At 44.9% G+C, this 70,170-nt stretch overlaps 1 protein-coding gene across 1 annotated transcript; it reads left to right on the forward strand.

Annotated features, from left to right (window-relative positions):
* Positions 1 to 56,138: 56,138 nt before the first annotated feature.
* On the forward strand, positions 56,139 to 59,767 carry irx6a (iroquois homeobox 6a; the record flags this gene model as incomplete). Its single annotated transcript, XM_079998275.1, has 6 exons — positions 56,139 to 56,204; positions 57,131 to 57,400; positions 57,918 to 58,027; positions 58,226 to 58,521; positions 58,718 to 59,389; positions 59,661 to 59,767. The coding sequence occupies 6 exons, from the start codon at positions 56,139 to 56,141 to the stop codon at positions 59,765 to 59,767; spliced, it is 1,521 nt and encodes a 506-aa protein (XP_079854401.1).
* Positions 59,768 to 70,170: the final 10,403 nt, after the last annotated feature.

Genomic DNA, 70,170 nt, shown 5'->3' on the forward strand with positions numbered 1-70,170 from the left:
CTGGCAGATGACAGCAAGAAAGGACAAATAAAAGAATATCAGGCCCTGTGGACGACGCTGCCAACACGCAGCAACAACTGTATGCTCATGCAAATTATTGAACAAAAAGAAAACAAAAAACATCTGACTTGTGGTTTGCTTTCCGGTGGGACATGGTTACCATCTGCAGGCTTTGGCAAAAAATTAAGAATTATGTGAACTGCTGTGTATATTAAAAATAAATAGCTTTATATTGGCGAGTGTTATTGTAAGTTTTCCTGCAATAACATTTCCGAAACCTGTCCCATTAATCAGGTGAAACACAGTTGCTGCAGTTCAGACATTTAATTGAATGATTTCCACCACAGATCAGACAAAGTAAGTTGAGTGAAGCAGATTGACAATTAAAATAAAACACATGAAATATGCAGCAATAGAAGCAGAGATGAAAGTAACACATATACTGTCGGCCGCAAAGCATCAAAAGGTTGCCCGTCCGAACCCGAGAGTCTCATGGGTAGATTATATTGACACTAGAGGAGTTCAAAAATTGGTGGTTTGGTATAACATGAGGTTTCACATTATTATATCAATACTTAAATTGTCATTGCTTACACTTAAATGCCAACATGAAGTTTGCCTAAAAGAGCGTGACAAGTATTATTTTTGTAAATGAAAATTGTAAATGAAATTTCTTGCTGTGTGATCACACCAGGAAGGGTTCGCTCAATGAAGATCAACCGATCAATCGAGTGCCACTTTTTTCTGCCGAATATTTATTTATATAAAGTAAAAAAGGTTGTATTAAGTGGCTTAATAAGACGACGCTTGACATGAATTTAGATTATAGCTCACAACAAACAACAAAAGGCGTCGGATGTAGGATTCAGGACGGTTGACGGCCGAGCAGATTTTGGCGTATGCTCTTTGCAAACAACCGCCGCTCATATTGTTTGAGCATTCATTAAGTCGTACCCGGGTCCGGCCCCTCGTCCGTGGGCTAAAGTCAATCAAGTGCCGTGTTGAATTTAATTTACCTTAAGACGGGACAGCGTGTTCACACGAAAAAGTGTCATATAATTAGGTTTCGGGGGAAAAGACTTCAAACACAAAGCGGGAGACATCTGACACCGCGACACAACGGCTACAACGAGACTCCGCGCCGTTAAAAAAAAACAACCAAAAAAACCCGCTTGATGGATCCGATTTGCATGTTTAATTAAGCTATCAGCGTCGCACAACAGAGAGCTAAAGCCCAAAGCCGCAGAGTCAACAGGCCCTGTAATAACACCTCTCTCCGGTCGGGGGAAAGGGAAGCGATGAGTGGAGGGGGGAGGTGGGGTGGGGAGGGGTGGGGGGGTGGGTGGAGGATGAGGAGGGGGGTAGTCAGTCACTAATACACTGAAAGGGATAGTGCAAAGCTTTTCATTAACACCCTGTGAAAGGCACATTCACACCCCAGCCCACTAATTAAGACAGGCTTCGCTCACCAGGGTGGAAGGTAGAAAAGAGAAGAGAAAGAAACGGTGGGAGGGATGGGTTGAGTTGCGACGGAGTAAAGGGGGAGTGGATGGAATGAGAGAAAGAGAGGGAAGACTACCTCCCTCCCTCTCTCCCTCCCTCTCTCCCTCTCTCTCTCTCTCTCTCTCTCTCTCTCTCTCTCTAATCAGGCTGATTTTGAAGTAACTCCGCTCGCCCGTCCACTGCAGGCCTCATTAACTCTCCCCTGGCTGGCATCATTGTTCGGGCGGCGTTTGAAAAAAATCCACCAAAGGAATGGAGATTCGCTTTAATCCGGCGCCCATCAAAGGTAACACTGATGCCGCGGTGACGCCGCACCGCTGGATTAGGACGTGGCTTGTGGGGGGGGTTGAGAGATAGAGATAGGAGAGAAAGAGAGAGAGAGAGAGAGAGAGAGAGAGAGAGAGGGGATGAGGTCTCATGTTGAAATTTTAACCATTTACATTTGGGGAGGTGACAGGTGCCGAGATGCCGCTCGGAGATGACACTTCCAGTGTCATCTGGAAGGGCTGGGTTACATAATTATGCCACGAGAATTTGGGCATGTGTGTCAGGGTGTGCAGGGGGGGGAGGCGGGGCGAGGCGGGGGGCTTACAGGAGCAGGGATAAGCACCACACTGTCCCAACATTTACCCCGCTCCGCTCCGCGCTGCCAGGTGCTGATTTGGACAAATTTGCAATTCAAAAACCTCTTTTTTGAAAAGAATATTTATTTTTTGGGCTTCTCATGAATACACAATTTGGGAGGCAGGGTTTGAATTGCATATGGCAACAACGGGGATGAGGACTGGGGTGGTGGTTGAGGGTATAAGGGGGAAAACAACTACATCCTGGTGAAATGTTCTTTTTCCACTCAATACTCTCCCCTACCCGACCCAATACCCTAATCAAAATTACCCTTGTATAACTCTAGTAAAACTGAAAGTACTACCTTGACATTCCTCCGTAAGTAGAACGTACTGTACTGAAAGGATTACAAGTAAAAATACTTGTCATATCCAGTGACCTGATATAACAGAGCCTATAAAGTAATACTGTAAATTTTTATTTCTGCAGATGCACACACATATCCTTAAGCACATCAATTTTAAACTTACATAAAACAGGGTGGTGTCATGAATGAAAAAAAACTAATAATAAAGTAATGCAAATATGCTAGAAATTTAGTAAAGTCAAATGGAAAGATATTTGCGTTGTCAAAAGCCTCTAAACGGACTACACTCAATTAACTACAGATACTTGTCGATGCTTACTTGATGTTTCCACCGCCGCTTCTCCACCAGGAAGTGCATTCGCGGCCAAACAGGAAGTCCTTCTCATTCCAGCAGGAAGGGCATCCCAGATTGATCCAAGCTGAGGCAATACAGAAGTCAGGAAGGGGAAAGCCGTGTCATTGCTGGAAGGGCAAACGCCACCGCCTCCATGAAAAGTGGATGCAGCGTCTTGACAGCTGCGATAAAAGGCATGCTAAAACACACTCCTCTCACTTCCCTATCTTTTATAGAAAAAACATGTTTTTTTCTGGAAGAGGGCACTTTCTCGTCGGAGTCCGACCACTCCGGTCCATAGCAGTAATACATAAATAACTAAATAAAGGCAAGACGGAGACAAAAAAACTCTTCAGACTTTTTTTTATTCATGGGGACAATCATCGTCACACTGGACATTACCGCTTTCAAGAGCACTCATAAATAGACCACAGTGCGACGGGGTTTCTCAGGAACGGCCACGACCCGGGAGTCTATTTCCAAAATAAGTGCTAAAAGGACTGACCGACACCAGATCTCTTTCCTGCTGTGTCCTTTTGTTCACGCTCCGAAACCTTCCTTCCTGAAACATTGTTTGGACATTTGATCTGTTTTATGCTGATTCCTAGCATGCTTATGACATGTTGAACATAAGTTGCAGGTGTTGAAGCGGTGTCGGAGCATGCTTTGCCATAGTCAAGTGAAAGAGGGGATTGTGGAGGGACTTCAGGGTGAGTTGAAGAGCGGGGGAGGCATGGCTGGGAGATGAGTGTGGGTATACGGGGTCCCTAGGCTCACAGGGGGAACCAGGTTAAGCCCGTTAAGGGCATTAGACCTCCGGGCTGATGAAAAGGGGCCCTCCCAGATCAAATTGAGGTAAATCTAGCCTAAATCCACCCAACAAAGGGAGTTTAGACTCGGCCATTGTGGGGGCCAGAGTAAACAGGGGGTCCTCGGGTAAGCCTACCCTTCACAGGAGACAAAGGCAGAGAGCTGGAGAACTGATTTTGCCCCAGTGGGCCAATGTTAGCACGTAGATCACAGGGTTAGACACACTCGAACCTATCAGCTGCTACACAGGCCTCTACGCTCGCAAGACGCCGCTAAGCCTTAAACAAGCTATAAGTCCTCCTCTGCCGCCGACACTCCGGCATGCCTCCCGTGACTGCTCACATTTTGCCCCATAGACTGGAGCTAAGATAACATTGTGCTCAACCGCTGGCTCTCGGAGGGTCTCCTCAAAGGGCGTTTTTCTCGTCCGCTCGGCTGTTTCACACGTCCTGGACCTTTGCTTTCACAGGCTAAAGGGATTGTTATTGCATTGTGTTTCCAAGATGACTGACGAGTCGTGTCGTTTTTTCGTCAAAGCGCGGGGCAATTTTCCCAGATGGCTGCCGGGCAGCTTTGGCTTTGAAAGCAAGCATGACAGTGGAGGTAGAAAGGAGGGGGTTGAGGAGAACAAACTCAGCTGCTTACGAACGTCGCAGAAACGCAAGCACAATCACCCGTTAATGGTCCTAATTGAAGCATCATCATACCCGTCACACTCCAGCTGAACCTAGCACAATAAATATGTGTTCAATTAGAATCCATCAAGTGCCTCGGAGCCACCGATGCTGGAAAAACAGAAAGGGGATCGCCAAACTTGCGGGGCCTCCTCCGATTCACCTGGCAATCACATGAGGGTACTCCCAATTTCAACCTGCTCCGAATTATCTCCGGGAAAACAACAACAACAACAGCAACAAAAAAAAAAAGACGCTCAGTCTATTTGTGCAAGCGCTATTGTTCTTCCTCTCCAGAGGCAAAAACTTTGGCGGATTACAGCCTGTGTCTGCCCGAAAAGTACTAAGGCATTGTCAGGTGCTATTACAGTCATGGATCTGCACAAACGCAGGACAAAACAACAAACAACCCAAACAATACACACAAACACACACACACAGACGGACGCACACACACACACACGCACACACACACACACACACACACACACACACACAATGGCCGCAGGGCCAACAGCCGTTTGAGACAGCCAAAAGCCAAAGTTGCTTCAGTAATTATCAGCCAAGGAAACCATAACAGTGTTCATATATCAGAGGAATGCAGAAACAAAAGGCCCATTCATCAGCGACAGCAGCACAAGGTGTTTTCATAATGACGCCCATTTTGTCATCTGACACAATTTGCTGAATGAACGGGAAGACAAGCACCGCAGGCCCCCAGGTGCTTCTTCCCCTTACCACAAGTCCATTCAAGGCACACATACGTGTGTGTGTGTGTGTGTGTGTGTGTGTGTGTGCGTGTGTGTGTGTGTGTGTATTCCCTTTGAACAGTTGTAGCTACTGTAGAAGTCACCCTGTGTGTTTCGTACCATTCCATCCAGGTGGGAAACATGAAAACTCTGACCTCCTACTTGGGAAAGTACAAAGGAACGGCAACTTTACTTTTCCACGTACGTACTGTAGGTTTTTATTTGAAAACATGTCCAGCTTTGATTCAAATGACTCCCTCTCTTTTTTTTACGTTATGTTAACATACGTTTAGTAATTCACATGCTGCCAAAGAAAACACATTTCCTGCGGGCGTCCGTGTTTTCCCGAACAGAGGCAATGGAACACATTTAGCTCGGAGGCGGGGAACGACCGGCATGGAAAATACAAATTTCCGACGTTGGACGGAGTGCGACGTTCACATCCTATCCCGTCCCGCAACATTACTGAAACGCAGATATTCATTAATTGTTGAAATAGAAAACCGGGCCGTCCTTCCCACAGGAGAACCCACGTTCAGCAGACGCTCAGTAAATATGCAGAAAACTGTGGCTACACCTGAACATGGTGCCAGCTTGTGTGTGTGTGTGTGTGTGTTTCTTTATGTGTGTGCGTTTGTGTGTGTGTGTATGTGTGTGTGTGTGTGTGTGTGTGGACTCCAAATGAGCAGTAGGCGGGCAGAGGGCCTGTCACTGGCCAGACTGGCTGATAATGAATAAGCGGCTGAAGTCGGCCATAAGGAGCGCTTGCCTGTCAGGCCGGCGCCCCCGAGCAGCGCGGGGTTATCATGACACACCGGCACATTTGGTGCGAGCATTTGACTGCTTCACCTCCTAATCGCGCCTCCACTGGACAGCGCTCTCCTGGGAGACCTCCCCTCCCCTCCTCACCTCCCCTCCTCTCTTACTCTCTTCACCTCCTCTCCTCTGCCTCTCTACACACACACATATGTGGACGTTATCTGTTTGGATATTAAAAGATATACACTATATGAGAAATGGGAGCCATCGGTGCATCGTAACATAGACTGTGTGTGTTGAGGGGTTTGATGGTGTGTGTGTGTGTGTGTGTGTGTGTGTGTGTGTGTGTGTGTGTGTTTATGCCGGTTTGCATGCCTTCCATGATTATTTTACTTAAAAATAAGTGCAGCACACACAACAATACACACACACACACACACACACACACACACACACACACACACACACACACACACACACACACACACACACACACACACAACAAAATTCCTTTCTCTTCAGAAGACATTTATTGTACAGCACTGGGAATTAACAGTAATTCATTACAGTACAGTAAAAGCATTTTTTTTTGTGCTTTTCAACACTTTTGAAGCTTAACATTTTCTACAAAATATTCTTCCTATTTTATTTTATGCATTTTTGATTTTTGATTACTTTATGTAATGTTACTCTTTTTTATACAAATGATTATTATTTATTATAATTATTATTATTCTCCTTGGCATTTTTCGGGCTAATAGTGTCTGCAACATGAGAACAGTCTCGTCAGAACCAGGACGCCTCAGACATCTCATGGTTCAAGTTTCATCGATATCGATGTACATTCAGAGCAGGAATTAGTGAAAAATAATTTAATTTGACCAGAACTAGTCGAAAGTTCATTCATCGGCGATACGCCAAGGTTCTAAAAGTTCCAGTCAGTGGTGGGGAGCGATGAGTTTGCTGAGTAAGACGCTTTTTGACATCATCATTCAGTTTGTTATATATGTGCATGTTGTGGCTCCCAGCTTCCATTCACATCATGCGAGCTGCGTGGTGTAGATTCCATAGCTCTGCGCGTGTGTAGGTGTCTGTTTATCGTCTTACCTGCTTGACCTCAGCGGGGCTTTTCCATTGATATTTTATCTCTTTTTTTAAATAAAGGCATTCTGTTTGTTGTGTCCCTCCTTACTTTGCAGGAGTAGTGGAAATCGTGTGATACAAACCGTAGGTGTCCATGGTGCGTGTCATGGACTCAAAACGCATCGACAAATTAGGACCCGGAAAACTACAAATATTCACCGAAAGTCATCGCGTCACTCTGTCGGTGTTGCCCGACCCGGCACCAGACAGGCACCTGCCCGTCACTGAGAGTGCAGCTCTATTTCCACAGACAACACGGTGAGTTATAACAATGAGAAGTTCTGCTTTACAGGCAAGCATGTACGGTCGCTTTCGAGGAGGGTGTAGACCGCATAGCGGTTGCTTCGCGAGATTAACAACCAGGGGACGACAGACCGAGGGGAGTTCAAAGTAAACTCGGAAAATTGTGCTGCTTTTCAGAGAACCGGGGAAACTGTAAAACTTACCAAACACTGTGTATTGCCGCCTGCAGCTATTATTTTTATTTTTATTGTTATTATTATTATTATTGTTGTTGTTGTTGTTGTTGTTGTTGTTGTTGTTGTTATTATTATTATTATTATTATTATTATAATTATAAAGTTGCGCCTGCACAGCACTATGATACTGAAGTTCCATTCGGAGGATTTTAGGATTTCTTTCAATTTTTAGAGACACACTGTTGGACAAACATTACATAGCAGTGAAACCTGAGAGCTTTGCTCCTTAATTGTCCTGTCGATCACTGATACACTGCATCTCACTGCTCTGACTATTTAGAGTGAGTCACGGTGCGGCTCCTCCCCATGCAGACTAAACTTCTCAAGGTAACTACAGCCTTACCCTCCGCTCTCCAAACAGGGAGGGAGACAGGTTTACAAGAAGGGGAGTCTGATCTCTTCCTATCCTCAGGGCTCATGCTGCTGCTGCTGGTGTTGCAACCCCCCCGGTGAAAGCAGCTATTTCGGAGGCGGTGGCAGGCTGTTTGTCTGTGGCCGGCGCAGGCCGCATCTTCCTCTGCGGCTTGTTACTCTGCACATTTCTGAACCCACCCATTGATTTTGGTTTGTCCTAAACTATATTTATCTCTCTCTCTCTCTCTGACTGGAATGGCTTGAAAAAGAACATGGTGCTCTCTCTCTCTCTCTCGCTCGCTCTCTCGCTCGCTCTCCCCCCGAGTGTCAAGGGAAGCATGCCTGCACTATACAGCGCTCGCCACAGTTTGATCAGATGTGTCATTTTTTCCAGATAATTGTACCTTATGAGGGTGAGTCGGTCAGCTTGTTGCAACAGAACCATACATTAAAGTACAATAAATAAACTTTAACAAAGTGCATATGTGTGGGCGCACACAGATGCACGGGCACACAATGATTTTGTCCGATGTGAAATGTTACTGCCCAGAACAAGGGTTTCCCAAACTGGGGTCCCTGGCATCCTAGGGATCCTCAAATTAATTGCAAGGGGTCCATGACAAAATATATTTTTTTTTATTCAACCTCAATGAATTGGAGTGGCTCCACGACAAAATGTCTTTATATTTTCAATAACCTTTTTTCTATTCTACCTCACAAATGATGGTGAATTTTGCAAAAAGTGCAAGATTTGCACTTTCACTCAGCAAGCATTCATCATAAGAGTTTATCGTAAGCAGACGAAGTGTGCACACCTTGAATTTATCTTATTTGGGGGTTGGGGAGTTTGCTCAGCCAGAGAGTAGTCTGGCAAGTTTTGGAACCCGATGACAGTGAGTAGTAAGTTGACTGGGTTGTGCTCTGACTTTTGTTCCTCTTAAAGCACCACCCCCGCCCCCATAATAAAAATGTTGACGGCCGGACTCCAAAGAGCAGGGAGTGGATTGAGGGAGCCATGGCTAAAACTCACACGCCTAAATGATGCAGGAGGACGGGCAGCTAGTCGACAGGATGAATCAGAATTTCTCAGTGCACAACCATACACTCTAAATATGAATTATTAAGCAGCTATCATACCCCCATAGTATGAAAATAAATCAGAGTGGAGGGGATGAGATAGGGGGCGAGGTACCAGTTGTGAATACTGATATGGAGGTAGGGGTAGGGGGGTCCCAGTTGTGGCACAGGTACTAAAAGGCCGTCAAGGGGCTCTTCCCCATCTCCTTATCCTGCCGGTAATACCTGACACGGTGCCGGACATCTGGTCGCGCAATCCTACCCTCCTCAAATCATCTGCTGGAGCCACAAGTGACAGAGAAAAAAAGAGAGGTTTATTGAGAGTGAAAGAACGGGGGAGGAGAAATGGAAAGAGAGAGAGCGAGAGAGAGAGCGAGAGAGACAGAGAGAGAGAGAGAGTGTGTCCAGGATAGAGACAAGGATCTTGGCTTTGACTAAGCAGCTGTTTCCAAACCATCAAGGCTACTACTTCTCATGGGAATTTGACGCAGACATCAAGGCCTAACACCAAAACCCAACCCCTTTAGCGGCCAGTATTTGTTTTAGTAGCTTAGATTACGCCATGCATGTGTGCCCAACTCTGGACAAAATATTGACATTACAGAAAACCTTCCTCCACAACAGACCGTTAATCTCCAGCGCGTGAGTGAGTGATGACAGGTCCTTCCATGAATGAACCTGCCGGGCAGAGCCGGGCCCCGGCACGTGGACACGCCGAACATTTGGAGCTAATTTGGAGCTAAAGGAGGCAGACAGTATAAGTACCCATCAGTCCAGCTCAGAGGTCTGCAAGAACTACAAAGAATATCCATCTTAGCAAGTGATTTAAAACTTGTGAACAGCCAAAAATATGAGCAGCTCTGGCAAAGGGCGCCCAGCTCCGTCTGTTGCCGTGATGCTACTTTTTCCAAAGCAAGTATTCCCGGTTCATTTCATTTACATTACATCGTATTGAGGCCTCATCATTGAATTGAAGGCCAATCGTGACACATGTAAAAATATAACAATTCGAATTATCTTCAGACATAGAGGTCCAGCGTCATTAAGGATGAACTCCACTTTCGGTGTGCTTCATGGGACCTTGTCGGGGCCCGACCATGGTGCAGCAGATCTCCAGCTTTAGGATTCATATAATATTTTGGGATTGCTGGAAATAATTCTGACAACTCGCTGTGGGCAGCTTGTGATGAATGGAAAGAGAAAGAGAGAGAGAGAGAGAGAGAGAGAAAGATGAGAGGAGTGTGACAGCAATTGCAATAGTGTCCTCCACCACAAGGTGGGGTCTGGCAGAGTCTTAATCCACTCTGCAGAGGTTTGAGCAGCTCAGTCCCGAGGGACTCGGCCCAAAACAAAACTAACATGAACGTTTACCAGAAAAACCCCCAAAAAACAAAATCGATTTCAGATGTGCTGTGGTCAGAGTGACACTCGTGATCACATTTCTGGCCGGTTATTCATATTTTCGTTTTTGCATTTTTGAACAATAGAAATGTAAGAAAAATAAGTCAAAAGACCAAACCCATGCAACACGCAATGCGCCCCTCATGACTTGTGTGTTTGTTCTTTGTTGTGAGATATAATTTGGGCGATTACAGGTGAATGCCGAATAGCTCCAAATCATAGCAAATTCCCAACGAGAGAAAAACAAAATGAGTTTGCATAATCATCCGCATTTAGCTTTTTCCCACCGCGCCGAGGGACTGGCAGCCTTCTGGCTCGGCCAGAAACGACGTCGTGATGATAGTTCAGACTAACCATAAACACTGATGCTGCGAGAACGCAGGAGTTTAAATCACTCAGCGGATCGTTCCAACTGTGAAATCCGTTGCCACAATTTAATCTGGAGTTCTTCTGCTGGCCCTTCCCGCTGCAGCCTCCCAGAGAAGGAGATATTTCATGGGTCTGGGCCGCACCAGAAATAAGTTGGAACATCTTGACCCCCAAACTCCCCGCTGCGTCCTCCCCCGAGGAAGGGAAAGAGAGATGGACAGAACAAGGGATGTGGAGAGAAAGAGAGAAATACTAAATCTTACTGTACCTGCAGGAATGTAATTGGCTTGAGGAGCGTCTGGCCAAACCGCATTCAGCACGCTCTGCAGAACCAAAATCCAAATGTCCAGTCCCACGCTTACAGCTGTAAAGTGTAGAAATAATAACGCGGTGACATGTTTAGTCGTTGATCATTTAATTAATCTGTTTAGTTTATTATACACAATGGTCAAATCTGCCCTGTGAGCTATTCTCCCATGGTGAATGGTCTTTCTACTCAAACAGGGAACCAGTTGGGTTTTGGGTGGGAAAGGGCAGAAAGGACAACTTCCTCCCCCAATAAATTCAACTTGTGTGGAAAAGAAAAAAAGTTTTCGTTTTCACTCAAACAGATTCCAGCGTCATCACTGGAGACGACCAACTGTTCCTCTTTCCTCTTTGTTTTTTTTTTGTTTTTTTCTAATTTTCCTCATTCAGCATGTGAAAGGCCTCACCTTCAGTCAGAGGCCATGTCTGGAAACTATATATATATTTGTGTGTGTAAAAGGGAAATAAACATAAAAACAAATAAGTAGTTCTATGTTTCCAGACCGTTCACTGGCCCTATAATTCACTTGTTATGTTTATGTCTTAAAATGGGATTTTACAGTCGCTGTTTGAGTTTCCACATAAAGAAAAAGAGTCTTGTGTAAGCCTGTTAAGATACTAACCAGTGGTGTTTTACGAGGCTGGTCCCAGAGCGGCCCGGCTACACAATAAAGCATCAAATCTGTGTTTCATTTTGCCCACCCCCACCCCCACCCCCACTCTCTCCCTCTCTCCCTCTCTCACCCAGGGAGAGGAGAAGGAGAGAGCTGTCCGTGAGAGGAGGAGGAGGAGGAGGAGGAGGAGGAGGAGGAGGAAGAAGAGAAGCAGGTTGTTCCAGATATCACCTTGTTATGTCACACATGCGGCGCAGATTGCAGGAGCGGTGGAGGAGGGATAGGAGAAGGGAAGAAGAAGAAGAAGAAGAAGAAGAAGAAGAAGAAGAAGAGAAGAGAGGGGAGGAATGGCCGGAGGTCAGGGGGTGAGGAATTACCTTTTCTGCCTTATTGACTCGGCGGCCCTCCAGAGTACCGCGCGCTCTCCGGGGCTCTCTCAAAAAACAGGCGGTCGCAAATCCCCCAAACACACACAGCGTCATCGTAAAAAGAGCAGACGTATATACATACATACATACATACATACATACATACAAACATACATACATACATACACATACCTGCCCCTCTCAAAGGTGAACCAAGCCCCGTTTTAACCCCTCGCTACGCGGCCCCCGACGCGCCAGGCCTGGACCGAGGGCCACTTCCAAGCTCCAGCGAAGACCTCCGGGTAAACCCCCCCCGCCTCCCCTTTTCACCGCAGCGAGAGGCTGCGTGCACCCGAGGGCGAGGGAAGCGCTGTTTGTTTGCTGTGAAATGTTTTTAGCTGCTGTCAATCCCAAACAAGCGCTCGCTCCCTTCCCGCGAGCAAAAGCACAGCTGTTGGACTAAAGGAGAATCTGGCGTCGGGGAAATCTGGCAGGCGCTGCCGCAATAAACCACCCGGGAGAGACCCTTCAATTACATCAGAGCGGGAGATAATGCACTTTGGAGCGCAATAGTTTTTGAGGGCTGTCAATATGATCGCTGCTGGCTGGATCGGCGAGCGCCTAAGGAGGGGGGGAGAGAGAGGGGGAGGGAGAGGGGGGGAGAGAGAGAGAGAGAGAGAGCGAGGCCGGTTCCGTGCTGCCTTCCTGGCGGTTAACAGGTGTGGACACGGAGGAGGGGGCGGTTGGAAAAACGTCCCATAGTGCATCACTCTGAGCGGCCTATCAGAGGTGACGGGGGCTTATTGACTTGTCAGGCTTGATGGGCACTCAGTGCCTTCCTCCACCGCCACTGTGACATCGCTCTCTCTCTCTCTCTCTCTCTCTCTCTCTCTCTGTCTCTCTCTGCTAAACTGACCGATCTCGCAACGTTCATACCCTTGAATATACCTGTCTAACCCTGCGAGACCCTTCCCCACGATCCCTCTCACCGCCCGGGCGAGCGCCTCCTCTCTTTGTCCCTTCCTCCTCCGCCAGCCGCCAGCGAAACTGAGGGAGGGCAAGGTATTATGGAGATCGATGTCGAATATGACATTGGAAGTGAGTCACGGACGGGATTTTGAAGACATTTATTCAGCTGACGCGCCTGTCCTAGCACGACCTTGACCGGAATGTAAGCGGAATATTTCCTCTTTCTCCCGCCTGGCGCATGAGCCCTTTCAGACCGTATCACCAGAGAAATTAAAACATAAATGCTTTGTTTTGGAAGGATTTCTTTCCTTCTCTGTATGTTTTTTTCTTTTTTTTGTGAGATTAAGTGTAGAATTGAGAAACGACCTCCAATACCGCTCTGTTATGAAGCCAACAGACTCTGATGTATGTTTAATGAAATGACGCTTTAGAGGGATGTGGAAAATACAAACCAGTAATTCATTTACTCCCTCATATGGATTCAGATTATAACAGAAGTTCTCCATGGTGAAAACGGTGCAGCTCAACAGCTCCTTACTTGAGGCAGACTGTGAACTCGGATGAAGTTACTTCCCAAACACCTGCCAGACGGGGGGCAATCTCCAAAGACCGGCGAAGGGTATTCATTTGAGAGCGGTTTAACATCATCATGTCTGATTGGCTGGGCGCTCCACCACCGCGGGTTAAGGGGGCTCCTGGGGTTCGCCTGGTTGGAGGGAGATAGAGAGACGGAGGGAGGCACGGACAGAGAAAGGGCCCCGGAGTAAATAGGTAGCCCGCCGAGAATGGCGCGGCGGCCCTAATGGAGCCTCATCACGGGCAGTCCGTCAGTCAGTCAGGTGAAACAAGGTCCAACCGGGAGCCTAATGAAGACAGCTCGCCACTAACTTATCTGGAAACTGCCAAGCTAAAATGGTGTAGCGGGCACAATTATTATCCATCTTCATGTACAAGGGTATATTGCAGACTCAAAGTCACTAACAAGAGGAAAGGTGCATCCGACTTTAAGCTTGAGTCATCTGACATTAGAATTCAGACACTTTTAAGAGAAAAGGTAATAACTCCATTCTGCAGCGCCCCCGTCTATATTTCTCATCGGTACGGAGCTTTAAAGGTCTTGATGTATCGTTGCTCAGCCCATCCATCCACCCAGTTAATATGATTTGTTCTCTATTCCTCTGTAAGTCATTCGAGCCATCATTCTAACTCTGCGGTGGGACAATCGAGGCGTGGGCCCTCGCTCGCTCCAGCTCTGGCCAGTGCTTCGAACAGAAATCCAGACCTGCCGGCCTCATCCCAACACCCGTCCACGGGTCCGGGTCAAACCGCCTTTGGGGAACAAAACGTCACACCGGATTCAATGAGTTCTGATGTGAACGTCGCGATCGGCGGATTTGTCTCGGGTGGCAAAGTTTTTCTTCCGGTTCAACCTCGGCGAACGTGCAGGAACCTGCGGAGTTGACCAATAGCAGAGCAGCTTGACGTGTTGACCTTCGAAGGGGGCGTGCATTGGAGACACAGAAACAGAGAAAGCTCATCAGATTCTCTGTCTCAAAGCATCATATTTTACACAATTCTGCACTGGCAGAAAATAAACTATAACACAAAATGAACACGCCGTGGTTTGCGTTGAGACGTGACGCAGAAATGATTCGTATGATTACGTTTGTTTTGCTGTTAAAAAGGTTTGCCATTCAGCTGGTGTATACAATGGCAAATGAGACACTAATTGCTGTAATCAATTAATGTTGCTATCAATCAGCTAGGACCTTTGTTGTTTTCGCACGATAGTTAAGATTGCAAAAAAAAAAAAAACGTTGTTCTGATTGGCTCTTTGGCACCGATTGGCGATATCAGTGGTCCCCCACTTTTCAGCTTCCGAGTCAAAACGGAAAGTCGCGAAGAGTAATCGGTATTAACCTCCATGCTGGAATGGGGGATTAATCAATGTGTGTGTTTTACTTGAAACATCTGGTGTGAGAGAAAAATGCACACAAAATATTTGAATGAGGACAGGGTCCTCCACCTGTAGAAGGGGGTTTTTTAAAACATTGTCTATGTGTTTCCAGGAGCCCCCCAGAGTTCATGTAAAGAGAAATGTTCTTTCTACCCACAATGTCCATTCTAACATGGAAGAACCAGATCACATTGCGTCCTGTTTACCTGGTATGGAGATGAAGAATAACCGCAGGGGAGCCTGGAGGTGCGTTGTAAGGGATGGAAATCCGCGTCTGCCAGGTCAAGTTTACAAGTTCCTGTGAATGAACGTCCAGGGAGACAGTTGAGGGGCACAGACTTGTAAATGACTTCTGACCCAAGCTGCACCCTCTGTTGTTGTATAAAGCCCTCTTCATCAGAAATAAGATCAGACTGGTCAGAGCACCGCTTTGGAGCAGTACTGAACCTTTCTCTTTATTCTGCAGAATAAATATCTTGAATAGCCTCAGTTATTGTTTTCTGGTAGCGAGCAGATTAACCTCACCGATCGTTGCAGAAGAACTTCTTCCACACTGGCCAATTTATTTTATTTTAATGATTTTTTTTTACTGGGTTTGTATTGGATGGGATTTCACCTTGCACATATTCTGAGCCCTACCTGGCCATGTGGAACCAATTCCGTCACTTTCTGTGTTTGGAAATGAATATTGTGAGGACAAACTGTAAGTATATACCTGAACGTCTGTGTTTGGTCTATCCTGAGCGCAGCAAAACAATTCAAAGAAACCGTTGTTGATATAGTAATTAACTAGAATGTAATTTACCTGAACGTGATGTTCCAAGTGAACACCGAAACAATACTTTTGAGTTTTGTTTTGCAGCGTGCCGTGTTTTCTCCTTCAGCGCACATTTGATAGAGACTGGAAAGTATGGGTATTTGCAAAAATCTCCCTGATGTTATTAATAATGCACAAGCATGACATTGCTTAACTGACTCATTAAATATGCATTTGCACATTGGGAGACAGAGTTTGAACAGTTTTGGAGAACACCCCCACTAAATGCTTGTAAGATTTTGGAAAAAAAAAAAAAAAAAAAAAAAGCTTTTTGTTTGTGTGAAGAGGATAAATAATTGTGGAAAAACTATGAAGGGAGCGAGAAACGGGAGAGCCGAGCAGCCGAGCTCCATCCATGGCAGCCCGGTAGCGTTTCCCCAGGATGGCCCCTCTGGGTGGCCCCTCACCGGGGTTTGGCCCACCGGCTCTCCACTAAGTGCTCTGTCACGAGGATGCCCACGGCTATGGCATATGCTACCAAATCCCTAGCGGGTTAGGGTAAACAGAGGGCCAGCTAATGGAGGCAATGTCTGTATATCCTTCTGTCTGTCTGTCTTGTCTGTCTGTCTGACTGCCTGTCTGTCCTTATGCTGTCCTCTGCTCCTACACCCTGGAGGATGTAGGAACTTGAGGGCTGGATGCCCGTTGTGATTCCAGGGTCGAAAAGTAAAATCTACTCCGGGAGTCGACGACACAAGCAACCTCCACAACAGCCTGTTCTTCTGTGACGTAGGATCGGATTTGTTTTTTCCAACACACAGCAGTTACACACACACACACACACACACACACACACACACACACACACACACACACACACACACACAGACACACACATAGATACAGGCACATGCACGCACGCACGCACACACACACACACACACACACACACACACACACACACACACACACACACACACACACACACACACACACACACACACACACACACACACACTCGTGCATGACAAACTTTATGAGATAAATATAGCCAACAAAGCAAACATTTTGTTTCTACAGCAATAAAATAGATATATCTTGATGTCGATCACAGGCTGAAGAGAGACCTCAACTTGTGATAGGTCCATGTCCAGTGTAATTCTTCTCGAAATGCATTTCTGAAACCAATTTTCTGGTTTCCCAAGTGTTTTGGGGTTTGGTGATACTATCTGTAATCAGGACGCATTACAGTACGGGTTAATCAAGGTAAAGACAACCCCTCGATTGTAACAGATGCATGGAAAGTTGACTCTGCAACCGGATTTGTCTTATTTCTTTTGTCTTTAATCATAGTCTCGTAGGTGCAGCGCAGCACCTCCTCCATCACAACGGTGCGTTCTGATTTTTCCATGACATGCAGCTCAATCAGTGCACATAATGACAGCCCTCCCAGCGCTCCGCGGAGACTGGAAATAGCAGCAGAGGGCGAACAAATCATCCTACATGTTTATTTGTATTGTACTTGTGTTTTTACAGAGTGCATGCGTCACTTTACATGCACAGATGCCCGAATACCAACACACGGGTGCCACCAAAGCCACACACACACACACACACACACACACACACAGGCTCATAAAGGCAAGACAATTATAGGAAAGGCGGTCGGTGCTGCTTTCCCCGACATGGCCGCTGCCACAGAATGTGCGCATTTCACATAATTACGGTTCTTTGTAGGTTGGTACAGGAACATCGGGGCGAGATAAAGCCGTCATTACACAGACATTGTCAGCGCACGGCCCCGGCGCCGGGCACAATGCAATCACTACAACTTTATTATCTTTCCTTTACAAGTCTATAATTAGTTTCCCCCTTGTTAAGGAGCGGGCATACGTTTCATGGAAGAATGAAAATAGAAGGATTACTCCGAGCCCTTGCCCCCCGTCCTACTTCTCAGAGATAGTTTTAAAGCGAGGGGCGAGATAAGAGAGGGGGCACAACGGGGAGAGACTTTATACTGTGTCTTGGTATCAAATAGCGAGGAGAGTTCAGAGGAGCAGCGGAGTGAGAGGCCCAGAGGCTTAGGGCTTCAAGCGCCGTGGCTTTCCCAAGCACGGCCTCGACTTTGTAACGCTGAGGACGTGGTGGGGAGGGTGTGCGTGCGTGTGTGTGTGTGTGTGCGTGCGTGTGCGTGCGTGTGTGCGTGTGTGTGCGTGCGTGTGTGTGCATGTGGAAAGTAGGTAGTTTCAACTACTGACATCACCGCACTTGAATACGTATTCACCTGTAAAGGCAGTAGAGTAGCTGGTAGAGGGCACAATGCAGTACTTTAATCATATAGGAGTTATTCTCTAACAAAGTATTTGCTGTACAAGCTACTTTCGATATTGACAACAGTTACAATATTAATAGTTTGACAATCATCAAATCTCTGCAGTCGCAGTACTCTTATTTAAAGTTATTCCAATCTTCTTTCCACCGGGAAGTGACTGGGACATTAGGGCATCGCTCATCACATTAACCGACTTAATAGTTGGTTAGCGCCGACATTGTGACACTGTGTGATTATTTCCCAATCTCTCACACCCGCTTGTGGATGTTATGGGCATTATTCTGGTACACATAAAAACATAAAGGTGCAGTAACATTAATCTGCGAAGGGGGAGATGAGACCAGAATCATTTCCTTCATGGACTGATGGTGATATTTCATTCAGCCCCGGCGCTGGGGAGCTTGGAGTCTTTATTTTTCCGTGGACCATATGACATCTTGGAATCCCAGACAGGAGTCTGATGAAGGCAGAACGCACATATGGAATTTATTCATCCCCTTGTTACGGGGGAAGTCAAGAAAGGAGCATCCACTGTAATTCCACACTGGATGTACACGTCTGTTATCTCTCCATCTCACGTTGTGGCAGAGAGAATGACCTGCGTTAGTGTAAACATGAGATTGGGTAAAATGCTATAAGTCATGCGCTGGGATCCTGAAGCAACAGATGGAATAGAGAGTGCGTGTAAAAAGCAACTAAGAAAGAAAACAGATGGGGAAAGAAAGAAAGAAAGAAAGGAAGAAAGAAAGAAAGAACGAAAGAAAGAAAGGAAGAAAGAAAGAAAGAAAGAAAGAAAGAAAGAACGAAAGAAAGAAAGAAAGAAAGAAAGAAAGAAAGAAAGACAAACAAACAGAAGGTTTTCTTTCATGGATGCTGTTATGCCGCTGTGCTATCGAACCCCATAAAGAGCACATTTTGGGATTTCTCCCCCCTCTGCTTTCTGTCTTTTCCTCTTCAAAGAGCCTTGAAAGCTCTTCTGAGGAATGGAGCAGGTTGGGAAGTGAACTGGGAGCGGTGTGGGCAGGACCGGGGCGAAATGTCTCTCTCCTCCTCCTCCATCCAAGGAGTCAAAGGGGGGGAGGCTCTGAGGTCCAGAGGCCTCCACCCTCCTGCTCCTTGGAGGGTTTTCCGACGGGTGGAGGCACAGGTAGAGGGGCTGGACGCCTCGGAAGCAGGAGAACCTCAAAAGCCGCATGAGAAGCTTCTCACTGCATACTGAAAGGGATGCCTTGAAATCTATATAATAACAACAATAAAGTTATAAGTTTGTACTTTTGAGACTTTTGGAAGAAAGTAGGAAAGGTGTGTACTGTCCAAGAAAATGTTTCATCTCCATATGAGAAGTGGATATAGATTCAATGTGACCAACTAAAATTATATGTTCTGAAGTGCCTCTATTGGCAGTGCATATACAGTAAATATATATACCATTACATAACCAATGCCCTGATAATTGACCGTCCTCAATTGTCTTCAAGTCATTGTTAGCCTTCTGTAGTGAGTCGGACCCACATAATACGACTGAATAAATCCAGGCAAAAAGGCAGCATTGATGTAATCTGGTTTATTTTATTTCTTTAGGATAGCACTTTATTATAATTGATCAAAACAGCAGCCAGCCTTTGAACGCCCGGGCCCTCTGGAAGTTACTTCAAACAGTATCAATTATAGAAATAGACTCGGAGGAGCGCAGTCAATCCCCTATCAATAAAGTATTCAGCGCCAATTGCCTAGAGGTTACGGGAGAGATGAACCGAGTGCAAACCCACTGGATTGCCTAAATCTACTGCACGGTGGATGCTTGGGTAAACTTAGCAGCTCCAGATGATCAAACAGGAGATATTCCAATCAAACACTGCGCGCTGCAGCAGAAACCCACACTCTTACACAATGATGGCGTTTGGGGAGTTTCTCTCCAGCACCGGGCGCTTCATGCGAATCAAGATATGGAGCGAGCTTCACAATTAGTCTCCTCAAGCTGCGGATCCACTGTTGATCTACAGCTTAAGTTAACTGGTGTAAGTTTATCATAATGGGCTGTCAGGACCCAGGGCACAATGTGCTTAATGGGTTCTTCTTCTCCCAATTATCATCAATTTGTTGCTTTTTGTTTGAGAAGTTTGAAGCATGAAGATTGTTTTAAATTGGTCTCGAGGTCTAACTCCTGCATATGATTGTTTTTTATTCAAATACGTTAACTATTATTACATATTCAGCATTCTCAGGGAGTTCAGGTTGCTCTTTTTATTCCCTTAGACCCGCGGTTGGCCAGTTCACAAGGAAAAGGGTATTTTCGCCACGAGTTGAAAGATCATGCATCTCTCTCAGTTCTCCAGTTTGGATATTCAGTTTCTTTCTGTACGAATTAAAGTTCCTTCGGCTTGAACTATAGTGGGGGGAAAAAATTCATGATTTGAAGGGCTGCAGAGCAAACGTAAAGTTAGTTCTATGATCAAATCCACCAGGATGTTGGTGCACGGAAAACAATGCTTGTTGCTCTGTGTTGCTTTCTAGGTGGAAACTGCAAAAATATATACAAATGCAGATTACAGCCAATGCTGATGGTTAAAGTTATGTTAAGTAATTAAATAAAAAGTTAGAAGTTATTAAGTAATTGAACTAATAAATAACTTAGTAAAACAAATATGATTGCAGTGAAGAGAAAGAGTGAATCATTGTTTAATTTGCTGATAAAATATGGGGGGTTGGGGGTGCACAATTTTCAATTTTAATGTGTTGCCAGAGGAGATAAAAGTGTTTTTATCTACCGCTTGGATTTCATTGACTTCCAGGACAAATCCGAGATCAATTACATCAGTTTCAGCCACACCATTAAAACCACTGACATGTGAAGTGAGTAACATTGCTCATCTCATTGGCACCTGTCAAGGGGTGGGATATATTAAGCAGCAAGTGACCAGTCAGTTCTTGAAGTTGATGTGTTGGAAGCAGGAAAAATGGAAAAGCGTAAGGATCTGAGAGACTTTGACAAGGACCAAATTGTGATGCTAGACGACTGGGTCAGAGCATCTCCAAAACGACAGGTCTTGTGGGGTGTTCCCGGTATGCACTGGTTAGTACCAACCAGAAGTGATGCAATGAAGGTCTACCAGTGAACTGGCGAGAGGGTCATGGGAGCCCATTGGCTCATTGATGCTTGTGGGGAGCAAAGTCTAGCCCGTCTGGTCTGATCCCACAGAAGAGCTGCCGTTGCACAAATTGGTGAAAAAGTTAATGCTGCTATGATAGAAAGGTGTCAGAAGACACAGTGCATCACAGCTTGCTGCGTATGGGGCTGTGCAGCTGCAGACCGGTCAGAGTGTCCATGCTGACCCCTGTTCACCACTGAAAGCCCCTACAATGGGCCTGTGAGCGTCAGAACTGGACCATGGAGCAATGGAAGAAGGTGGCCTGGTCTGATGAACCACATTTTCTTTCAACATGTGGAGGGTGCGTGTGCATCATTTACCTGGGGAAGAGATGGCACCAGGATGCAGTATGGAAACGAGGCAAGCCAGCAGAGGCAGTGTGATGCTCTGGGTAATGTTCTGCTGGGAAACCTTGGGTCCTGGCATTCATGTGGATGTTACTTTGACACGTACCACTTCCCTAAATATTGTTGCAGACCAAGTACACCCCTTCATGGCAACAGTATTCCCTGATGGCAGTGATCACTTTCAGCAGGATAATGTGCCCTGTCACTGTTCAGGAATGGTTTGAAGAACATGACGAAGAGTTCAAAGTGTTGACTCGGCCTCCAAATTCCCCAGATCTCAATCCGATCAAGCCTCTGTGGGATGTGCTGGAACAACAAGCCCGATCCATGGGGGCCCTACTTCGCAACTTCCAGGACTTAAAGGATCTGCTGCTAACGTCTTGGTGCCAGATACTACAGGACACCTTCAGAGGTCTCGTGGAGTCCATGCATCCATGGGTCAGAGCTGTTTTGGCGGCTCGAGGGGGAGCTTCACAATATTAGGCAGCTGGTTTTAATGTTGTGGCAGATCTGTGTATGTGTCTATGTGGGTCGACAGTCCACAGTATCAGTGTTGCACGGCATAGATCTATCGACAGAGCCGCAGCGTATCAATGACACCTTCAATCTTTCCAGTGCCGTCTCCCAGAAGGCCTCTGTTGTGACACAATCATTACAAATTGATTGCAAAATAGCTAACAATCATGATTAAATCATTAAATTCTTGTCTTCGCTTCAGAGAATGGGGAGAAAATTAACTTCCCACCAACCTCATTTTTTCCCGAACACGAAATAATGATTTTCTGCCAGTCTAATTACAAAGCCAACATCTGATCAAGCCCGCATCCAGAGGGGATTATCACATGCGCCAGTATTAGACCTCATTACCAGCCTGAGTGCAGAATTATTACATCTTGTAATTGGATGGTGAGATTTATATACAGATCGGGCCGGTTTCTGTAAGACTGTAATTACAGGCTTCATTGGTTAGCTACTTATCACTCAGTAGTGGAGTGCAGGAAATTGGCGCGTGGAAGAGCATTTCATTAACCCCTCACCCGGTTGGAAGAGAGGGCGGGGGGCCGCCCTGTACCTTCCATGTCTCTCTTAAGGACAACAGGAGTCTTTACACATAAAACAATTTATCACACCCCCATTACCCGAGCCCGGCCAGGGGAGGGAGGGAGGGAAGGAGGCCTCGGTTTACTTGAACCACTTAATGAACCCTCTTGGTAAATTTAGCTGAATAAACCATCGCTTTTTTTTTTCTTTTTACCGTTGACTGAGCTTAAATTTCTAATTGTCCAAGGTAAGTGTGTGGAATAAGGAGTTTTCTGTTTGGATGTGCAGCACCGAGAAACCGAGCTCCGCTGGGACAGGTTAGCCGGCGTAATGCAGGAGCACTTAAGCTTGGACGAGTATGTGTGTGTGTGTGTGTGTGTGTGTGTGTGTGTATGTGTGTGTGTGTGTGTGTGCGTATTCATACATGCTTTCATATCAATCCCTCTACCCTTCACAGCCGCATGCAGTCGGGAGACCACACCAAAGCCATTTTCCTTCCCTCTCTCCACGGGTGAAAGCTCTTCTGGCTGCCTTTAGCCCGTCTAAATTATTAAACAACACTCCCCCCCCCCCCCCCCCCTCCTTAATTAATGGAGCGGGATGCTTGTTAAACACCTCGATTTCTCTGGCACAAATCTGCCAAGTGAAATTAGATGGGGCTAGCCTGCTCCAGTTCACCGGCGGAGCAAAAAAGGAGAGGGCGAGAGAGATAGAGAAAGAGACAGGCCTCCATGGACATTAGCATCAGCATCATTCATCATCACACCTCAAGCACAACAGCTGCCCTACTTACACACAGGTTACTCACACCACGGAGCGCGGCAAATCCGCCTTGACAACACCGAGCCCTTTCACATATGGAAATAAATTGAAAACGGGACCGAGGTACAAGTGGATGGAAATACAAAAAAAAAAAAAAAAAAACAGCGCGGGCGGGGGGCGGGTCCGGGTCCACCCAGGCGGTGCTGTCTGGTTGATGCAAGAGTGGCGAGCGATTCGTTCATCGCGAACAAAGCTTTCAAACGACTCGGGAGCCCGGGGTCATTTGAAAATGTGAAAGGACTTAATTGATAAAAAAATGAACGATTGCCGCCAGTGTTCTGTTCACAACATAGAGCTGAACAGACTGTGTCGACTGTAATCGTTCACCGGAAGTCAGCGAGTTGAATGAATCTTTTTGCCTCTCCGTTTTTACTGATTCCTTCCTAGCAAACAAAACAAAAGTTTCAATTTGGGAACAAAAAGTCCAGAAATCTGCGGGACGAGCTCCTTGAGTTTCGATTCGGTGATTGGGCGAGCGAGACAGACCGAGAGAGCGAGCCCGTGAATCTCAATCTTAAATTTGCGAGTGGCCAGTCGAAATATAATGACTGAGGATTCAATTACCGGAAAAAAGGGCCGAGGCATTTGACATAATTCATGGTAAATGTGATTGATTTACACTTTGCATTCCACCAAAATAAGTAATCGCTTCAGAATTAAACGAGAATTCCACTCGCACAGAAGACTCTCTTCCGACGATCGTCCGTCGTTCGCCGGAAGTCAGGAAATTGAACGACCCTTTTCACCAAGTCTGAGAAAAACAGCCGAACCTTCCATCACCGTGTGCTGTCGGTGGAGAAACACCGGGCGGAGTTCGGGGGGGCCGACGGAGCGCGACTCATTTGCTGTTCGCCTCATTTGCTGCGACTCAGCAGTACCTCGCCTCCACCCGCCGTGTCCGCCACGCCGGCCGGGCGGAGGGAGAGGAAAGAAAAGAAAAGAAGGCATCAGCACCTCTTCACAGCCAGCAGCCGTACAACTTACTTTCTCTCTGCATATCACCGAGGAACCCCCACCGCCCCCCTGCAACAATCAATACGGGCCTACATTTTATGAGACAAGGAGTTAACTTGTTCAATTATGGCGCAGACAGCTCTATTCTTCTGTAACAAGTAATCTGGGTAGTGAAATCAATACTGACAGACTCAAGGCATGCCGGCTAATTTCATATTACCTCCAGCCAATGGCAGCGCGGCTCGTAATGGAGCTGGTGTTCCACTTCATTTTGAGGAAGGAGGGGAGTGGGTGGTGGAGGGGGGATCAATACCAGCAGTGACATACACGCGCGCATACACACACACACACACGCGCGCCAGACACACGCACCCACACACACCCAAACACACACACACACACGCGCACACACACACACACACACACACAGACGTGTGCTATTTCACAAACAGCCGAAAAGCTTATGTATGCTACTTTGCACAGCCATGCATGGCCAAGCACATAGACATTAAGGCCCGTGCATGTTTGCAGCCATGCACGTGTGCACGCGCACATGCGCACACGCGCACACACACACACACACACACACACACACACGCACACACGCACGCACGCACGCACGCACGCGCGCACACACATACACACACACACGCGCACGCACGCACACACAAACACCCACACACACACACACACACACACTATGCCAGAGGGGAAAGGTCGTTTAAGCACCTTAAGGATGTGGATTGCAGCGGACTGGGATGGTGGGATGCTGTGGGAAAATGGAGAAAGGAGGGAGGAAATCCGGGAGTATAACCTCCAAAAGTAAAGTCCTTTCAACAAACTCACAATATCTTTCTATTCTGTACCATGTGTCTCTGTGTTTGTTATTATTGTGTTATAACAAGAAGCAGAAGAACTAGAAGAAGAAGAAGAAGAAGAAGAAGAAGAAGAAGAAGAAGATGAAGAAGAACAAGAACAAGAACAAGAACAATAACAAGGGATGGAAAAGGCCAATAAGTAGAAGAAAAACAAGAACAAAAACAAGAAGAACAAGAACAAGAAGCAGAAGGACATGAACAAGAAGAATCAGAAGAAGGAGAAGAACACAAAGAAGAGGAGGGGAAAAAAGGTGACGCGAGGATAACCTTCAGTTGGCGGATCAGGCTTTCGACCTCTGCAGCTAATTACAAATTAAACTCCATATCTTCTTTTGTATAAAATATCTCCAGCTCTTTTCTTTCCCATTATTGTTATCTCTGCAGGATTAGCAGGGGACTAAGGGGATGATGTTGTCTAAGCCGATGTCAACTGTACAATTACCCCACTCATCCGTCCCTTTCCAAGAAAAAAAAAAATGCGACTGTAGATTAAGATAAGTACTCGGAGGAAGAATGGCGAAGTCGAGCCTTTGATAATTACAAAATATGTGGCGTGCCGGGTGCCGATTGCATCCAGTAAACAAGCTAAATACTCATTAGACTTAACACCGACATTCCTTTTTTCATAACCTCCCATTATGCAATTTGGATTTATTGCGCTCATTAATAATGTTTACCAGGTTCGGCTGCAAAGACTGTGACAGCTGCAGCAAAGGGCACAGACAAGCGATGGCTGCTGAGGATGCATCCTGGCCGCATTAAATGCATTTTAATCTAAATATCCACCAATATGCTTTATTGTTCCGCCCTCATTTACTTGAAACTATTCCATATGGGGCCCTGGTTATCAAGAAGATAACTGATTTTCTTTTGGCCGCATCAGTCCTCCACTATTAACAGGCTGTTTGTCGAAAGCAATATCTTTGCACTTGGGGCTCAAGCCCGTGTGCTGTGACTCGTGTGCTGTGACTCAGTCGGTGGGAACACGCTGAGGCTTCATCTAATCAACGTTACAAACAATTAGCGCACAGAGAGGCCAATCCACGAAGAATGGATTGCGGCTGCCGATAGCACCACGAATTGAGCATCAATTGCGTGTGCCGTCTGCGCCATCTGAACGTCTCATTCACAAAAGATATTGCGCCAATGATATGACAGCGCAAACACGCCCCTAAAGTGTTTCTGTGTACTTTGCTCTTGTCTTACATAGATTGCAATGATCCATGTGGCAAAGTGAATAATCCCTGCATCGGGGTCGACCCCACTGCTCTACACTTGCCTGTTTTAGGAATTATCGGTCTTAAATAAATATAAAACTTAAAATAATTGACGGAGAGTAGTTATTTTGATTTTAAGTGTTTTAATGAAAATTTGAAATTGTAAGGAAATTCTTGGAGGGGCTGGGAGACCCTTGTTACGCAGAGACACGCAATGGTGCCTCCGCATAACACGTAAGGGGACTGGGCGGGTGGTGGCGGTCGGGGGACCCTGGGTCTAACTTTGTATTTTGGGTTTGAAACAGTATGAGTAAATCTATAATAAAACTTACTCTTCCCACACAGTTAATTGATTGCATAAATAAAATGTGTATATATTCTGGATTTTCTCACTGAATCTTAATATAACAATGTAGAAATGATGACAGTTAATTTAATATATTTTACACTACCAAGTACGGGGCCGCTACACCCGAAAGGCTGCGGCCTGTGGAGCTGTCCATGGTGCTGTGAGGGTCGAAGTGTCAACAAGTTGCCTTTCGGAGTGCGTTTTGACCACCACCACCACCACGGACTGCTGCCCATTCACGGCGTCGTTGCCTGCGGATGCCGTGACAGTAATTAGAATTATAATAACAATGTCAAAATATGATTTACAGATCACTGAAAGGTCTGGTCGTGACACCCCTTATAAATGCACTTCAGTTCTACCAGCTCTCTGAAGACGGTAATGTTTTCACTCTAACTGCGTGTGGCTATTAGCGCTGGTGTTTGTGAATTTGACGGTTTTTGCAACCAGGCTCATTTGCATAGAAAGGGGCCAATTTTGCACCAAATGCATAAATAATACCTCATTTAAATACGCGCAAATAGTACCAGTGCACTGAGACGCTATTTGCGTGGCAGTGCAGTTAGTGGTGCATTTCACCCTTTGCGGTGCTTTGTGAATTAGACGCTTTCTTTTTCTGTTATTTGCGCTTCCTTTGGGGCGGCCAATGCCGCACAATCCATTTGTGAATACACCACAAAGTATTTTTGATATGTTGGAGGGAGGTGGATCATGCCATGTATGTATGTGACATTTGATACATGTTTTAATTATTTTGCAGGTAATATAAACTTACTTGGGGATGAAAATAGGTCATTATCCAATTTCAGTATTGTTGAAAATTACTCGTGGATCCAATGTCAGTCAACTGTAGAAATGTCACACATTTTACTTTATACTTTCTGCACTACTACATAATGGAAGACGTTATGAAATTTGAAAACAGACAACGTGCTGCAATGACAAAAAGCTCTAATAACATAAAGAAAATTGCAATAGGGTATGCCCACACACCCACAATCCATACAATACAAACTACTACGTCTTTCTGTCCAAAGCCACAGATTAAAGGGAAAGACCGAGAGACAAAGTGCGGGACAGAGATTGAGGTTCCTGCCTCGCTCACACCCAGTTTTTCTACCTTCCATGATTAGCTTCTCATTTCTTCAGCGCAGTGACCTGGATTCGGGCTGGCCAGTGCCGGCCGACCAGGCCAGGGTCCGACGAGGGGGAGGCCAAACCATTTGGGGCTGGGAGGCGGAACCATAAATCACTGGCAGCGGGGCAAGAGAGCGAGGGGGGATTTATAAAGTTGTCCCGCACGGTTAGGCCACTTGTGGACACTGTGATGAATTCAGAAGCACATTGCCAAGGAAAACTACTTCATTATGCCAAGGCCCAGTGGTCATTAATCTCCCAGGGAGGCCAACATCCGGGGGGATCGCCAGACCAGAGAATTTATTCAGGCCCGGAGGTACCCATTTCATTAGCCATTCAATCTGTTCACTCTCCTGCTCTCTCTCCCTCTCTCTCTCTCTCTCTCTCTCTCTCTCTCTCTCTATCTCTCTCTCTCTACCACTCACTCTCTTTCTCTTCTGACTCCTCACAGGAATATCTAGTATGTATCAAGAGTAGTTTACATCTTCCTATCATTCTCAGATTCTCACATGACATTAATACAATCCTTACTGTTTCATTCATTGGTTTTGGACAAACACTTAGTATGTACAGCAGTGTTTCACTGGTAATGCTTTGTGTGTGTGTCTCCTTGTACAACTATACATGCAAGCATTTGTGATCATTCCGATCGTTAATCGGCGACACGTATCACCTAACAACGGCTGAAAATGTCAAAAATCGCATTATGTCTTTATATTGTCAAATCATACCATATATTTTTTTGGATACCCTCATTAATTCCCTATAGAGTTCAGATGGATTAGAGGAAGGTAGAGTAGAGGTAATGGGAGAGTAAACATAGAGTGGAGGGAGATAAGAGGTGGGGGCAGAGTAGAGTAGAGGTAGAGTAGAAATAGGTTAGAATAGTGTAGAGGTAGAGGTAGATATAGAGGGAGGGGGTAGAGTAAAGGCAGAGTAGAGGAAGGTAGAGTAGAGGTAGGGTAGGGTAGATGTAAAGGGAGGGAGGTAAAGTAGAGGTAGAGTAGATGTAGAGTAAAGATGGAGTAGAGGGAGGTAGAGGGAGGTAGAGGTAGAGTAAAGGGAGGTATACTAGAGGGATGTAAAGAAGGTTTAGTAGTAGCAGATTTGAGGTACTGTTGGTGCCGTTTGAGTTCTTTTAAAAGTGGAGAATCAGAGCTTCAAAAAAAGTCACTTGTGCAAATCAAGCAAATATTTTTAAAGCTATGGCTTGTTAATGACGAGGGTGCGGCAAACTGTGTTTCTGAGATAATGACCCTCAAACTTTTCCCCACACTTGGCTTCATTCAGCCAGCTCCCAGAATGGAAATGGATGGAGGACCAATAGAGGCACATGGCTACTTGCCACATGGCCACTTGACACCCTGCTGAATGGGGTCTTGACACCCTGCTCATTGGGGAAATCTTTGCATTCTTCTTGGGTTTTGAGGGAAGGTTGAACAGCATCATCGACACACAACATCTTTGTTTTTAAAAAAGCTTTTATTTAAGAGTAAGAATATACATGTTTTTTAAAGGTGGAATTATTTAGGAGTTTAAAAGTGGGACAATACAACAAAATGTACAGTCTGTTAATAATATTAGTCTTTGTATATCAACCTTGGTGTGTCACTAAATATATAAATGTGCCAATGCCAAATATCTTCAAAGTTGTTGGAGTTATTATGTGGGCTAGCCCCAACCCTATTTTCTTTTCTCCCCTGGCTGCATTTATGGGTAAACTTGAAAATCTTGTCCATTGCTCATTGTTCATAATCTGCATCACCAACCTCAATGTCACCTCACGTCATGTTATGTCACGTTACGTCATCAACTTCTTCTGTTGTAACAACAACAGGCGTATCGTTGGTCTCCTCCGGTGATTCTTGAAAATATTATTTTTGATCGTCACATGCAGGTTGAAATCCGTTGTTTGAAATGTTCTCCAAGCAACAGGATAACGGCGGTATCAGATTCAGCATCGCTGTCGGAGAACTGACTGTCATCGAAAAAGCCCCGTACTGGCTGCTTACACTGATTAAGATCTGTCGCACTGGTCACATTGAGGTCCGCGATATGATTGAGATCTTCTGCCACCCGCTTCTCGTAATCCATAACAACACTGTTATGAACGTTTCCCAGACAAGTAAAACCGGATCCTTGTCTTGTTTACGGAAGTGCCGTCAGCTTTTCTTTTTAGTTTGTATACGCCGCCTACACAACAATGTATCCAAATATGTGTATAAAACACGTACGATTCCAAGGTTGAACTCTATCAGTTGAACTCTTTCTGGGCAACACTGGCACAGTGCATTGCACAGCTGCCTCACACCAAGAAGGTCCTGGGCTCGATTCCCGCCTGGGGCACTGTTGGCACCGTGCTCCGGCGGGTTATCTCCCAATTAGGGCCTTTCTGTGTGGAGTTTGCATGCTCTCCCCGTGCTTACATGGGGTTTCCTCCATGTAACATCAGAAAGAAACCCCACCAAAAACATGCACATCATGTGTGGCACAACGAAGCATGTGTGTGTCTGTGTTTGCATGAATGTTTGCATGTTACTGGTGCTGTGGCTGCTGCTAACCTTATACCTAAACTTAACCCTCGCTTACCTTATGGCTAAAATTAAGCATCTCTAACCCTATACCCTAACCTAAACACCTCTAACCTTATACCTCAACTTAACTGTTTTTTATTTTTTTTGTTTGTTTGTTTTTTTGCTGCTGCTGGAGTTGATGTTGCTGCTGCTGCTACTGCTGCTATTTCTGTTGCTGTTGTTGTAGTTTCTATTGTGATATTACAGTGGGAGGATTATAAGAAGGGTGTGTCTTCGGAGAGATAGTCAAAAGGATCTTCCCTCCCGCGGTCGGAGTGAAAAACTTTACCCGTAATTTAGGGACTCGAATTGAAGGACCGTGACTGGATTAAGATGAGCCGGTGCACAGAGTTGAAATTCCCGTTTCCAGTGAGGGCTACCACTTCCGGTTCCAGTGACGTCTTTGCTCTGCGTTACTTCGTTGAGATTAGATGGTACACACTGTTGACTCAATACAGATGAGGAGATTTCTGGTTCTGGTGAGAGCTACCACTTCCGGTTCCGGTGACGTCTTCGCTTGTGCACTGTTGCTGCTACTATTGCTGCTGCTGTTTTCTGTTGCTGCTATTGTTTTTGCTGGTATTGTCGTTGCTGCTACTAACCTTATACCTAAACCTAACCATCCACCGTGACTGGATTTAGATGAGATGGTGCACACAGTTGAAATCTCAGTGTCTGGTGAGGGCTGCTTCTTCTGGTTCCGGTGACGTCTTTGCTGTGTGTTGCTTCCCTGAGAACTGTTGACTCAATACAGATGAGATTTCTGGTTCCGGTGAGAGTTACCACTTCCCGATCCGGTGACGTCTTCGCTTGTGCGCTGTCGCTGCTGCTGTTGCTGCTGTTTTTGATGCTGCTATTGTTGCTGCGGGTACAGTAGCCGCTAGTGTTGTCATTGCTGCTGGTGTTGTCTTTGCCGCTGCTAACCTTATACCTAAACTTAACCATCTCTGACCTTATTCCTTGACCTAACCATCTCGAACATTATACCTAAACATAACAATCCCTAGACTTATGCCTAAACTTAACCATCTCTAACTTTATACCCTAATTTAAATATCTCTAACTTTGTACCTCAACTCAACACCTCTAACATCTCTAACCTGAGTGACTTTTCCAGTTCCGGTGAGAGCTACCACTTCCGGTTCCGGTGAGGCCTTTGCATGTGCGTTGCTGTTGTTGCTCCTGCTTTGTTTTGCTGTTGTTTCTGCTAGTGTTGATGTTGCTGCTATTTTTGTTTCTGTGGTTTTTTCTGTTGTGATATTACACTTAGAGGATTATAAGAAGGGTGTGTTTTCAGAGAGAGAGAGAGCCAACAGGATCTCCCTCCCGTGGTCTATTTGGAAATTTGACCTGTAACTTAGGGACGCTAATTAAAGGACCGTGACTGGATTTAGATGAGATGGTGCACACAGTTGAAATTTCCGATTCCGGTGAGGGCTACCACTCACCACGGTGACGTCTTTGCTGTGCTTTACTTCGTTGAGATGAGATGGTACACAGTGTTGACTCAATACAAATGAGGAGATTTCTGGTTCTGGTGAGAGCTACCACTTCCGGTCCCAGTGACGTCTTCACTTGTGCGCTGTTGCTGTTGCTGTTTTTGTTGCTGCTGTTGTCTGCTGCTGATATTGACACTGCTGGTGTTGTCATTGCTGCTGCTGCTGCTGGTGCTGTTGTTGTTGGTGCCGCTAACCTTATACATTAACTGGTGCTGTCGTTGCTGCTGCTAACCTTATACCTAAACTGAACTCTCGCTTACCTTATACTTCAACTTAACGTAACCTTATACCTCGACTTAACCATCTCTAACCTGAGTGACCTTTCCAATTCCGGTGAGAGCTACAACTTCCGATTCCGGTGACGTCTTTGCGTGTATGTTGCTGCTGTTGTGGTTGCTGCTGCTGGTGTCGATTTTGCTGCTGCCGTTGTTGCTGTTTCTGTGGCTGTTGTTGCCGTTGTTGTTGTTTTTTGTTGCTGCCACTGTGGTTGGAGTCGCTTTTATTGCTGTTTTTGTTGTCTTCGTTGTTGCTTTTGTTGTTGCTGTTGTTTCAGGGGCATTATTTTGTAATGACCGGCTGACAACTATGTTCTCTCTTTCTTTTTTGTTTTTCTTTATTGTATTTCTTTGTAAAGCGCATTGTGTTGCCCTGGTATGAAATGCGCTCTATAAATAAAGTGTGACTTGACTTGACTTGACTTGAATGCATGTGTTGTAGTGGCGTGCTGTGTGACAATTAAAGATTCTTCTCTTTCAAAACGGTTTCACATTGTGACTTCACATCACATGGAATATGGAGGAATGATCTTCACCTGGACGGTTGCTTTAAAGGAAACCATCGATTGGCATTGTTCAGCGCTGTTCAGCGTTCCGGTAAGTGAACTGCGTTTCCCCATGTAATCTAACTGGAATATTTAACTTGACGGTTTAACATTTATCTAGTATTTATTATCTAGTATTATTATTATTATTTATCTTTTAGTTTTGAAAATTGAGAGATAAAAAAAAAAACACAAAGGAAAAATCTCATTTTCTTTCTTGAAAGGTTTTTTCAACTTATTTAGCGGCTTGTGGCGATTTTATAAATGTGCGACAAGTCTGGTTTTGCTGCGGTGGGTCACATTTTGGATGTGTTTCCACAACAGATTGTGTAGAGACCCAGGACGCAGCACTGGGGATAAGTCCCGGACGTCTTGCTGCCTGGAGCTTCTAATGGTGTTATTACTTGTGGAAAGTGCTGCTGGTCCAACATGATACAGGAAGACGATGTGCAGCGATGACTTATTAATGTCCAATCCCTCTATTCCACACACAGATAGGGCAAGAAAGAAATAAGCCATCCCTTTGGTCTATCACTGAGATGCAACACGTATACAGTATGGATACAGAATCTAAAGGAAGACACACACACACAAACACACACACACACACACACACACACCGCGCGCACACACACACACACACACACACACACACACACACACACACACACACACACACACACACACACACACCCACACACTTCCAAGCACGTAGAGGAATACACACACACTTACACAACACCACGTGTCCAGAATCTTCTTCCCTTCTGAAGTCTATAATACCACCGTTTTGGCCTGACAGACTCCGAAGCTCAGTCTGTTATCGTGTGATCAGACCTTGTAGGATAAAAAAAAAAGGAAAAAAAAAAAGAAAAACATACGCAGGGCAGTCTCCATTTCTTATGTATTTGCTCGTGCTTCTCCCAAAAGGATAAAGCCTTATATGTGTGGAATAATTTCATCAACTATGCTTTCTCCCAATGGACCCTTTCCACTTTAAACACTTAACGCCTAAATAAATGATGATGGCTCCCTCTCGGCATATTTATATATATATATTCCAAGAGGTATATATATATATATATATATATATATATATATATATATATATATATATATACGTGCTGCTATGTGTGTTAACGGTACCAGCCACTAACACAGTGGGTCCCACAGCAGCAAGAGTCCTTAAAGCGAATAATTTGCTTCCGTTCGGGCGGCCGCACCGCAGCCGTTCAGCGACAGATTATAGGCCTTTAAGTAGCAGCCAGGCCTGAAATGTGACTCTGGGGCTTCCAGGCTGTCACAGAGGAGGAAAGACCCCTCTGAGAGATCTGGGCAGGAGGGTGGGAGGGAGGGAGAAAGGGGGGGGGGGGGGTCGGGCGAGAGAAGAGAGACACCAATGAGAGGAAAAGAAAGAGAGTTAAGGAAGTAGAGTAGGAATAGAGATCGACTGATAGATAGATCGGTAGCTAGGTAGACAAAAAGGTAGGCAACAGACCGACAGACAGATATTGCTCTCTCTCTCTAATTTAGATTAATTACATTTTTGATTTTCGTTTTTCAATTAACCTGTAAATGCATATAATGGTCAAGAAATGCCCTTGATGATTATTTTATTGCATTATTTTTCAATTTGAATTCCTTGATTTGAGGTGTTTTAAAAAAAAATCTCAATTTGTTTAATTATATATTACATTCATAAAATATTCAAATCAAGTATTATTAAAAATATGATAAATCAAAAATAAAATAATATGTATAATCTTATAAAAATACATATCTTTTAAATTTAACCGGCCATTTTTAATGCAACATACACCGAGCAGCCCCAACATTAAAATTAAGACTTTACAAGACCTCTGAAGGTGTCCTGTGATACCTGACAGCAAGATGTTAGCAGCAGATCCTTTAAGTCCTGTAAGTTGTGAGGTGGGGCCCACATGGATTGGGCTTGTTGTTCCAGCACATCCCACATATGCTCCGTCGGATCGGACCCTAATGAGTATTATGCCATCCAAATGAGGTAGAAGAAAACATGATTCATCAGAACAGGCCACCTTCTTCCATTGGTGGAATGGACCGTTCTGACCATTCTGCCTATGCTGAACCCTGGTCAGCATGGACCACTCTGACCAGTCTGCAGCTACACAGCCCCATACGCAGAAAGCTGTGATGCACTGTGTGTTCTGACACATTTCTATCACAGCAGCATTAACAGTAGCTCTTCTGTGGGATCGGACAAGACGGGCTAGACTTTGCTCCCCACGCACATCAATGAGCCAATAGGCCCCCATCACAATTTGGCCCTTGTCAAAGTCTCTCAGATCCTTACACTTGTCCATTTTTCCTGCTTCCAACACATCAACTTCAAGAACTGACTGTTCACTTGTTGCCTAATATATCCCATCCCTTGACAGGTGCCATTGGAACAAGATGAGCAATGTTATTCACTTCACCTGTCAGTAGTTTTATTATTGTGGCTGATCAGTGTACATTCTAGGGGGCGGAGGGGGCAAGTTACCTTTATGAGTAATAGGGTTAACTGGGTTTGGCCAAAAATATCTTACAACCTTTTTGTGTGTGTATCCATGCGATGTGGTGTGTAATTGTGTTTGGTTTGGTAAACGGTTCTTGAGCTTGCATTCAGAACCTATACACTGACAACCCCAATAAGCCATCCTCTCTAATTGAAACAGTTGTCTTGACGACCAGATCAATAGCCGCTCCGTCCCCCATTTTTCCCGCTTTGAGTTTCCTGCACACACTTTGGTGTCGCATCATCTCCGCTCCACCAGTTAAAACCCTGGAGAGGACGAGAGGACACCGTGATCTATCGCTCCATCTCCACGCTAAAGAGAGAGGACGGAGGCATCAAATCCTTCCAAAATGACATGTGAACATCAATACGTGGTCCCCGCCCCTGCGACGTGACAGTAAAAGCTGTATTGATTTCCACCCAGATTAAGGATCCTGCGGGGAGCAATTTAAACACACAAGCTGAGACGACCAGGCACGGATTTGAGCGATGCCTTTCAGAGCGTTTAATCAGATAGATAGATAGATAGATAGATAGATAGATAGATAGATAGATAGATAGATAGATAGATAGATAGATAGATAGATAGATAGATAGATAGATAGATAGATAGATAGATAGATAGATAGATAGATAGATAGATAGATAGATAGATAGATCAATCGATAAAGTAAGTAAGTAAGTAAGTTAAAAAAAGAGGAAAACAAATTGTCACATTTTTAGGTAAATAAACCTCATCTGACACAAATAATTGAATTAACTCACTTACTTGAATTTCTCATGTAATGATAATGTCGTCTTGGAATACAACTGAAATAACATTATATGAGAGCCAAAATGTATATTTTTAAGTATTACTAACTTAGAATATATATATAGATGGATGGATGGATGGATACTGTAGATATTTTTTATAGATAATAACATAACTTCTACTTCTAAACTAGATCAACTCTCTTCACTTTTGTCCAGAGGATTACACACATTCATCCACAAGCATGTGGAAGCACACACACACACACACACACACACACACACACACACACACACACACACACACACACACACACACACACACACACACACACACACACACACACACACACACACACACACTCCTCTAGCAGGAGGTTGCGGGGCCATGTATCTTGATGGCACTGATGATGCTGCCCGTGGACCTCTGGCCTCTGAAGGTGAACCCCCCTGCCGTGGTGTCTCCTGGCCCGGGGAGGCTCTGATGGATCGGGGGGGAAAGCGGCCGCGTAACCCTTTAGTGTCCAGGAGAGGAGAGCGCTGCACGTCTTCCCACAATCATCCCTCAATATAGCCCTGTGTTGTTCAGGTTTTGCTTGTCGGTCTGACCGCCGATGCTAAAGTGACATTTTTGAATATATAGTTTATAGCGCATTCTGTTTGATGTGTAACTTGCAACATGTTTATTTGTATATCTTTGTATTGAATCCCTTAGACACATTGGATCAGTTATATAAGGGATCGGTTTTTGGCTCAGTGACATTTAAAGAGAAATAGACGTGCCGTACGACTACATTTGTGACTTTCCAGTTGTCATTTTCATTGTAATTATTTTGGTGTTTTCTAAGATTTGCGTGTCCACCACAATACACATGCAATGCTAGATATGCCACATTCGGCCGGGAAGGCATTCCTCTACACTTCATAGACACATCTGTGAATGTGTGTGTGTGTGTGTGTGTGTGTGTGTGTGTGTGTGTGTGTGTGTGTGTGTGCGTGCGTGCGTGCGTGCGTGCGTGTGTGTGAGTGTGCTTTTGCATTGCTGTGCATACGAAGAGCAATGTGTTTAATTTTGTGTTTTCAGGTATGTTTGGATGTTTGCACAGAGTTCCATAGAGTTTTATCACATACAGCTGCAAAAAAGTATATTTCGTACTGTACTCCTAATATAACTCTTAATATATTTAATTCTTTTTACAACGGGGAACATTGTAAAATGTAAAATTACCAACATTCTTTATATTAAAATATAAATATTTTGGAGATGAAATTTGTAAAACCATAAATGTACAAAAATGTTGTACATGGGTGGTACATATGTATATTTTCAAATCTGCTGACCAATTCAATCCAACATATAAATAAACCCAAAATATTCATGATACATGTATGTTTATGATAAATTGATTCATTGACATATACTAAAATGGTATATTCTAAGACACAAAATATTTATCTTTTTTCCATTAATTATCATTTTAATTTAGAAAAGACCAGCATAAATATTTCAACTTAATTTGCTGATGTCACCCTTCATACATAAAACTGACCCAAGTCAATATGCCGTGCGGCCAAAATTAGAACTGATATAATCTATTGCGAGGAATCAATACGGTGCAAGATATATAGGTCATCACCATCGATACAGGCGGACGGATCGAAAAGACAGAGAATAAACATCGTAATGAAAATGAAACACATGCACAATTTATATACCCCACGCAATTGAAAATAATTTATGGGAATATTATTAGATCTTGTTTTTGTGTCTCCCGAACGCATTTCCCTCACCAAACACCTGAGAAGACATTTTTTAGACGCCGCTTTGAGACTTCCATTCATCATCAATATATAAGCCGCGTAAAATATTTCAACACTCCTTTGACAAGTAGTGACGTCAAAAAAAAAAAGAAAAAATAATAAAAAGGACAATTCTGATCAGCCCGGCGTTATTCAACAAGACATCCTCGATTTGTCAGCCTCCCACGGCTTGGATCTGGCCTTGGGGTAGAACCTGGTAATGGCAACATTACAAACATAAAAGCGAGCACGTTGAAGCCGCCGCTGCCGCCGCCGCTCGGTCTGAAGCGCATCGAGCTTTTTCTTCATCTGTCAGTTTGCTGCGACTGTCTGCCGCTCCGGAGGCGTCTGATCCCCCCCCCCCCACCCCACCCGCCCCCGCCTCCAGACATGCACCCCGCAGCCACCTGGGGGAGGCCGAGCAGGTAGATTAGCAAAGTGGGGGCGGGGGTGAAGGTGTGTTTAGAGGGGGGTGGGGGTCTTCGACTGCGGTGGCGGTTGTAGAAAAGAAGAAGAAGAATGAAAGGGGGGGCACAAAGCGAGAACCAGAGAAGCAGAAACCGGGATGAGAGAATGAGTGAGAGAGATGAGAGGAGGGGTGGGGGAGTGGAGGGGAGGTTTGTGTGTGTGTGTGTGTGTGTGTGTCGGGGGGGGGGGGGGGGGTCGCCTTTTTGGCCCAAGACTAAATCGCGTCACATTGGGCGCACGCAAACAATCAAAGCGGAGGCGAGACCCCGAAAAACAGCCGTGAATGCCGTGCACTTGAACTTGGCTAAATGTGGTTTTCTGAACATGGGGTGGGGTGCAGCGGGGGGCGGGGGTACGAAAGGCAAGTCATTAGAGATGCACCATGGAATGGGCGGGGGTATGCCTTTGAAGTGACTGGGAGTATTCCCCTGGCACCTTCCCAGATATTTATTTGAATAATGTGCAAATTCACACCCCAGCGAGCAGAGAGCTGTGCGGTGGGTGGGAGGATGAGAAGGTTTAATTTCCAACTCTACTGAGATATGAGTGGTGAGGGAGGGGGGGGGGGTGGTGAGGAGGGGGAGAGAGAGAGAGAGAGAGAGAGAGAGAGAGAGAGAGAGATACAGAGGGAGCAATAGAGACAAAGAAAAAGGAGGGCAAAACGACACGAGATCTAGAGAGAGAGAAGGAGATATAAGAGATGAGACAGGGTAAGTGTAGAACGAAGGGAGGGAGAGCGAGAGAGAGCGAGAGCGAGAGAGAGAGAGAGATGAGATGAGGTGAGGGGGGAGGCAGGTGGAGGAGTATCGGATTTCCCCCCCCCCAAATAAAAAAAACAAAAAAATAACATTTTGACACTTTAAACCCGCGGCAGTTTGCGGGCAGTAAATAAAGGAGGTGGAATCAATAGCAGTCAGTGATAAGGAGATAAAACAGCTAAATATGAAATACAGCCGTACAAAATGGTATGGATTTCCAATGGGGCCACGTGACACAAGCTGCTTTGAAATGCAAATAGCAACTTTGCACATTGTCCTTCTCGGGCCCGGCCACCTATCGATTGGCTAAAACAAATTCTATTGATCATTGAATATTTAATGGCGATAATTAAATCTTTCGCCGAGGTACTTACACCCCATTTCCAGTTCTCGCCGCCTTACTCAGGAGACCTGCCATTGACTCGCTAATGCTCCGGGACCCGCTCCGGGAAAAATACCGCGCGGCTAATTGCGATAAAACTAGATGCTGAGCCCGTGTAAGAAATTTCGCGGCCGCTGGTCTCCTGTCGGCCGACTCGCCAACACCGGACGGGAAATGAAAATTACCTTGTAACGCCCTAATTGAGGTGACCAACCACCGCTCAAGTCTCCAAGTGTCCTCCCGTGCTTAACATTTCGCCTTAATTCATATTCTAAAAGCTAAAGGAGCAAAATGACTTTGTGCCAAAAAAAAAAAAAGTAAAAAAGTGACGTGGGCCACTGGACGTGCGAGGGGAAAGAGGGTGGTGACGCCTTTTTTACCCCGGAAGGTCGGAGGGCGTCCGGGAAATGACTTTGAGAAAAGGCGCGCGGTGCCCAGACGGTGCTCCGCCCCCGCTTTTCCCCGGGACGGCTTCTCCACCCCGCTTTAAGAGCCGCCGCCCCATCGATTGGACAAAAAGAGGGGGATGAAAATCCCCCCCCCCCCCCCCACCCTAATCGACTGACATAATTTACGAGGCGGGGAGGCTGGCAAAACAGGGGGAGGCGGCTGCGGGGATGGCAATAGAGGGCAGCTCTCAGCACACGGGCAACTGTTAACCAAAGTGCCAATCAATAGCTCCTTTATTAGTTGCCACAATCAATGTAGCGGTGACGGAGCGGGCCAATTAACGCTATCGACCGGCAAATGGGAAGAAAGGGAAGTTGGAAGGGAATGCACAGGGAGAGAGGGAGAGAGAGGGAGAGAGAGGGAGAGGGAGAGAGAGAAGGAAAAAAGTAGAGGGGAAAGAAGAGGAGGTGAGGCCATCTTGTCGCCAGGTCGTTTTTGTTTTCTCCTCTGCCTCCAGTGCCAGCGGAGCAGAGGGGGGTGGGGGGCAGGTGGAGGTAGAGGGCAGGATTCCCACCAAGCTGCGGGTCCCCGGGTCCCCGGGGCCCCGGGGGGGCCGAGGACACCCTGACAGAAAGCAGAGGTGGCCTATCTCCTCCCGGGAGGAAGCAGGAGGAGGGGGGCTGGGGGGGTCAGAGGAGGCTGCTGCTCCATGTCCCTCACACTCCTTTTACCCCCCCCCCCCCCCCTTCCCCATCTACATCTCCCGGTGCTGGGGGCTGGGGGTGGGGGTGGGGGTGGAGGGGGTGGAGGTGCACTGGGAACGCAGTGCAGCTCCTCTTCTCACCGCCGGTTCAGAATAGTAATGAGGTCAGGGCGCTAAGGTCTGCGTACACGCTCCGCTCCATCCTGCTCCCTGGAGACTGTTACGTGTGTGTGTGTGTGTGTGTGTGTGTGTGTGTGTGTGTGTGTGTGTGTGTGTGTGTGTGTGTGTGTGTGTGTGTGTGTGTGTGTGTGTAGGTCTCCAAATATTTCCCCAAATATAGACTCGTGGTCAGAGAATGCCCAAGCCCATTTCCGAGGTGCAATACAAACAGGTTGACAGAAGCTCCTGTAAAGGCCCTGCACCGTCAGTGACTTCCTCTTGGTCTGTTGGCGCAGTTTGGTCGCCACCGGTTGGAGCTTATGACGTGAGGTTCTCTCCTTCAGCACAGGGACAGAGCGGCCAATTCACAAATAAATGGATTGCGGACGCTAATAGCACCATGAATTGCGCATCAACTGCCTCGGCAAATATAATATATAATATTTCGGTAATGATATGACATGAGCAAACACAGCCCTAAAGTTTTACTGCTGAGTGCAATTTGCCCTTGTTTTGCGTCTGATGCAACGATCCATGTGGTAAAGTAGTGGTGCACGGAGACGGGCAACGGCGTCTCCCGTAAAGGGCCGGTGGGGGCAGGTTTTACTTATAGTAAAGTAAGTAAGTAAAGTAATACTTAACTTAGTATTTTTACGTTTATGTGCAGTGACTATAAAACATTTAGTTAATATGAGTAAATCTATAATAAAACTTGCTCTTCCCACACAGTTCATTTATTGCATAAATAAAATTTATATTTTTACTTAAGAAATTCTAGTTCTCACTGAATCTCAATATTACGATGTAGAAACGATGACAGTTTATTTAATATATTTTGCTCTGCTATGTTCCGGGCCGCTTCACGCGAGACCCTGCCTGCGGAGCTGGCCTGAGGCTCGATGCCATCTGTGTTTCAATGGCAGTTTTGACCACTTTGTCTCTATTCCCGACAACTTTTAATTGTATGTTTCGATATCTTTGGAGTTAAATAGGAATTATAGAACGTTTGTGACGCCTTTTTGTACAATTTGCATTGTACATTTGTTGCAATTATTCACAGTTCCAACAAAAAAAGCCCACTCCTTATCGCAGTCAAGTCCGCAGCTCATCAAGTTCTGAGGGATCGTCACGTCACACCGTCTGGGTAGTTAGAAGGTGGGACTTCTGGAGTCACTGAGACACACCCAGCTGTGTGCGATTGGGCATCCGGTTCCCATGGAGATAGGTTCAAGATGACATCTGCTTCGTGTCAGCTGGCGGCGAAACACGTCGCTGAGGGGCTTTATCGGACGGCCTCGGCCGCACCGTCGCTGGAACACGGACCTCCGCTTCCTGGTGGAAGCCCTCCAAAACCCCGGTGCCGACAGCTTGAGGAGGTGTTACAGGGAGCGGGGGGAGGGTTGGGACGACGAGGTGTGTGTGTGTGAGGTTAGGAAATGACAGTGTGTGAAGCAATGAGCCCACATACCCTGGGGGTAGACAGAGGGTTACAAGGGTCAGTGTCTCTGTGCGATGCCCTCCCGTTGTCCCCAGTGACCCCTCTGCAGCCATCCAACCACATAGAAACACACGCACACACACGCACACATGCACACACACACACACACACACACACACGCACACGCACGCGCACGCGCACACACACACACACACACATACACGCGCACACACACACACATTCATGCATACACAAGCGCTGAGGGACATGCATGCAAAACACATTGAGAACAACAGGTATTGGGAGACGGCCCAGTGCATAGACCCATTCTTTCCTTCGAATTGATCGTTTAGCATCTTAAAGGGTGCCGAAAAGAGATGTGAAAGGTGAAATGGTTTAGGCATCTAAGTCCTGATACATAAACAGTCTAGAAGGCAAAGGCATGGACTTTAAAAGAACAAGCCCATTACATAACTTGATAAAAGATCTGTGAAAAGTACTTTGGTACTGAATATATTTCGCCTTTTTGGACTGCAGCGTTGTTGGCTTGCTGGTCTCTGTACTGGACTAAGAATCTCAACTAATCAATGGGAATCTTCTCAGGAAATGTCGCGGCCAAGGAGAAACACAAAGGTAGCCAATCTGTTTTTTCATGAATCGTGAGTTGGCCTGGTCAATATTGTGGTAAGCCGCTTTCAACATCCTTGCTACATAAGTGGGTTCAGTTGTTATTAGATATATTCTTATAATGGAATTATATACGACAAAATCAATCTGGGTAGTCATGAAAAAGTTGAGGCCTGGAGGAAAATGATCTGTTACGGAATTAAATCAGTGCATTATATTTTATTTATATATTATTATATTTATATATTTTATATTACGTATTTATATAGCATTATTATTATTATTATTCTTTTTTTTTTTTTTTATAGATATTTTTTTATTAGTATTATTATTAGTAGTAGTAGGGTAATTATTTATTTATTTTTTAATTTATTTTTATTTTTGTGTTTTTTTAGTCTATATATCTATGTATGTATTTATTTATTTGTTATTTTTGTGTGGGGGCGAGGGGAGGTTTGGGGTATGGGAGAGGTTCTCCTGTAGGGGGTAGAAAAGGGACATAAAGGGGATGGGTGGATGCGGGAGAATGGGGATGCAAAGTGTTTATATATTTGTAAATTCTATAGGTGAAGGCACGGGGGGTAAAACGCACCCTGTGTATGAAGAAACTCAATAAACTCAGTAAAAACAACTCTTACTAACTCACCATCGGGATCCCCTCAGATCACCTTTTTCACATGGTGACATTTTAAACCCACAACAGTGTGTTTCCTATATTGCAATAATTCTCTCAAACGCCTGTTTTTATTCGGGGTTGGTACAGTAGGTAAACATCAACCGCAGGGGGGCGTAACGCTACAGTCATCAGTCATTATTAGCGAGGATCGTGACACAGTCGCAGCTTATTCGCACGGCACTGCAGTTTCAACCGAGCTCTCCAGTCCACGCGTTCTCTCCTTCGACTGCCATCAAAGTTTAAAGTCATCTTTTTATTTATTAGTGGCCCGCTTTCATGAACTACAGACCGTGGGGAGTTGGATCCGCGAGGAGTCTCCGGTCGGTCAGACCTATCTGCGGAGTTAAAATATTCAGTGTGGGGGAAAAGCCGGGGCTCTGGTGTCGGTAACATCCAACAAAGGGCTCGGACGTAATCTGAGGGCTGAGCTGTGTACACGGCCCTTCGGAGAAAGAAGGAAAAACAACTACATCTTTTGGAATTGTGCTGCTTGTTATTTATTTATTGGCTGAATGATTTTGGACAGAGGGCGGACGGGGTGTGTGTGTGTGGGGGGGGGCTGGATTTATCTCCCTGAGCACAGACCAAACCGCTGACCGCAGAGAAACGTTGAAACTGATAATAATTTCACAGACCAAAGCAGGAAACAAGGACACAAAGGAAGGGAACAGGAAAGTAAAAAAGATAGAAATTGAAATTGAGAGATTTAAAGACTTGAGAAAGAGAGAGAGAGAGAGAGAGAGAGAGAGAGAGGGGGGAGTTTATGATAGCATGTGTGTGTGCGTGTGCGTGTGTGTGTGTGCGTGTGTGTGCACTAAGTCCGCCAGACACACACACACACACACACACACACACACACACACACACACACACACACCAGGATTGTAGGTCTGGAGCCCTACACTGTGAAGTATTGGGCCTCCTCTCAGACGTGTAGTGCAGTGTACTCACTCAGTCTCAATCTTGGCTCTCGATCTGATTTTGAGACTGTTTGAGACACTCTAATCTGTCCGTCTGTCTCTTTTTATTTTTGTCTGAAACGAAAATAAAGTCAAACATTGGCCAAGAGATACACGCTAGAGACGTCATTGCGTAACTTTCCAGTCCACTGGAAGCGGAGATCGGTCTTCAAGCGAGTTCTTTTGTTGTTTTTTTGTTTTGTCTTTAATGAGTTTGAATGTGGAGCGCCCTCCGCTCGTGAGATATGCTCATGAATTGTGGTTTCGGACTCGGCTCACTTTCGTCACCATTAAGACCTGGTTTTGCCGCAAGTGGTCGTGAATCCAAAACCAACACACGCACACACACGGGCGCACACACACACACACACACACACACACACACACACACACACACACACACACACACAGTTGAAAAACACAAAAGGAATAACACAGAAGCAAACGGAGATAAGGTGGCTGGAGCCGATGGCAGTATCTTTCCCAGCCCAATAAAAGGTTTGGGGAGTGTGAACCAAGCACTGAATACTCTTTTGTCCCCTCGTTTTTGACTTAATCATCATCATCATCATCATCATCATATATATTAGTTTAATTTCTCCCCTTTGCATTCTTTGATCGCACCTTTAAAGATTCAAGCCGACACCACCCTGAAGTAGTGAAGTGCAACAGCCCACTCACCACAGTCGTTGTGAGTGAAACTTGATTAATTACGATTTAAGTCACTGAGGAGAACGTGCAACGAACGGTGCAGCAAATATGTGTTGGTGCTCAACCACTGACGAAAGTGAAAGTGAAACTTAGATCAACTTCACCTTGCTTATGGAGTCGCTGTGAACACTAACGTTGCCTCAGTTTTCGTTCTTTCGCCGTGTGCGCGGACACATCTGCAACGGCCCCCCCGGGGACCCCCCCCATTCATCGGAAGCGATCACGTATGTGTTTCTCAAAAACGGCCCGGGTTTGACGCCGGGGACCCCGGCCGCATCTCCCCATCCCTCGGCTACCAACGATCTTCTTGTTTAGTGCCATGCTCTCCGCTCGCGGTGCTCCGACGAAAAGGAACCAAAGACGGGAAAAAAAAACAAAAAAACAAAAAACGCGAGATAATTAGGCAGCGAGTCTGCAATCTAGAATCCTGCTCCTTCAAATAGAAAACATCTTGAGCGGAAAAGGGAAAGTGTACTCGCAAAGCAGACAAACAGCCCACAGTCCCGTAGGGGTACAACCATATATGGAGAGATATATAGAGATAAAATATCGCTATCAGGATATGAGACGAGATATCCTCTGGGATTTGGGTTGTTTTAACGTCGCAACAGAGCAAAACGTTGTCTTAAATGCAACTTTCTGAACACCAAAGACAGTTCTTGCTGTTCTAACCAGCGGTCTTAATATGTATACTCTATATCGGGGTATTAATCTAAAAAAATGTCAAGAATTTTGTTTTTGTCAACATCGCCCGGCCTCGACGTCCCTCTTGTTCCGCGATGGCTGCGTTACATCCAAACAGGGGCCCTTCGGGAGATCAGAACCAGTTTTCCCCAAAGTAAGCTTGACAATCTGCAAATCAGAAATTAGCTCTAACAAGCGAGGGCTGAGGGCTTTTCTGTTTGTTTTTTCTGGAAATCTGATGATATATTGGCCACAAGGGCGAGGTCAGGGTTCACTCGGCAGCCATGTTCCGAGCCTGTTTACATTAGGCAGCAACCGTGCCAATCAAGCATATATGATTTCACCTTTTCTACATTAAATAGGACCTTTTGATGTTGGCAGCCGTGTAACATCTGCTTTTGAGTTGCATTTGAAAGAGCGGTGTTTTGGGTTTCAGTGGGCCTGTATTTTTTTTTTTTTTGTTTTGTTTTTTTTTGTTTTCAAAGGTAGATCCAGATTGCTTAACGGTAGAAGGAAAATTACTTTGAGAAGGTCTCGCTGTCTTCAGTGCGTGTGATTTGAGTTACTGAAGAGAAGAATGAAAGAAAAATAAAATAACCATGTCCAAGCTGCAATCCAAATAATGGGCCAGAAACCTCGTGGAGGAAAATGAATAACATCTCACTGAGAGAGGGAGAGAGACAGAGACGGAGAGTCTCTGGATTGTATTAGTGTGAGGCGTTGCCAAAACGCTCCTCTGAGCAGACAGAACTTGACCAGAATCCCATTTCACCGAAAAACATAAAGTACTTCAGAACTGACAAACAACTTGAATGAAATTCAAAGAGAAAGGCCATCGTCTGCCGTCATCTGAAGGACTTACAGGTTTATGATGATCGTGTTAAAGGGGAGGGAAGCACTACTGCTTCATCATTGTGGCAGCGAACGACGCATTTGTTTGACAATTATCATAATCAGCTAATTCCATTTAAAGTGGATCCCAAACGGGGAAACGAGACACCGTTAGGTCCCTCGGCGTGCTACGGCAACGGCAAAAAGAAGAGTAGGAGACAAAGACAAGCCTTCTAGGAGAAATATTTGGCCCCATCTGGTTCCAGTTGGGAGCCGTCCGTGGAAGGACCTCCAGCGCCTGTGCAGCAAATAAGGAACAGAGGGTCAGGACGATTGAACTGTCATTGGCGAAATTGCTATTCCCATCCTATGGGGCACTTTGGATGGGGCTCCAGAGCGCGGTTAAAAGTAAGGCTTACACAAAAATCTGTCTGGTACCGGTTAGCTCAGAGCAGGCACACTTACCTGCACATGAAAGCTTTCAGGTCAATTTTCCCAGACCTGTAGCATAACTGCAGCTAAGTGATGATGACTACCAATTGGTTGGCATGCGCTCTCCTTCCCCCCGGACCGGAGTGGAAAATCAAAATAAAAGACATGCGTGCGCTAATGAAAGATAAATCTTCACTTACAATTTTTCCTCTGAGTAACACAAGCCTAATTCCCTCACTACATAACCTTGTATTCTCGTGTCTTCTGCTGTTGCCTTGCCCTGCGTGGGCCGAAATCAAAGCGAAAAGGTGAGCGCACAACTTTACCCGAGGAAGACATACATGCTCTTTACATCCTACGGGGCCCCTCAACTTTCTACTGAACTTAAAGCATGCGCTCGAGCCCACGCTGATGTTATTGGAGGCGACATTGCAATGCTGGGACACTTGCACACATACACACATACACACACACACACACACACACACACATACACATACACATACACACACACACATACACACACACACACACACACACACACACACACACCCATACACATACACACACACACACACACACACCCATACACACACACACACACATACATACACACACACACAGACACACACACATACACACACATACACATACACATACACATACACACATCAACGCACAGATACGCACATACAGTACATACATACACACACACCCACACACACACACACTTGCACACATACACACATTCAGACACACACACAAACACACACACACACACACACACACACTCACACATATCCTGTTTATGGCACCGTCTGAGGAGTTCACGGTCCAAACTCTCTGCCAGGGACGGAGAAGAGAAGAAACTCCAAAACATTTCTTCTTTCTAAGAAGAGCAAATCTAACTGTCGGCTCAGTAAGGATTATTCCACCATGGTTGGCTCCCTGCTTCCCCGTCATAATCCACCCCAAAAAAAACGCCTGGTGAAGCCTTTCAAAACAATTTATGCAAACAAACATCCAACACAGCTATTTATATTGGCACCACTTCTTCGGTAAACTACACTGAACCGGGACCAGATGGGGGCCGGGCCGCTCCCCGACTCCATGTGGTGCAACAGTAGTGGCAGCAGTGACGGGACACGGTGCTCTGCTCTGTGACGGAGCGTCGCTCCACGCCGGAGGTTCGGTGCTCGATTCTCCTGATAATTGCTGGGATCTGATCGTTTCTTCCTTTCCTGCACACATACAGTACGGGGGGTGGGGGCGTGAACAAAATGGGAGACAACACAGCGGCAATGAAGGTCAGCGGCCGATTCATTATCTAATGAGTACGGGGATACGAAAAGAGCGACGGTGAGAAGTCAGCGACCTCTGTGGGTGGGAATTACCGTAATGTCCACCTGCAATAATTGACGCTGACGTGACGGTTCCGAATCAGAGATGCACTACGGAGGAATGTTACTGAAACCTGACGGAATAAATCTGATTTTATCGACGTATTTTTTATGGCATCACCACAAACCTTTGCCAATTTCAGTGCATCGCCATATAAAGTAAATGTTTAGGTTTTGTTTTTTTTAGCTATTAGACATATTTTTCCATTGTGTATCCTTGGAAAAGGTATACTGGTATACATACTTTGTGATCATTAGATGGTTATTTATTATGAGAGACTGAATTGGAACGAGACAGATCTTCCACACGTTTAACTAAGCTAAATTGGGACTTGGGAGGTGGGTGGGCCCTAATTGCTCTATTTCTCAGGTCATTTTGTGGACCGTAAATCACCCTGGAACATGTCATAGAGATACTACCATAATGATCGTAATAGTCCCGCGGAACATCAGCATGTTTGATCACTTCCTGAAGGCCCCGATAGAAAAATAGGTCGACGGCATCACGGGAACCCCTTCAGTTTCTTTCATATTTAATCATTTTTAACAAAGGTTGGCGGACGGCCTCAACCTCTTGTGTCCGCCCCCAATTTAACCCCTGGGTATACATGAGAGAAGGGATGCCATGCGAATGGACACCGCAGCCCCTTTCAGTTGTGACAGCGGCGGCTAGGCTGTCGTCTGTAATTGGATTGACAATAATGGGAACTGTCTCTCTCTCTCTCGTTCGAGGGGCTGAAAATGGGACCGCAACCCTGCCATTGATTTTGCTGCTGCCGCTGAGAAGAAAATCATGTTACTGAAAAACCAGGAATATAATTAAATATATATAAAAGCCGGGTCAAAACCCACGCGGCAATTTCACAAATACATGAGTGTTAATGAGACAATAGGCACTCGTCTCCCGCGTCTCGGAGAACGTTTTGCATACATCTTGTTTTTTTTTTCTATTTATGTCCGGCGGCTTGCGAGCATGGAGGAGAAGTTGTGCCTGCAGCCAGCATCCATCCCAGCGAATACCACGCATGCACAAACAACGGGCGGAGCAGCCGGGGGGGGTAGGCTGCACATGGCAAATGCACTTGCCCATTTGCGGGAGCTGTAAATACATATATGATTATATTTGAGCCCAAACATGAGCGTTCACACACAGGGAGATACAATTTTCTGCAAACGCCGCCACAGGAGCTGGACACACCCGTTAGAGCCATGAGAGACACTTAAAGGACACACAGGGAGGTCGGGGCTGCAGAAGAAACCAAACACAGTCCTTCAACTCAAGCGTGCACACTTGAGTACAGCATACGGTATACACATGGTGCATCCATGTTTATATACTGTACATGCACATGAAACTCAAGAGACAAGGACAGGGAGAATATATAGACACTGATTCAACATCTTCTACTAATTCATGCTGATAATATCTCTCTCTCTCTCTCTCTCTCTCTCTCTCTCTCTCTGTCTCTCTCTCTCTCCAAATCCCGGTGCAGCCTCCTGGGGCCACTCGCACGCACGTACAGTTTGAAGTCATATATATGTATAAATTGTACATACTAACACTTCTGAACACAATGTTTGTATAGTATATATACTGCATATATATAGTGTGTGTATATACAGTATACTGTGTGTGTGTATATATATATATATATACACAGTATATACAAGCATTATTATATGTCACTTTTATATAGATTTTATATACACCTTATACGTAAACTTATATACAAAATGTTGCCAAGTGAAACCACTATCTCACACTGTTATCAAAGCAATAACATCCCCACAGTCATCCCTGCGTTTCTCCCCACAGCAGCAGACTGATTTATTGAAACAGTCGTCATAATGTCACACCCCTTCCCCTATCGCTATCACTTCCCCTTGTTTGATAAGGCTTTAATTACATTAATTCCATGTGTGCGTGTGCGTGTGTTTGTGTGTGTGTGCTGGCATTATTGGCCAGCCTGGAGGTGTTTGTTTTAGTTTTAACCGGCCACATGGTTGTGGACTAATTCATACGTCACTTCATTGCCTCTCATTACAATATTTATTACTTTTCTTTCCATTTTGGATAATTTAGCAGTCGGTAATAACGCACGGTTCCTGTGAGGGATATTGTGTATGTGTGTGTGTGTGTCTGTGTGTGTGCAATAATAATAATAAATTCACGATCTCCAGCTTGATGGATTCATTGGCATATATACCAATCTGGCTTTAATATGATTGTACACCTCCAGGTAAGTTCGGGGTCTCTCTCCAACCCTCCGTCTCCCTATGTGTGCACTTATTACCATTTCATCTCACACACACACACACACACACTCACACACACACACACACTGCCCCCACCACAATTTTATGAAGAAACCAAGTGGGCTTTGTGTGGGCTTTGGTTCATTACGTTAGCATAGCAGATGTATTAAGTGGGAGAATGGGCCGTGGACCCGTGGAGTGTTGACTTAACCTTTCCTGTGTGTGTGTGTGTGTGTGTGGGTGTGTGTGTGTGTGTATGTGTGTGTGTTGGGGGGGGGGGGGTTAACGCAGAGGACAGGCTTGAAATTATTATTTATTTTTAGCAATGACATTTTTTTCTCTTTCATCCTTATGGTCCTTAGAGGAAAATGTATTATTATTATTATTATTATTATTATTATTATTAATAATAATAATAATAATATTATTATTGTTTGAATTAAAGTCCAAGATCAAATATTTGAACAAACTTTAAATTGTAATAGTTTTGAGTTCAACCCAAGAATCCATACTTATTAGTAGTAATGGTAGTAATACGTATTACTACCATAATGGGCTCACTAGTCAACATAGTGTGTGTGTATTGTGTGTCAACCCGGTCTCACGCTTTTTTCTGCTCCTTGTCACGAAAATGAATCTATTGAAACCTGTCCCGGAATATTATTGTCAGACTTTTTTTTTAATGTGCTACACATAACGACATTTAAACCAATTACATCCATCCATACATACATACATACATACATACATACATACATACATACATACATACATACGTACACGTATGTATGTATACGTACATACATACATACATACACCCATGCCTGGGGGGACTTGGATTTATTAAAACTTGGAATGCATGCTTTTAAATTTCGTTCTAACTAACACTAAATAAAAGCAGGATACTGGCTTCGCTTTTTCTCTGAATGGTCTATTAAATTCAAGGTTGGGCGAGAACAGGAATGAATTTCCTTCATAGATACATTTGCGCGCCTGGCTGTGAATTTGAATGTACCCATCACCCATCGCACTATTTCCATGGTAACAGCGAGCTTCACCGATCAGAGTTTTTGTGGGTAGTGTAGTCTCCATAACATCGCAAAGAAAAACATTTTTGTTCTTAAGACAAGGTTGATATCATACGGAGTTGTGGCTTTTACAGGAGTAAAAATGAATTATTATATACATTGTGTAATATTTACGCAATTATTCATGAACGTTTGGAACCCTTACGTTAACCCTAATCCTAGAAACCACAAAAACTACAAGTCTGCGCCATTTTGTCATGCGTCTTGAAGCAACGTTCTCATGGGTAAAGTAGTTGTATTATTATAAACCTGAAAATGAAACAAATTTTTTGGGTGAAAAATGACATGCATGTGTTACTAGGGGTTCATTTGGTCCGATAATATACCTGCGTTGTCAGAATTTACATGTAATTTGCAAAGCCCTGAATTGTATGTGAGGCCATTTGAAGTGGCGCCCCCTACTGACACTACCACCCCTCTAAAAGTACATTCCAGAACTGTCCAAAACAGTTGAACTTATTTTGGTGGTTTTTCTAATTACGGAGATATAGGGTTTCAAAGGTGACCTCTGGTCAGGGTTCAAAGGTCAGTATCTTAGTTTAGCTAAGTTACCTTCGTTAACCTACAAGATGAGACCTTTCCAAAAATGTGTTTGGTTTTGTTCTAAGTCAAAGTTAAAAAAATCGGGTTATATTTCATCTAGAATGAGAACAGTCTTGGGATCCACACCTGGCATCCCACTGACGTGGCAGTTAATATCAATACTGGAAATCTGGACATCAGTGGTACAAAGGGTAAAGTTTGAAAATCAGAAAAAGATTGATATTGATTAAATAGTTGTTGTTTTTTTCTGTCATGGGTCATGAACAACACACTGCCTTACTGGGAAATCATTTGGCTCCGTACACCCGGGCTTGAAGAGCAGCCTTTCTGTTCAATATGGTGTCAGTATTTAATTTTTCACTTACTATCGATAGTGAATTGTCCTAGATTAACATAGTAAGATAGAAGAAAAAAATGCTGGACACCACACATGTTATTAACCAAACAACTTGATATTTTAACCTCCCTTAAATACACAACATATATCAGACCTCTAGTGCACTGTTCTGAGGGAATAAAATGCGGAAGAGACGCAGTAAAATACACACTGATTAACATGTTTGCAACGACATATTATGTCATGGCCAACGGAATGACCAAAAACCTCGTTACCAGTTATTGATTCACCCAAACAAAGGAACGTGTGGGCGCAAGATTCTCCCTCTGTGAGTGTGTCACACGTTTTAAAGAAGGGCGTCCTGGTCAGTGTGCCACCGCAATTAGTGTTAATTTGGGCCCGATTCAGTGAGATCTGCGCTGACTGCTGCTCATGCATAATGCACCAGTCTGTCCATATGCACTTGGGCCATCATGCGTGCCCTTGTGAAATGCATCGACCAACACCGAACAATTACATTTAGCTCGTTTCAACCTTCATTTAGACTTGAGACCACACACGGCTCATAATGGGGGGGGCATGCAGATATTATACAGCTGTGTAATGCAAACTCTCAAATATAATGTCATTTTCTATACTTTATATATTTAAAACGTCTGAATGTGCTGCTTGCCCATTGCTCACATTGTAAATACAATTTATTACTGTTTATTTCAGATCGCAGATCGCTGCTTTCATTAGTTCTTTTTAAATTTGACTGTATATTCTGAATGAACCTGAGAGTCAAATTCCTTGCATTTGTAACCATAGCCCCACTCATCCAATAAAACCTGATTCTGGCCTTTGCAGATAGCTTATTTTAAATACGATCCATTTGAGATGGTAATCTGATGCAAAGTTTAGACACTACAAAAAAATCATTGATTAAGATTAAAAATACGTAACAAAAAAAATTAACGGTTATACACATAATCACCCACGCCAATTCGAGAGAGATATGAATTTCAGAGAGGACGGTGTCCAATAAGAGCGCGGCCGCCACTGTGTCCTGATCCCGTGTAGTGCGTGAGCGACATGCAAAAAATGTCACATCCCACTGGCTTGGACCGTGCGCGACCACCGCGGCCGCCGCAGAACCTCCGCCGCGAATCTCCCGAGGCAGACCCTCCATATCTCCCATCTACCTGCAGCTCTCTGGCGCCACTCGAAGAGGAAGCCTGTAATGGCAGACGCGTCTCCGGGGAAAGAGCAGGACTCGGATCAGCGGCGGTCGAGGCGGACGCCGCGTGGTCGTCACTCAGAGCCTGAGAAATTCAAACAGCCGACCGCAAAACGGCTGTAGTAAAAGTGGACGCACATAAGTACTTAATGTACTTAAAGTAGTAAACCCTGATGTAACAGCGTCTCTGGTACACCATGAAGTAGAGTGCTCGAGCGAACCCTAAGTACGATTTACAAAAAGATGGATAAAGTACAGGTTGGCGTACAAAGATATGGACCTAATGAAGCATTAAGGGGAAACGCAAACCCCGCCGTTTCATTAACAGCATAAACATATCGATTCTGTGCGGTTTTCTGAGTGACTCCACTGTGTGAGAAATGCAGTGCCGTGAAAGGCTTTATTTGCTTTGAGATGCGGTGACGTAAAAGTCAAAAATCCCCAAACACCGAATACACTTAAGTACACGGAAAATGTCCTCGAGCGCAGTTGCACAGTACTTGTACTTTTCCACCACCGCCAGACACGTGGGTTTCTTGTCACATACACTGTACCACTCACGACAACAGAGACCTCGTATAATCCCCATCACACGAGTGGGACTGAACATCCTCGTCGTTTTCCAGATAGACGTGTCCGTGTGTTGTTGTTATGGGTTTTTGTTTTTATTTTTTAATATAAATATAGAGTCATCCCAGAGGGCCACTGGGTGCCTGCTGGATTTAAATATTCCAATGCTCACGAGAAGGGAAGCAGGGGGACAAAGTGGTGATGGTTGAGTTGCTGATCTAATAAAGCTTCAAATGACTTCTCGTTTCATTCAGCCTCTCCTCTTCCCCATCTTTCGAGTGAGCGTCATTCAATTAAAATGCAATTCTCGTCGCCCCCCCCCCCCCCCCCCCCCCCCCCCCACACACACACACACACAGATATTTAATTAGACCGGAGAGCAGGGCTTACACTGTCTTTTTCACTGCAGCTCTTCGGATTTCACCTCTAAGGCATATTTTCACTCTGTTACTCGTTGGTTAAACAAGGGCGTGTATCCATTTGTTAATTGGGACAATTACGCATCGTCCGTAATGGTCACGTAGGGTCTCCAGGCGCAGGCGCGCATCAATCACTGGTATATTGACCTGCCAAAAACCCTGTTGTCGTCACCCCCCCCCCCCCCCACCCAGCAGCACCAGCACCACCAGCACCACCACCGCCCTTCTCTAACACAGAGAGATGGAAACGTCTTCATTAACTCCAGGGTGGACCTCTGGCCAGGACGGTGTAGAGAAAAAAAAAGTAATGAATTGAAACAAAAAAAAAAATGAACACGCTTTGTTTTCTACTCATTTTGCTCTTTTTGTTGCCATTTTTAAATAGAAACAATTGAGCTTGCAAACATAGTTAAGACAAATATATTCCACCCATTGGCATAGATTGCCCATGAAAAAAATCAGGATAAAAAAGAAACAACAACAATAATAATAATAATAATAATAATAATAATAATAATAATAATAATAATAATAATAATAATAATAATAATAATAATAGTGACGTTGTCAAATGATAATTAATTCTGTAAAATATGTGATTTCAATTCACTTCACCCTCATGAATCACCTTACAATTGCAGCATTTCACAACAACAACAAAAAAATGCATAAAGGAAATCCGCATAATAATGCAAAAAAATCCCAACCACAACCACAACCACAACCACAACAACAACAACAACAACAACAACAACAACAACATCAACAAAAATCGTTATTTCAGTGCATTTTAGCCACGCAGGGGGAGCTGTGCACGGAGCACCTTAAGAGGAAGCCTTGCGCTGGATGTGATTGGCAAAGACATTATTCTAGCCCGGCGTGTCGGGATGACAGTGACGTCACGCCGATGCCCGCGCGCGGCTGCACGCTAAAGAACTATAGAGCCACAAATAACAGGGCAAGCAGAGTCCATATCTTGCAAGTCTTACATTATCCTTTAAGCCTCCTTCATGAAGCCAACACAACAACAACATTTTTCATTTTTTTATTTTTTTTATTTTTTGCATTTAATGACGCTTTAATTTCATTTCTCGCCGGGTCCTTTGGGGGATTATTCATTCATATAAAAGTATATCTGCACTGCAGCTGGCACCATAGCCTAAAGTCATCTATTATTGAGGGACAGGGCCGTGCGTGCGTGCGTGCGTGGGGAGACGCGTGTGAGACTTGGATGGAGGGTTTGAAGTAGAATTGGTTCCAATCGATCAAGGGGGTGAAGAATTTTTTTTTTTTTTTTTTTTTTTTTTTTTTTTTTTTTTTTTTGCTGATGCTGACAAAAGAAACAAGCATGTCTTTCTCGCAGTTTGGATACCCGTACAATGCAGCCTCACAGGTAAGGAAACGTTCCTTTCTGCAAAATACTTTTATAAGACGGAGAGAAAAAAAGATCATTCTTCTATTTCATATTTTTATTTTGTGTGTGTGTGTGTGTGTGTGTGCGTGTGTGTGCTGTGCTTTACTGGTATTTGGTGCAGGGCTGCATCCTGCATGTGGGGCTGGTTTTCTTTTTGGCAGTGATGGAAACATGTTGACATGCGGTGCTTTTTGTTGGACCAAATATTGATATAGTGCGTGCACACATGTCCAATTACACTGAATTATGGATGAACTCACGTGTTATTCATATGACAACAGGGGTGAATGTCACCTATTGGATTGCAATTACCAGGTATAGTTAAAACAAACAATCTGTAACTTTAAGGGGAACTGCTTTTTTAAAATCCCAAAATGCATGACATCATTTGAAATAATTCATACAAGTTGTGTTATAATTTGGAGATTTAAAGAGGGGGTCGCGTGCTTTGTTACGCGGTTGACTTAAATGACTCAAAGTTTTTGGGAGTGAAAGTCGATTCCGGGACAAAAAAGTTATTAGTCCCATCCGAGCAAAGTTATCCCCTTATATTAAAACTATTGCACTAATTTCTCTGATGATTAAAGTGTGTTATCTCATCGGTTATACTTCTTTTTTTTAATCTTATCTGACTTTTATTTTTCCTCATTTGTCGGAATAAAACGCCAGTCTATTGTACATGCAAGCAAATGCAATATTGACAAAAAACGGTTCATGCAAAATGTGTTTTCTCCCCACAAATAACAAAACGGATCCAATCCCCAAATCTTTTCCCCGTCTTACCTGCAGCTTTTTTTCATTTTTTTTCAATAACCGCCTATGATCACTGTGAGGGTTTATCATTAGAGCCATCCTCCAGATTCAATGACACGCTATTGTCTATCCCACAACTCTTTTTTATGCAGTTTTTCGTGTCGGCAAACCCCAGTACGACTTGCTGCGATTCGATTTCCAGGTCGGTGTCTGACGCCGCCGGCGGCTCCCAGGGCGCCGCCGCCGCCGCCGCCGCCGCCGCCGCCGCCCCCTTCTGCTGCCCGCCCTACGAGAACCGGCTGCTGGCCGGAGCGCGGCCGGAGCTCAACGCCGCGCTGGGGGTCTACGGCTCCCCGTACGCCAGCCAGAACTACGCCAACTACTTCCCCTACGGCACGGAGCCGTCCATCTACTCCTCCCTGGTGGGTGCCGGGGATCAATGTGGATGATCGACAAGCGCGCGTGTGTATGCGGGTGTGTGCGTGCGTGTGCGTGCGTGCGCGTGTGTTGGGGGTTGGCGGGAGTGGGGGTTGGGGGGGTCAATCGATTGATCAATTGATCAGGTAATGTGTCTGCTTGAGTTCCATCCCATTCCTTGTTTTTTTTTTGTTTGTTTTTTTTAATCTCTGTAGTCTGCGCTGTGTCGTTTTAAAGATGCAATGATGTTAAAAAAAAAAAAAAAAAAGTAAGGTTATGATACAGAAATTAGACAATCCTTACTAAAGATACATCATTTTGAGATTAAAACTTGAATTAATAAAAAAAAAAATGTGCCAATGTCGCCCAATTGTAATTTTTATTATTATTGTTATAGTGGGAACATGTTTTCGGTGCTTGTGTAAAGCATACAGGAAAAATGTGTGGGGAAAAAAAAATAGTTTTTTTAAGTCACAAAACCAAATGGTTTCAGATCAACTTTGACAATGCTCTCATCCACAGAATCCACAGTATGACATTAAAGATGGCACAGGAGCGTTGCATTCTGGCATCACCCAAACTGCTGCATATTATCCATATGACCACTCGTTGGGACAGTACCAATACGACAGGTGAGGTTCACCCAGTATACTTCCAACATTCTACTATTGTACTGAGTTATAATGACTATCTGTTTAAGCACCACATCATTGAGTGTGTTTGCTGCATCCAGATCGATATAACTTCACACTTATGGCCTACACACTCATAGGCTATTATGTGGATGTCTGGAAATGCTACTAATAAATAGAATACGCCTTTGCTACCAGGTATGGAACCGTAGACTTCAACGGCACAGCCAGACGAAAGAACGCCACCAGAGAAACCACCAGCACGCTGAAGACATGGCTGTACGAGCACCGCAAGAACCCCTACCCCACCAAGGGCGAGAAGATCATGCTGGCCATCATCACCAAGATGACCCTCACGCAGGTGTCCACCTGGTTCGCCAACGCCCGGAGGAGGCTAAAGAAGGAGAACAAGATGACCTGGTCGCCAAAGAACAAGGCCAGTGAAGACCGCAAGGACGACCTGGACAAGAGCGACCCCGACTGTGGCACAAAAGGTAGAGTAGCAGCTGTCTAGCATGGTGCACATACATTCTGAACTTTTTTTTTTCGTTAAAACAAAACAAGACATTTTTAAAATGTAAATAATTGACCTGGACCATCAGAGCTCCACATACATTTGCTGGTCGCGTCAATCACAACACAGCTCATTCTAAAGTCCCGTTTCCTCTTTTTTTTTCTTTTTACTCAAAGACCCCAGCGATTGCAAGGAGAAGGACCTGCATTTGAGCGACCTGGATGACATGGAGGAGGAGGACTGTGACAAGCTGGACAGCGACTGCGAGAAGGCGGCCCCGGACGAGCAGGATCTCCAGAGGGCCATGGTCATATCGGGGACCCCCACCAAGAGAGACTGCGGCTCCGAGCTGCACCTCAACCTGGCCAACAGCTTCCAACCGTTCCCCTGCGCCGTAAAGAGCGCCGCCACCCTCCCCGCGCTCACCACTGACTTTCTGGATCCCGTGGTGTCCAAACCCCCCTCGTCCTCTTCCTCCCCGGCGGGGACCGTTTCCCTGTCCCATTTTGAGGCGTCGGACAAGCCGAGGATCTGGTCTCTGGCGCGCACGGCCGCCTCGGGAGTGATCCTGAGCCCTCACTACAGCTCGGAGCTGAGGACAGGGAACCTGCCTGGGGACTGCCAGCTCCAGAGCAGCAGACTCCCCGGGGCCCCAGCTGTGACTTGCGGGGCCGTCAGGAGCCTCCACGAACCTAGGAACGTGACTAACGCTGAGAACCCCTTCCAGGAGGGCCCGCCATTGCACTCTAAGGTCTACAACGCCGGTGCTTACGGCCACAAGGGCCTCCAGCTGCACTGTTCCTCTTTCTCGGCGCTCTCGGATACCTGCCAGTATTCCGCTGTCGAAGGTATATCGAGTTGTAAGCATCTTGTGATCTAATACACATCATACACAATAATAATCCAGCATGATAATATGGATGTTCTCATAGTGCAAGGGGTTTACTTTGTGATAGCAGCAGACAAGGCAACAGCACAACCGTGGCTTGTTTGCCAGTAAGTTTGGTTGTTTATTTATTTGTATTGCGTTATTTGTGTGTGTGTGTGCGTGGGTGTGTGTGTGTGTGTGTGTGTGTGTGTCTGTGTGTGTGTGTGTGTGCGCGCGTGCGTGCGCGTTAGGGTTTTCCGGTGGCAAGGAGGATGCAGAGTCGTCCGACCTCAGTGAAGCGTGCGGGGCGCTGCAGGAAGACAAGGTCACTGCGTTCAGACCGGTGATGAAAAGGTGAACGAGGTGAGCGGCCGAACACTGACATGAAAGAAATGGGTGAAACGGGAAAAAATAAATAAATAAATAAAAAAACACAACACGTAGCCAGACAGGGACAAAAGCTCGAGCTAAAAGCCTCGTATTTTCAGACCTGGACGCCGACACACTGGCGAGGGCACGAAGGATCAGAGAGAAAGACAGAGGGGGGAGAGAGAGAGAGAAAGAGAGAGAGAGAGAGAAAGAGAGAGAGAACACGTGTTTAAGATGGATAGATAGATAGATAGATAGATAGATAGATAGATAGATAGATAGATAGATAGATAGATAGATCACAACATATCGACCATAACAATAAATTCCTAGAAAATAGAAAAATATATTTTAATTTTTAGATCAACAAACCTCATCTCACGCTAACAATTTGATGAAAAAAAATACTAGAAACCAAAAATATATTTTTTGACATAACTAACTCAGAATATGTTTTTTATTGTTATTACTGAAAGTGAGACAACCAAAACATGTGTTTGAAAGTGAATTTCCTCCCGTTTCCTCCTCGTCCTCCTGCAGATGGACTGACTGTGGGACTTTCATTACTGTATAATGCACTAAAGGGCAGTTTGTTCAGTGGAATCCTGGATCTGAGGACACATTTTGGGGACTGCCTGACGCTCCGGTTGGATCATTTTGCACACTGTTGTTGTTGTTGTTGTTGTTGTTGTTTTTTTTTTTACGGTGTTAATGAATTTATGCAAGAATTTCAAAATGCAAGGCGTTTGGGAACGGCCGGTGAATTGTGTATGGGCAATCGTATTGTGCAGCAAACCTTATTTATAGTAATATGTCTTAATGCGTTGTTTGGAATGTTGACTTGTTTATTTATTCGTTTATTTATGTAAACCTATTTATCTTGTTTATTTTATGTATTTATTTAAACCGTTTCTTTTGTTTTTATTTTGATTTGTGTATGTATTCATGTGTTTATTTATTTAAGTTTCAACCAATTCTTACCTACATTAAACACTGTTAAATTTTGAGTTTACCTGTGACTGCGTGGTATTTTGCCATTTTGATTGATTGATTGATTGATTGATTTTTTTTTAGATAGCAATCGTTTCACAATATATATATAGGGGTATATATATATACCGGACACACAATTATATAAATATATATATATATATATATATATATATATATATATATATATATATATATATAGAGAGAGAGAGAGAGAGAGAGAGAGAGAGAGAGAGAGAGAGAGAGAGAGCGAGAGAGAGAGAGAGAGAGAGAGTGGATTTGTCGTCTTGCGCGGGGACCTGTTTGATGATTTTTTTCTTTATTATAAGAATGCAGTTTTTGAAAGACCATCTTGTTGTCTGTGTCATGTTTATATATAATATATATATATAAAGTGGATCATCATAAAATGAGCCCGTTTCATCACCATCACTCTTCAAAGTCGATAAGAGTTTATTATGGGGACTATAGAAGCAGAGCATTGTTGTGGAGGAGGAGGAGGAGGAGGATGACGACGTGAGAGAAATCCATAAGGCGTGGAAGAAAGGGGACATCATGTCCACATTGTCAGCCTCTGATCACTAGTGGCAGCAGACACTTTGTTACTACTCAGAAGGCTGAACGCGCCCCTGGCCCCTGTGGAGCACTAACTTGATATTGTGTTAATTAAAAGGTCATTTGTGGGATCAAACTCGGACGAGGAGCAGCACAGTCCATCACAATTCCTTTGATTGGGCTTTTGCCACATAGTCCATAAACCCACTGGAAGTCCTCCAGATGATCACTGTGCACCATAATGTGCCCTGACGCCCTCAAAACTTCTGATAGGCGCGATGCATGGATTACTATTTTCTATGTATATATATTTTATTTTATTTTTATGTTAACATTACATTATTACGTAGATATAAAAATAAATGTAATAAAAATAATATGCCATCTTAATAAATATTGCACCGGACCACATATCATCTTAAAGGATAAGTTTGCTATTTTTCCAACCCAGGCCTTATTAAAATGTTGCTTTCCATCATTCATAGCTGTTCATGGCACGACCTCGCTGAACACTTCGCCGCTGAGAAACTCACCGCTCTGCTGCAGCTTCTCGCTGGGCTTCAATGCAGTCCAATGGGGCAAACGTTTAAGCCTTTAAAAAACATGTTAGATCACCCTTTCGACAATGTGAACCTCACATTACAGTCTTTTTTTTAAAACACGTTTTAAGTAACAGTAAAATCGCATTTTTATTGAAAACTACTTTTGGGATTGACAATTGCTGACTGCAGAGTCGGCTGAATCAAAATCCTGAAAAACCTGATAAAATGCACAGTTTGCAACCTTTCCTTTAGTAGGCACAACATATAAAGACTGTCTGATAATTTTGTGAGCTTTCCGTTTTCGAAAGGAGATTTAACATGCTTTATTTGAAGCATTTTAAGGCTGAACGTTAGCCCCACTGGACTGTGTTAAAGCACAGTGCGAAGATGCAGCAGACTGGTAAGTCTCTCAATAGTAAAGCATTTTATTTTACTTTAATAAGGGCTGGGTTGAAATATATCATCTTAAAATACAACGCACTTGACAACATACCATTTCAAAATAACAAATCCACAAATAAGAGCAACTTCAGTCGCTCTCCTAATGTATACCCGTTCGCATCCTCACACATGAAATCCCATAATATGAAACAGTGGGAACATGCCTCCTTGTATGCGTATAAAGTTAACAGCTGTGATTCTCCACGTCAGTCTCTTGGGTATTTGGCTGTTGTGAATAAGATGGAAATCTTTAAACCACAACTGGCCGATATCGCCGAATGACCTACAGCTTAGGAAAACAGACAAAAAAAAAAAAGTCCATTCAGTTGGGATTTAAGGGATTATGCTTGTAATAAAAGTATTAGGTTCCGTATTGGGGCAATTCAGAGACGCTGTGGTCAATTTGTGTCCCAGGCCAATGGGATCAAGTCCCAGAGTGGAGCATATAGAGGGAAGTCAGCTGGCTGCGGTAAATCCTCTTGTAAAAAAAAATAAAATAATATCTAGATGAAGAGGATTTGGTCAAAATAATAAAACATTTAGTGTATTTCATTTTATATACACAGTATATTTCATTTTTATCTCAATATTTCAAAACCTGTAGAATCTCCTACAAAACAACAATATTTGTTTCTTATGATTAGGGATTCATAAAAAAAAAAAAAAAACATTGAAAAAGTAAACATAAAAAAATAATACAAATACGCATTTATATTACAAGACTGATTAATACAATAATAATAGGTCTGATGAAAGAAATCACACTATTGATCAGAATTCTCGCTGGCATGAGGGAATTATGACCAATAGCCATTATCAACTTATCTTACGGACTACTACTCAAACAAAAAAGACAAAAAATAAAATAAACCAGGACCTTGTGTATGAAAAGTCATTCACCATCCTTTTTTACTGTATTGCTTCTATATCAACCTATTAAATTATATAGAGGGCTGACAGCTTCCAGAGCATCTCTCCTATTTTGATATGCACATGTTAAAGCCTCAATCACTCAGCAGCGCTAATGAACGACAAAAGAGGGCGCCGGGGGAATGCGTTGCCTGTTTTAATAATGACTCAGCCAACATGTGTCCGATCAAATGCGTTCGTCTTTACATTAAGACGTAGGAGGGTATAGGAAGGTATAACATGTAAAAGAGTCAAGATAATTAAACCCCAGGCTGTAAAGAAAAAGCTGCCTCACATTATTGAGGGTAATGATGCATGCACAATGGGATTTGCCACGATGCACCTGAGGGGAAACTATAGATAATGGCGTAGCATGATGGACTCAGCGAGCGGAGAACAGATCAATTAGTCCGTCGTACGCAGTGTTTTACACACAGCTGAAGTCGTATCGGGACAGAGCGACACAAGCAGCATCGCCTCACTATAAATCAACCCCAGTTCCACGGGCAAAACCTCTATCCCCGCCACTGCCGGGACTATAAAACTACGGGAATATCTTGTTAAAGGAGAGGAAAATGGCTGGACTCCAGTGCAAAAAAAAACAATGTCCATATATAGTTCTGCCTATTAAAACACCCCTGAGAAATAGGCTTTCAAAGATGACATGAAAATAAGCCTTTTCGTGATCGGGGGGGAGGTTTGGTGTTTGGGGGAGGAGCGGAGATGTTGCTGGCATCAGCCAAACATCTGAGAGATGTTTGTCTGACATCTTTAATCTAAGGCGGGACATGGAATCGGAGGCAAACACAATGTTACGGAACAATAAGTTCCTTAGGTGGTCTATATGTGAGCAGCTTAATCACCCTAATACATGTGTTTATCCCCCCAAATTACTTTTTCATTTGCTGAGAGTGTCTTCAGATGCTGTTTGCATAATCCCAAACCCGCTTTTAGTTAATCTTTGATTGGGCCCAAAAAAATAAATATATATATATATATATATATATATCCAAGAAGAAAAACAAGACGGAATAAACATGAATGCATAAATAGGTTTAACAACATTAATCCTTGACCATCCCTTGCATGAATTATGCGTCATATTGTGCACGTTGCTCACACATATTGTTCACTTGCTTCTGGGTGGCTTTTCATCCATCAGGTGCACCGGGAATATTTCAAACACAGAACATCATTTAAAGGGAAGAAATAAGGACATATATATATATATATTTATATATAAATGATAAAAAAAAAATTATATCCGCTGGAAAAATCAAATCAATACAAAGAAATCCTAATGAGAGGCATCGTTTCTAGGCCTGTTTTGACATGCATGAAAACGACATGACATGTTGCCTTGTGAAGGCTGTATAATTCATTATTACGCTCTTTATTTAATTTTTTTCTTTCTCCAAACCTGTTCAGCAAAGTCTGTCATTGTGGTTTGTTTTGTGTCCCCACGTTATAGGTCAATGAGTGGTTAACTTTAGAAAATCGGGACATCGGGACTTTCCATCACATGCCCCTTTCACGACTGAGCTCCCATCTAATGAGCACATGCCTGCAAGGTAAAAGAATACGAATTATCACGATAGGCAGGAATGGCTCCGGTACTTCATACTAATAGAGGGCATCATAACAACAACAACATCTCAAACAATAATTTGCCCCGAAGCCTGACAAAAGAGCCAGCAGAGAGGTGCCATTTGATGTGTCCCACGCCGGCCAACGAGGGCTCATAAAACAAAGTCTTTGTACCACTGGCTAAGAGTTCAGATGAGGGGGACAATATACACACTTCATTACGTTTTGTCAAAGGGGGCAATGAAATGTGTGTGGCACATTGTTTCTGTGCATGTCTTCCTGCATGGCATTCCTGGTCGCCGATGTCGCTACAAGGTCCATGCTAATGAGTTTTGTCAAAGATAATTATGGATTGGGTAGAATGGTCAGCGAGGGGATGAAAAGCTGGCATTGTATGGTTTGGGTAGACATTGCAATGTGACCCCTGGCTCTTTCTATACCCTCTGGGTGACCCGCAAAGTTACTCACACAAAGCCCCTGCCCAATAAAACAGGCCTCCGTCCCTCCAACCCTCCATCAGTTCTGTTCTTTTGCTTCACTGATCTACTCTAGAACATTTGCCCTCTTCATCAGTGTCCTCAACCCGATCCTAATTTACCAGTGCGGTGTTTGCCAAGAAACTATGTCACTGTCGTCATTTCCCAGGGCCCTGTCTCACATGCAGACCGACTGCGGGCAGCATTGGAACCGTGGGTCCGTGGTTCTCTGAGGGCCCTGGGCTCTGTCGCCAGCACTGAACCGAACCAGCCGAGGCCCCTACTGCCGACATGGGAGTGCTCACCCTTTAACCATTGCATATTAATAGCCTTCACTCCATGCCTACCGAGGCCTGACTCAGCCGCAAGCGGGCGCTAGATAAGAAAGACAATCTCTTCGCGGGGGTAATAATAATATTTTTTACTTTCAATCCCGAAGCTTTGCAGAGGACAATGACAAGCTGCTCCAAAGGGCCATCTGTAAGACTTAAAAAGAGCAGGCACGGTGCACACGGGGTGCTTGTTTGTTTGTATGTGAGCTCACGTCGAAAAGGCTGTGATGTTTGAATGCAGATGGCAATAAGGAGGTCAAGAAGCGCCAATAACAAGAACCAAAGGAACAAGGGGGCACAACGCAGTAAACCTTCACCGGAGACCAGAACAAGAGGTGCTTTCATTGCCGAATTCCCACATTGCAGCCGAACAACACCGCGTGCACTCGTCTTGGTGCCACCGCGTCGTGCGTTCTTTTATATCCCTGCGTTGAACCGGCGGTTCCCCGTCCTCTGACCCTGGGCTGACACAGCCAACATCTATAATAATCTTCTGTGTCATTTTAATGCTCTTTAATAATCTCCCCCATTCTATAATTTAATCTCCCGTGCTCCTTCTGTTTTTCTTCCCTTTCATGCCGGGCATCTGTTGGCTCTTAACACGCTGCCAAGTCTCGGTTTTCACTCTGGCGCGGCGTGTATCGTGTCACAGTGTGACTTCAAACTCCAGAGGAAGTCCAATCCAACAGAGCCCGGGTCAGAGGGCAGTCCCTCAATCCTGTTCATGAAAAGGTACCCGGTACCTGGTACCTGGTGCCTAGGAGCTGTGAAGGACGGTCGGTGTTTGTCTGGTCAGGCATGCGCTTTCATGATGTTGTACTGAAGCAACTGCAGTGGCGCTAACAATAAAAACAGGGTTGTTTTGGGGGGGGTTTTGTTTTTGGCTGCAGTTTTGTGCCCAGTTGCCCACTATTGAGACCTACCGATCTAGATAGACACAAACCGACCAACAGTAAAGATTCCTGAATGCTCACTTCACTAAAGTAGAAATGCAGTTTGAATTATGACTGGTTTAGAAAGCCCTGTATGATTTTGAGGGCATGGTCGTAACATACTTTAAAGTTGGAATCTGATCATTTACTGGATTCTGCTCTGATAATCAGAATTTCCACGCAGACGGGGACAACGATTTCAACAAAAATATTGCTAATACCCCAGTCCCAAGAGACATTTTCCAAGTAACCCTCTGGGTGACAGCCTGTTTACCGTCATCTGTCTCTTGCAGGCTGCAGACAGAACCAGTGTTCTGTAACCGCAGTGTGTGCGAAGCGGCGTTTGGCTGGCACTGTCAATTCTCTCCAATTTGGGTCTTGAAAATATCCGCGGATCAGCCTTTGCCAGCACCGCTGGAGGTTTGACAGCTGAAGACCGGCATGTGGAGACCTGCAGCACACCGGTCCCGGCGGCGCATATTTCCCTTCCATCGTGATATCAGGCGCAATGTGGAGCAACACACCTGTAACGAACATGGCCTGTTACCCCGAGCGCCGAGCAATTACGGCACATTAGTTTCAGTGACGCCTCGCAGGCGGGGGGAGGACGCCCAGCAGGGCCGCGAAACCGTTACGGCATCAACAGTGCCATACTATTACACACTCCTGCAAAGCCCCTGCTCAGGGGCCCGCCTCGCTGTGTGAGGCCCCGCGTGCAGGATTAGACACTGGTGTGCAAGTCAAATGGCTGCTGGCTCTAATGGAGCCCCGGTACCTGACTGATGTCTAAATCAGCGCTGCTTACGGACCCGGCACAGCCTCCCTGGCGCGCAGAGGTTTCAGACCCGAAGAATATTAAAGGAAATCCAAGCACAGGAAAATCTGCGTTTAAGCAACTGACATTTTAACATAATTACGATCTCTCATATACCTCCAGAAAGGCTGCGATGGGAAAAAAAACCCTGAATGCATTTTACATAAAATGAAAGCCTTGTAGTCTGTAAATCAAATTACACGGTCGCACATGATGAGAAGGCGATGAAATATTGGGGGGGGGGTTGCTTTGTTTACCTCGCACCAACATAATGGAAGCTTTTTCGAGCAATGTCAATATAGGAGGGCACCGAGGGAAACCTATGGCGGGAAATCCAGGAACGGGGGCGAGCTGGCGGTGGCGTGCCAGCCGTGACGCGGCCCCCGACGCCGCGGAGCAGTGAGTGGCAGTAACAACACGCCCCCAACCCCCGTTCCGCAGGCTGCAAGGTAAACAGCTCTACATCGGAGGTTGGAGGCAGAGGGACGGAGGGGGGTGAGGCAAGGCGAGAGGAGGGAGGGAGGGAGGAGGTGAGTCAGGGTGCAGGGGGAGGGAGGCGACACACAGACCACACATTGCCAAAGTTCGCTCCTAAACACAGTGCACTCATAAAATAACAGGTCCCATTATTCACAGGGAGGATTTATTTCCCAGTTCTCTCTCTCTCGCGCTCTCTCTCTCACTCTATCTCTCTCTCTCGCTCTCTCTCTCCCCCACCACCCCCCGCCCCTCGGTGCACACAGGCAAACAGCCCAAAACCCCCAGGCTGTGTCAAATGATGGAGCATCATAATTACGTGCTTTTTATTGGCCATCTTATTCCAGCTATGACTGATGCGGCTCCTAACCCTAACCATTTCCATTTGCACTTTCATGTGGCGAATGAGAGGAGAAGCCACGGTTCGCCTGCCTTTGAAAGGTGGGCTGACAAATATTTATGGCCTGACGCGGAGTCACTTTTAATCAGGACCTGTGACCTGTTCCAGGGAAATCTGCCCGGCAAACACGCTTATCTCCCCCCGTTATGAATGAGCCTTCAAAGGGCCCGCTGCGGCCGCGTTATGCGGTTGTCTGAAAATAATAACTGACACATTTCCTTGGAATCACTCATGATCGCGAAGCCTTAAGAAAGGAAAATGCAGATCCCTGTTGTTAAAAGATAAATAAAATAAAATAAAAAATAAAAAATAAAAGGCAGAAATGTATGGGTGACCTCCCTCTGCTGGTTAAAGGCCAAACTACAGAGGAGCAGATCAGCCTGACCTGGAACCAGCTTGTGCCATGGAAGAGATGCACCGGCATGGAGATTGGGTTCGAAAATACGGTGAGAACGTGAACTGCGCCATTTGGGAATTTTTTCAAGATAACCCACTCTTTTAATGCCAAAATGTTTCCAACGTATCAGAATCATCCACATATAGTACAGTACATACAGTACACACATTGACTGGAACAAAGGAGATGAGTGATATATCTTTAAAAAACACTCGAATCGACTTAAAACACACGGAGCGATTCCCACCGCTTTGCACCGCGAGCGTACGGGGGGAGTTTTTTTTTTTCAATAAGTGCTCTTTCCAGATTGTGTGAAGGAGCTAAAAAGGCCACTTCCTTACACCACCAGAGTGCATCGTAGGCAGCCCGCTCCCCGTCCTGGAAAGTACGAAACGTCCGAAATCCCATGGTATGATTGACACATAAATTTTTTGTTTGTTTGTTTTTACGGCTGTTGATGAAGTGGTTTGCAGAGAACGTCAGGGAGCGGCTCCGTCAGCGAATAGAGATCACCACCAGCCGCCCCGGCCTCACGTCTCCGGTCTCGCTTGGATTCTACCTCCGCCGGCCGCATCCCTAATCCCGCTCGGTGTTCTACGCCGTCTAGTTCTAAATGTAGATTTACGACGCCAATAGGCTCGACTCCCTTGCTTTAAGCAACCTATGGGACGTTATGGGATGGCTCCCTTGGTGAAAACACACATTTCCCTCTATAGAAGGAGTTAGGGGGGGGGGTCCTTAAAAATGAAAACCATTAATCATATCCCCTGCTATTATACCATTAACAGGAGCATGGTTTTGTCGTTAGGGTCACGCTAATAATTTGGTCTTGAGGTTGGGCAGCGGAGAACATGGAACATTATCGTCTGCCAATGAGAGGAGATGTGTAGCTGTTTTTTTAGTTTTTTTTCGGGGTGGCGGTGTGGTGGTGGTCCCCGATCGCTGTAGACGTTATCCGCATCTGCTCTGGATTTCGTCTGCGCCCACCCCTGCCCCCGCCCCCACCCCCTGTCTTTTAATTGAAGTTTCTAAATTGGGCTTCATTGCGGTCTCTCGGTGAGACCCCACGATAAACTATCAGAGCATTTCACATTCGGCAAAAGCTGACGGATGCCAGAGGGGAACATATTAAATTTGTTACTAATTTTAAACTTGGCATGGCGGCCTGCGTATCTGCCACGAGCTCAGTGGATGCAGGCGGGTTCAACCCCACGGCGACCACAACCACAACACAAACAAAGCTTACGGAACAGCAGCTCCCAGTGTTCTGCTGACAGTTCATGTTTACGAAAGGGACATTTTTTTTTTTTTTTTTTTCTTACTGTAATAGAATTATTGCCAGAGAGGCGTCTGGCAGCGCGTCCTCAGACCTTTTTTTTTTTTTGGGGGGGGTATCTCAAGTGGGGCCTATGAAAAGAAAATCCAGAGACTAAGGGATGATGATGCTGCTGATTTCTTTTCTTTTGAGTTCTTTTCAAGACCTTGTTTCTTAAAGTGCTCCAAGCTTGGATGATTTGTCGAATTATTTGTTTGTTTGTTC

This window comes from Zeus faber, assembly GCF_960531495.2.
Source record: "Zeus faber genome assembly, chromosome: 3".
Taxonomy (NCBI): Eukaryota; Metazoa; Chordata; class Actinopteri; order Zeiformes; family Zeidae; genus Zeus; species Zeus faber.